Source organism: Meles meles, chromosome X (genome assembly GCF_922984935.1).
Source record: "Meles meles chromosome X, mMelMel3.1 paternal haplotype, whole genome shotgun sequence".
Taxonomy (NCBI): Eukaryota; Metazoa; Chordata; class Mammalia; order Carnivora; family Mustelidae; genus Meles; species Meles meles.
In genome coordinates, this window is record NC_060087.1 from 101,248,170 (window position 1) to 101,301,854 (window position 53,685).

Genomic DNA, 53,685 nt, shown 5'->3' on the forward strand with positions numbered 1-53,685 from the left:
GAGGCGGCATGATTTGGGGGCCACCAAGACCCCTCCTCTCAAAAGCCCTTTATAGTTCTTCCTTGACGCCTTTTTAGGCTAGCTCAATTCCACCTTCCCTAACAAAGAAAACTACGGGGGCACGTGGTCTGTAGGAGCCTTTCTTTCCGGAAGGGTTAAACCCTTGACAGCAGACTACTTCCCGCCAGCTATGGCATGCTAGCGCCGAATTGAGATCTCTCCGGCCGCCACTGCTATCGCGTAGCTACTGACCAAAGTTCTGGCTGGGACCACAGCTCTCCGCTTGACCCACCAAATCCCTCGTTTTGACCGAGTCACTGGTGGGCTTCGACTTTTGATACTCAAACATTCTCTATTTTGCCTCCAGGCGCACCCCTTCCTCCCCAATGTTTTCCTTTGCCATCCTCCTTTTCTGGAGTGGAACTGGGTTTTCATCTTTTCATTCATTCATTCAACGGACATTTATTGAGTGGCTACAGAGTGCTAAGCTCTGATGCTACGCTGGGGAGAAAAGCGGGTGAGGCCCCTCAAGAAGTCGTACGACAGTCTCACCGTGAAGACAGAAGACAATCATATGACATGTGATCGTGGCTCTGAGGGAAAGATGGATGAGCAGTGGGAGCAGGAAACAGGGCAATCTGACCACATCTTGAAGGGCAGCAAAAACTCTTCTGAGGATGGGACATTTAAGCTGAAATTGGAATGATTAGTAGGAATTGGACAGGAGATAACTACTCTGAAAAATATGAAAGCCCCAAGGCTTGGGAAATAAGGAGCTTTTGTCCTGGTTCCTCTGTCTTCTGGGATGATGGTGCAAAAGGGAGATTCATCAGCGAGTCTTGAGTCTGAAATTGGCATATCAATTAAAGTGAAAAGTAGGTGTTCAAAAGAAAAATAGTAATCACAGCAACAACAATGAGAAAATCAGGAAACATAGAAATGTAGAACCAGGGGCTCCTGGGTGGCCCAGTAGGTTAAGTATCCGACTCTTAATTTCTCTTAATTTCGGCTCAGGTGGTGATTACAGAGTCATGTGATCCAGGCACCGTGCTCAGTTCAGGGTCTGCTTAAGACTTTTTCTCCCTTGCCATCTGCTCCTCCTCTCTGGGCACACACTCTCTCTCTTAAATAAATAAATAAAATCTTTAAAAAAAAAGAAATACAGAACAACAACAACAACAACAAAAATAAGCCCCCAAATTCTAAATTAGCCTGCCCTTTTTGGAAAAGAGTACACATAAGAAGATAAAGAAATACTAATATTCTTGAAGTTTCAGTTTCTTTCACTTTTTTTTCCCTTTCTGAAAATTGAGCCAATTTTTAAAATCTCCACATACGCTCATTTAAACTGGAACATAATGTCTTAAGTACTCTAACACATTGGATCTGAACCAATGCAAGATATCAAACAGCGACTTGAACTTCAAATTCCTCTTCAGTAAAATTGGCATGATAATAATTCCTACATCCTGGGGCTTTTTGGAGACAAAATGAGTTAACATTTTTGAAGCATTTTCCAGCAGTGCCTGGCCCATCATAAGAGCATAATCATGTTAGTATTATTATCTCGGCGCTGACCTGTTCATAGAACATGTCAGGCTGATGGAACAAGGTTACTTTGACATTGTGCCATGGAAAAGACTAGCTACTCCAGCACACACACAAAGGGCCAACCCTGACACTAGAAACACCAAGTGGAGGAAAAAAAGAAACCAAGATTGTTGCATGGAAGTCAGCTCCTTTGCAGAGCTGCACACAGGGACAAGCTTTTCTGCAGCTCATGTGCATTAGGGATCTCCTCTTCCCTCCTTCCCGACAGGTAATCTGGTCCCCACCTAAATACACCCAGCGACAGGGAGTTCTGTTATTGGAGAGAGGCTGTTCCATTCTCTGATAGTCCGTTCTAATTTTTTTTTTTTAAGATTTTATTTATTTATTTGACAGACAGAGATCACAAGTAGGCAGAGGGGCAGGCAGAGAGAGAGAGGAGGAAGCAGGCTCCCCACAGAGCAGAGAGCCCGATGTGGGGCTCGATCCCAGGACCCTGGGATCATGACCTGAGCCGAAGGCAGAGGCTTTAACCCACTGAGCCACCCAGGCGCCCCCGTTCTAATTTTTTTTTTAGATCGGTCTTCATAGTCTACGGTCAAAAATCATCTCCCTCATATATCCATCTACCTGTGAATCCTTCTGCTCTGGGGAACCAACGGGAACAAAAGAGTTTCCCCTTATAACTGGCAAACTTGGAGCAAGGACTGTAGATTCTAGATCCTGAATTTGATAACCGTGCTGTGGTTATCTCTGAGCATGTCCTTGTCCCTGGAAATAGCCCGCTGAAATATGAAGAAAAGTGGAATGACATATACAATAGTTCTGCAAATGGTCCAGAAAAAGAACCTTAATACATACATAGGGAGAGAGTCCCAAAATATTCATGGTTGATGGAGTCTGGATAGGTAGTCCAGGAGGATTCTTTGTAGTATTCTCTTTTTTTTAGGGATTTATTTATTTACTGATTGATTGATTTAGAGCACCAGCAGAGGGAAGGACAGAGGGAGAGATAGAGAATCTCTAGCAGACTCCGTGCCGAGCACAGAGCCCCATGTGGGGCTTAATCCCATGACTGTGACATCGGGAGCTGAGCCAAAGGTTTAAGAACAATTACCACATTTATTTGATTCTGCTTGTCTCTCATTCACTTGTTCATTCAATCATTCATTCATTCATTGACAAATATGGATTAAGCATCTGCTTTGGGCCAGGCCCGTGGCTGAGCATTGTGGGTCCAGCAGAGAAGGTAATCCATTCCATCTACTGTCATGGAACTTGGGGACACTTAGGGGAAGACCCAAGGTAATCAACAGTAATTCTATTTTTTCTACCTGTGATAGAAACATGAAGGAGGAATGGAGGTGATGGAATGGGAGAGCCTACCAGAAGATTCTGAACCTAGCCAATGGCCCCAGCATCTAAGGTTGTAGGCATGCAAAGGGCACTAAGCCAGAGAGATTAGTGCTCCTTTATGAAAAATCTGTTGGCGGAGGGGAAGGATTTGTGGGCCTAGGTGAGAAGCTTCGGACAAGCATTTGACAAGTTGTTCCATCTGCTCCCTTAAATGTCACAGAGTGTTGAAAAGAGATTACCTGGATTTGAACGGCAGCTGCTGTGTCCCAGCGATGTAGCTATGAAAGGAATCGAATAGCTTCAGCACCTTGGTGTGGGTTGGAACCCATCAACGGGAGGGGTCTTTCGCTGCCTTGTCATGACACTAGGGACCACCTCAGGTAGCAGAGCCCCAGCGGCTTGCCCCCTGCCCCTGTTCTTGCCCCCGTTGATCACAGCCAGGCCTGATGGCACAGCTACGGCAGCTGGACCCCTTGCCACACACGATCGAGCTTGGGGTTGTGTTGTGCCTAGAAGAGTCCTGAGAACAGAGACTCTGACCGGAACCAAGCCAGTTTCTGTAGTAGGATTTGCCTTCCAGCTTCGATGAGAAAACTCAAGCTTTAGAGCCAATAACATGTATTTTTTTTCCCCCAAGAGAAACAGTCATTAAACATGGGGATAGATTGGAAGATGAAGGCGAGGATGTGCCTGCAAAGCCTCTTGCCAAGAACATAAGCTCTCGATGAATGGCAGCCATTGCTCTTTTCGTGGCCGGTGCTGAGTGGGTTGCGCGAGGGAAAATATGGTAGCAGGAGCACCCATGATATCGTTACCTTCAGGGCAGCGACAGGGGATGGGGATCCAAAGAGAAGGGTGCAGAAACTTGCTTCTGCCTGTCTCCTATGTTTGCTTTCCAGATAGTTCATACTCTAGTATGTGTATTCTTCATTCATTCAACAAGCATTTATTGAGAACTTGCTCTGTGCTAGACACCATCGCAGGTGACAGGGACACATGAGTAAAGCAAGCAAGCAAACACATAACTTCCTCTTTCTGTACACCACGAGTTTTCACAGGGCCTTTTTTTTAAGAGAGAGAGAGAGAGAGAAAGAGAGCATGAGCAGGGGGAGGGGTAGAGGGAGAGGGAGAAGCAGTCTCCCCACCAAGCAGGGAACCTGATGCGGGGCTCTGTCTCAGGACCTGGAGATCGTGACCCAAGCCGAAGCAGACACCTAACCAACTGAGCCACCCAGGCACCCTTCACAGTGCTTTTATAGCATGATTTTATTTGGTCCCCGTGACAGTCTGATGAAAGAGCTCCCATTGTTATTACATCGGCCCTTTAGATGAGGAAACTGACACACACAGAGATTGATGAATTGTTCCCAGAGTGACAGAGCCGCCATTTGAACCCAGGCCCCCAGGCTGTGGTTGAGTGTCCCCTTCCTCACACACACCCGAATGGCCATCAGCCTGATCCGCTGCTCACCTGCCAGCCTCCCTCTGCCAGGGGGCACACAGGGCTGTCCGGCCTGCCTTCTGCCTCTGCACACCACCCTCCTCCCTCTCTTGCTCTAGATCTGGTCTGGGAGAAAGGCACATAGCATATGATTTCACTTCTGTATGGGACCTAAAAAACAAAACCAACCAACCAACAAACAAAAAAAACCAGACTCTTAAAACACAGAGAACTGGGGTGCCTGGGTCACTCAGTAGTTAAGCATCTGCCTTTGGCTAAGGTCATGATCCCCAGGGTCCTGGGATCCAGCCCCACATCAGGCTCCCTCCTCGGGGGGATGCCTGTTTCTCCCTCTCCCACTCTCCCTGCTTGTGTTCCCTCTCACGCTGTGTCTCTCTCTGTCAAATAAATAAATAAATAAAATCTTCAAAAAATAAAATAAAATAAAACACAGAGAACAAACTGGTGGCTACCAGGGGGACGTAGCGGGAGGGAAATAGATGAAGGATCCCAGGGTCCTGGGATCAAGTCCTGCGTCAGGCTCCCTGCTCAACAGAAAAAAAAAAATCGATGAAGGGAATTAAGTCATACAAACTTCCACTTATAAAATAAATAAGTCACAGAGATGAGAAGTACAGTGAGGGGAATTTAGTCGACAATATTGTAATAACTGTGCGGTGAGAGATAGAGACTGGTCTTGTGTGGAATTGTCAGCTCACTATGCTGTACACCTGAAACTAACACAACACTGCATGTCTACTCTACCTCCAGAATAAAAGCAAATCTAAGCCGCTTAAAATTTTTTAAAACACAAACGTTCAAGTGATCTCAAAAAATAAAAATGTAGGGGTGCCTGGCTGACTCAGTTCATAGAGAATTCAACTCTTGATCTCCAGGTCCTGAGTTCGAGCCCCACATTGGGTGTGGAGCCTAGTTAAAAAAATAAATACGTAAAAGTGAAAAAAAAGATGAAAAAAATAGCTTTATCGTGATACAATGCACACTCATACAATTCATCCTCTTAAGGTATACAATTCAGTGGTTTTTAAAATATATTCAGAGCTGTACACTCATTATCACAATCGGTTTGTAAACTTGTCCATCACCTCAAAATGAAGCCCTGTACCCATCAGCAGTCACCCCCTTTTCTCTCCTCCCTCCAGCCCCTGGAAACCATTAGCCTATTTCCCATCGCTTTGGATTTGACTCTTCATATAAATGGAACCATACAGTATGTGGCCTTTGGCGACTGGGTCCTTTCACTAAACATCACGTCTCCGAGGTTCATGGCTGTGGTAGCATGGATCAGTACTTCATCCCTTCTACTCGTCCATCACTTGATGGACCTTTGAGTTGCTTCTGCCATTTGGCTATTACTTTTAATGCTGCTATGAACACGTGTGTACGAATTTTGATGTGGATATGTGTTTTTAATTCCCTTGGGTATTCGTTCACCTAGGTGTGGAATTGTTGCATGGTGTGGTAATTCTGTATTTAACCTTTTGAGGAAATTCCAAAAATTGCCAAAGTGGCTGTATCATTTTATATTCCCACCAGCAATATTTGAGAATTCCCATTTGTCCATAGCCTTGTCTTCTTCATTGCAGACAACTTAGCGGGTATAAAGTGGTCTCTCATTATGGTTTCCATTTGCATTTCCCTGCTGGCTGATGACATTCAGCAACTTTTCATGCGCTTATTGGCCATTTCTGTATCTTCCCTGGAGAAATGGCTATTCAGATCCTTTGCCCGTTTTTAATTGGATTATCTTTTTAAAAAAATTTTTAAACTTTAAAACTTTTTTGGTTTTTGTTTGAGGGAGAGAGAACATGAGTGGAGGGAGGGCAGAGGCAGAGGGAGAAGCAGACTCCCCACTGAGCAGGAAGCCTGATGCTGGGCTTGAACCCAGGACCCTGCGATGGTGACCTGAGCCCAAGGCAGACGCTTAACCGACTGAGCCACCCAGGTGCCCAGATTATTTGTCTTTTTATTATTGAGTTGTAAAAGTACTTTATATTGTCTAGATACAAGTCCCTTATCAGATATACAATTTGCACATATTTTCTCTCATTCTGTGGATTGTCTTTTCCTTTTCCTGATAGTGTCCTTTGATGCACAAAAGTTTTACACTTTGATAAATTCTATTTATCTGTGTTTTCTTTTTTGCCTGTGCTTTGGTGTCATAGACTTTTCTGCCTAACTCAAGGTCATAAATATATATTTGTACTATGATTTCTTCTAAGAGTTTTAGAATTTTAGCTCTTATAATTAAATCTATGACCAATTTTGTATTAATTTGTGTACATGGCATGAGGTGGGGGTCCAACTTCATTATTTTGTACGTGGATATATAACTGTCCTTGTGTCATTTCTTTTTTTTTTAAGATTTTATTTATTTATTTGACAGCTCGGGTCATGATCTCAGGGTCCTGGGATCTAGCCCCGCATCAGGGCTCTCTGCTCAGCAGGGAGCCTGCTTCCTCCTCTCTCTCTGCCTGCCTCTCTGCCTACTTGTGATCTCTCTCTGTCAAATAAATCAGCTTGTCAATTTCTACCAAGAAGCCAACTGGGATTACAATAGAGATCACCTTGAATTTGTAGGTCAATCTGTAGATCACCATTAGCAATACTGTCTTCCAATTCATGAAGATGAAATATCTTTCCATTTATTCAGATCTTTAATTTCTTTTTTTTTTAAATTTTAAGTAGTCTCCATACCTAATGTGGGGCTCAAACTCGCAACCCTGAGATCAAGAGTTACATGCTGTACTGACTGAGCCAGCCAGGCACCCCTAGATCTTTAATTAGTTTCAGTAATGATTTGTGGTTCTTATGGTAGGAGTCTCACACTTTTTAAATTTATTCATAAATATTTTATTTTTTGATGTTACTATAAATTGAATTGTTTTCTTAACTTCATTTTTGGGTTGTTTGTTGCTAGTGTATAGAAATACAATTGAGTTTTGGGGCGCCTGGGTGGCTCAGTGGATTAAGCCACTGCCTTCAGCTCAGGTCATGATCTCAGGGTCCTGGGATCGAGCCCCGCATCAGGCTCTCTGCTCCGTGGGGAGCCTGCTTCCTCCTCTCTCTCTGCCTGCCTCTCTGCCTACTTGTGATCTCTCTCTGTCAAAAAAAAAAAAAAAAGAAATACAATTGAGTTTTGTATATTAATCTTGTATCTTACATTCATGCTAAACTAATCTATTTGTTCCGAGTAGTTTTTCAGTGGTTTCCTTAGGCCTTTCTATGTATAAAATCATATCATCTACAACTAGAGATCATTTGACCTCTTTCCAATCTGGAGGTTTCTTTTATTGGCCTAATTTCCCTGGCTAGAATACCTATCATTTCAGGGTTCCTAGACCCAATTCCAACATGGGAGGTGATTCCCTCAGCCAACACCAAGCAATTCTCAAACACCATCAGGGTGTCCGAGAATTCAGCTTAATTCTGACCCTATCTACCCAGAGGTGGCATCAGATGCCACAGGTTAAAGGCTCAGTCCTACAAGAGGGTCGCCCATCCCCCAACCTCTGATGCCAGTCTCAAGTCCAGGCTGTTCCCTGTGCTTCCGACTGTCTGGCTATGGATTTGGGGGTTCCAACGACCTCCTCCTTCGGTTTGATTAACTTGCTAGAGCAGCTCTTAGAACGCAGGAAAACACTTACGTTTACTGGTTTATGAAAGGATATGATAAAGGACACGAATCAACAGCCAGATGAAGAGATCCGTAGGGTGAGGCCCCGAACAAAGGAATTTCTGTCCTCGTGGAGCTTGGGGCCTGGCTCCGTGGCATGTGGAAGCCTTCTGGTTTCTGATTTCCCAAGCATGGAAGCTCTCCCAAAAGCTGTCCTTTTTGGGATTTATGGAAGCTTTATTACACAGTCTCACTGGACTAAGCCATTCGCCATTGGCTGATTGAACCTGCAGCCCCTCCCCCTTCTCCAGGGAGGGTGGCCCTGAAAAGTTCCAACACTTTAATCCCCTCGGTTGGTCCTCCTGGTAACCAGCCCCTACCCTCGTGTGGGGTCCAAAAGACACCTTCATTAATAGCAAGACACCCACTTCACCTTCATGGCTCTGAAGCATTTACAGGAACTGGGGATGAAGACTGAGTATATCTGAGGAATAATATAGTCTGGTCATCTGAATGACAAAATATAAACTTCTTGTAAATCATTAGATCAGACTCCAGTACAATGTTGAATAGAAGTGTCAAGAGAGGACATTGAATTGTGGGTTGTTGTGGTTGTTGTTGTTTTGCTTTCTATTTCATTAATTTCTGCTCTTTATAATTTCCTGTTTCCTTAATTTTGTTGGGATTATCTTGTTTGCTTTTTAAAATCTTGCAATGGGTATATTTAACTCATCAGCTTTTGGCCTTTCATCATTGCTAAGAGATACTTTTTTCCCTTTAAGCATCACTTTCACTGCGTCCCACAAGTTTTGATGTATTTTCATTATTGCTCAACTACAAATGTTTTGTAACTCCACTTCATTCTTCTGTGACCCATCAGTTATTTCAGAACAGGTATCTTCATTTACAAACATACGTAGAGCTTCCAGTTACCTTTATACGTCTTAATTTGTAACTTTCTACATTATGATCAGATTCTGGTTTTTGAAATGTGTTGAGACTTGCTTTCTGGCTCAGAACATGGTCAAATTTTATAAAAGTTCTGTATGTGTCTTCCATAGTTCTTGGTTGCAGTTCCCTATACATTGGCTAGAAGCTCAAATTATTAATTATGTTGTTCAAAAATTCTGTACCGTTAGAGACATGTTTTTTGCCTCTTTGATGAACTACTGAGAGAGGTGGGGAAAGACCTCCCACGCTGATTATATAGTTGTCTCTTTCTCCTTGTAGTAAGTTAACTTTTCCTTTATATATTTTGAGGTTTTGCTGTAAATGCATAATCATTCCTGGTGAGTTGGATCTTCTATTTTTACAAAATGAACTTCTGTATCTCTAATAATGCTTTTGAATTTTAAGTGTATTTTGTCTGATATGAATGTCACTATACACGTTTTCTATCACTTACATAATTACTTGTATGATTTCTCTCTCTCTGCCTTTTTATTGTCAACCTATATTGGATCCTTATATTTTGTCTCCTTATATTTTGGATTTCTCTTCCTGAGCACAGGGGAGGGGAGGGACAGAAGGGGAGGGAGAGAGAAACTGAGGCAGGCTCTGCACAGAGTGCCAAGCAGGATGCAGGACTCGATCTCACGACCCTGAGATCAAGACCTGAGCTGAAACCAAGAGTCAGATGCTTAACCGACTATGCCACTCAGGTGCCCCCCCTTCTTTATTTATTTTAGGGAGGGAGAGAGAGGAGAGTGTGTATGAGCGGGGTTGGGGGTGGGGGAGGAGCAGATGGAGAGGGAGAGAGAGAATCTCAAGCCAACTCCCGGCTGAGCGTGGAGCCTGACACGGGGCTTGATCTCACGACCATGAGCTGAAACCAAAAGCTGGAGGCTTAACCGATTGAACCCCCAGGCACCCTAGATTTGTCTCTCCTAAACAGCATGTGGATGTATTTAGTAATTCTATTTGACAATCCTATTTTGACAAAACATTTAATAAAATTAATGATATATTGGGGTTTTGAGCTATCCTTTTTTTTTCCAAGCTACCATTTTATTTTGTGCTTGTATTGGTTCCCCCTGTTTTTCTTTTGCCTCTTCTTTCTTGACTCAAAAAGAACTGAGAATTTTTAAACTTTTCAATTATCTTCCCCTCTCTCCTGGTTTGAAAATTTACATTCTGCTGCTATGATTTTGATAATTACATCTTATTACTTCCTACATACATAATTACCTTTGATGAAAGTCTAGATTTAAGAAGTACCTAAATCGCTTCCAATATGAAACAAGGTTCTTGGAAAACTTGACCTCCACTTCGGGTGCTCCTGACATTTCTTCCTACTGTGAAGTACTTACAGTTTATTTAAAAAAAAAAAAAACCAACAGAACAGACATTTTTATGATTCTTTCTTCCATCAACATTCGCTTCTGTTGCCCACGTACTATTACTTTCCTTGCCCTTTATTCCATCCTGCATCTCGTTCTAAGATAATTTTCCTCCTGAAGTACATTCTTCAGAATTTCCATTAGTGCAATCTGCCGGTGACAAACTCTCTTAGTTTTTGTTTGTCTAAAAATACCTTTTTATCACCATCTTGTGGAATATTTTCATGAGAGATGCTGCCCCTCAGGGTCCCAGCTTAGGCTGGGGAGGATGCTTCGTTTTGTAAGCATCCCCACTGGGTTCTGGCTGCTCTGACTTCAGATGAGCCAGAGCTTCCCCCCACACATGAAGTGCCTGCTGGTCCTTAGCTACTTCGTGGGAGAACAATGTCTCAACAGGACTGCTGGAGATGCTTAAGGGACATAATGGATGGAAAATTTCTGACAAAGAAGAGCGAGGCAACCAAAGGTAGCTATTATTGATTCGACTGAAAGTTTTAGCTCCTGATCACGAGGTAGTTTTTAAAGTTTATGTTTTGCAATTGAAAAATAACATGTGGCCTCCTTAGAGCCACCAGAGCCTGAATCGTTGTGATGGAAAATGTCCCCGGACACCCCAAAACATGAAGCCAGAGATAAGGGAAGCTCGGTAACCGACCGACGGGAGCCAGTTTCCCAAATGCTCCCCCAGCCCCGTGTGGAAAGACCCTCTCTCTGTTCTAAGGACACAACCCAGACACCTGATACGCCATCCGTTTCCTTTCAACATTTCTGCCAGAGCTCTGAGGTCTCGTCTTTGTCTTCCTCGATGCCACCAGGTCTAGCCATAGATCACCTGCCTTGGTGGTGAGACTGTTCAAATTCAGAAAAAGAAGCTGCTTAGGGGCCAGGGTCAGATGTCGTAGTGCTGGGAAGCCGAAGGAACAATCCAAAGTTAGCCCCTAAGCCACTGCCAACACCACCCCTGACTCTCTAGGGTCACCAGCCTGCCTTCTCCCTGCCTCTACCACCCCCCACCCGCACTGTTCCAGCCACAAGAGAGAGGCCACCATCCTGATATGGAAGGCGCTTCTCTTCCAAATTTGGACTGTATGCTCCAAGGCATTCCAAATAGGCTGGAAATAAGAAAGCAGGAAGGAACAGGCAAAGTATCTTGACAGTCTAAAGAAGAACCCCGCAGGAGCTGACAGGGCATCCAGTGTTCCAAGCCACCCCGGTCAAGAGCAAGCAATAGTAACAACCTTGAACTTGGATGGTCCACTTAGGCAGGACATGCTACCACCATCCTGATCCCTGGGAGCCCCACAGAGACCTCCTGGCTGCACTGTACATTAGGGAAAGGAGAAACGCTTTTCCAGAACCAGAGGTAAGGGAAGATAGGGTATGATGGACTGGTCCGTGTCCCTCCAAAGCCCATGTTTTGCGCTTGATCTAGCCTCTGCTACATCAGAATGTAACTGCTTTTGGAAATGGGCCCTGAAAAGAAGTGATTAAGTCAAAACGAAGCTGTGGGTCCTAGTCTAATCTGACTAGGGTCCTTATAAGAAGAGGAAATTTGAGGGGTGCCTGGGTGGCTCAGTCGTTGAGTGTCTGACTCTTGGTTTTTGGCTCTGGTCGTGATCTCAGGGTCTTCAGATCCAGCCCCGCATCAGGCTCTCTGCCCAGTGGGGAGTCTGCTTGAGGTTCTCTCCCCCTCTCCCTCACTCTCTTTTCCTCTCTCAAATAAACAAATAAAATCTTAATTTAAAAAAAGAGATTTGAACATCAGAGCAGGCACACAGAGCATCGACCCTGTGAAGAGAAAGCAAGAGTGTAACTATCCACAAGCCCAGGAGTGAGACATCGGGAGCAACCAGTCCCGTGGGCATCTTGATCCGGACTTCTAGCCCCCAAAACTGTGGGAACATCCATGTCTGTGGTCTGGGTCACGCAATCCGTGGTACTTTGTTATGGCGCCCCTCGCTTCCGACCCATTCACCCTGCAACCTCTCAGAATTAACTGCAACGCAGGCGAAAAATACGAGCACAAAACCACTCCCGGCTCTAGTCCCAGCAAAGGAGAATCCCCTGGATACGCGGCCCAGGAATCTGCATTTCTAACAAGCGGCGCGCGAGCGCGCCCCCCCCCCCCTTAATTCTCAGGCAGCCAGACTTGCAACCACACTTCGGTGAGTACTGGTGAAGAGCCTGGATGCCTGAGGACCTTTTCCCCTTTCAACGGACACACTACCATCTTCTTCACAGTAAAAGAATTGGGGGAGCCGCTTTGCACCGAGACGGCTCTAGTGCTCTTTTTTCTCTTCCCACCCCCAAACCCATGCAAAGGTGAACTACTTTTATTGTCGATTTGATTTCGATCCCGCTCGGTGTTTAATGCATCCGGCCCGGAGGCGCGGAGTTGACCTCAGGGAGAAGAGAGGGAGAAGGGAAAAGTCTCGAACTCTCTCAGTCCAGGCAACCGAGCTGCACTTGACGCGCAGCGGATCGGCTGTCCTCCTCCCCGCACCCTCCCTTCCGCCCCCGCGGGCTCGCATTTGCGTCCAGCTGGAGACCGCGCGGGAGCCCGCCTCCGCGCCCCGCTGATTGGCCGCGCCAGCCCACTCGTCACGCTCTTTTGTCTCAGTGGGCAGAGGATAAAAGCCGCGGCGGCTGCCGTGGGAACTGCGCTGTCTGGAGTCGACTACCCTTCGCTGGGAGGCGGTGCAGCCGCTCGGCCGGCAGCTCCCGGTCGCTGGGCTGCCGAAGCCGAGCCCGTCCCTCCTCCCCCTGCGGGGCTGCGGAGACGGGAAGGCCGGAGCACAGGTAAAGAAAGGGGGTGCGGAGAGAGGAGGGGAAGCCCCACCTGTCCAGGGCGGCTCCCCGCTCGAGGCATCGAGGACTGCGAGGGTTAGGAGCACTCCCTCGGGCGCTGAGGGAGGAGGTGGGGTGCCGCTGGATGCTGCCTAACGGGGAGGATCTGCCTGGATTGGGGGGGGGCGTTTTCGGGGTGGGAGGAGGAACGCAAGCTGCTTGCCTCGAACCCCCTTTGCACGTCCTCGTCTCCTCTGGAGAGGAGTATTTGGGTGTGCGTGTCCCACTCCTATTCCCTGTCTCCGTGGCAGGCCATCAAAGCCGAATCCGAACTTGAATTCTGCGCGGCGGATTGCAGAGCTGGTAGGCCGAAGATTTCCCGGGGGAAATGTTCTGGGGCGGGGGTCGCTTTGGCTCGTACTCAGAAGGTGGGAGAGGAATTTTCCGCCTGCAGACAGCGGAGGCGGCTAGGCGGCGAGGCGGGGGGGTGGGGGGGGAGGGGGGCGGCGGCGGGGGTGGAGCGGGGAGGGAGGGAGCGGGATGAGGGAATGAGGCTGCTCCTGACCCTGCCTGCCCTGCCCTCCGCGGCGGCGCAGTCTGGACGCTCCGAGGTCCCGGATCGGCGACCCCCGGTGGACGGAGATCGCCCGGAGCCCGGAGACGAGCGATCCCACGGAGGCCACCAGTTGCAGAAGCTGGGAGTGAAATAAAGGCGCGCGCGCCTGTTCCTGCGCTCCGGTAAGAACTGGGAAATAACGGGGGAGGGGGGAACTTTGAGAAGGGAGTGTGGTTGGGACCTGAGACCGAGAGGTCGATGAGACTTTATTTATTCCTACAAATCTGTGACCACTGTGCTCTATTTTGAGAGCCCAATAGCAGTTTCCATACACTATTACACTTCGAATTAGAAGCAACAGTTGCCCTCCCTGCTGGACGACTGGTGGGAGGGGATGGAAGTGGCTGGAAAAGTACCCTGCTAGCAAAGGAGACACCGGCTGGCTCCGTGAGCTTGTAATGGCCAGTCTCCTAGAAGATATTTTTAGGGCAGTGGGCAGATGTGAAATGTACTGTCGGACATTCAGGAAGGGAGAGAACAAAACTGCAGCCAGTTCCCTTATTAACTACTCCCCCCGCCTTTTTTTTCTTTTTTACAGCCCCTGCTGAGACAGGAGGAAGCCAGACCCCCCCCCCCCCACCCTCCGCGCACCTGCAGATCAGGCTTTTCCACAAAGCCTGAGCATCTCGATCCCGCCAGCCCTCCCCAACGTCGTCGTCAGTCATGGCCAGCATCATTGCGCGCATGGCTAACAGCCGGCGGCAGAACGCGCCGTTGCCGCCCTGGGCCCATTCTATGCTGAGGTCCCTGGGGAGAACTCTCGGTCCTTTAATGGCCACCGTGGCCGAGAGAAACCTGAAGGTGTTCTCTGGGAGGGTAGGTCCAGGGGAGGGGGAAGAGAGCTTTGAAAACTGGCTGATCCAAGTTAATATGGCCCTGCCCGATTGGAATATGCCTGAGGAGGAAAAGCTCCAGCGCTTGCTAAAAACCCTGCGCGGCCCTGCCCGGGAGGTCATGCTTTTGCTCCAGGCGGCCAACCCCAATCTAAGCGTGGCAGATTTCTTGCGTGCGATGAAACTGGTGTTTGGAGAATCTGAGAGCAGTGTGTCCGCTCACGGTAGATTTTTTAACACCCTGCAGGCACAGGGGGAGAAAGCCTCCCTTTACGTGATCCGTTTAGAGGTTCAGCTCCAGAAGGCTATTCAGGCAGGGATCATAGCTCAGAAAGATGCCAACCAGACTCGCCTGCAGCAGCTCCTTTTAGGGGCTGAGCTGAGTGGGGACCTGCGCTACAGGCTGAAACACCTTCTTAGGGTGTATGCAAATGAGCAGGAGCGCCTCCCCAGTTTCCTGGAGTTAATCAGGATGGTCAGGGAGGAAGAGGATTGGGATGACACTTTCATTAGGCAGAAACGGCCCAGAAGGTCTGAGCCCATGGTGGAGAGGGCCACCAGCCCCATGACCTTTCAGAGCTCCCCTCCCATAGTGGTGGACAGCGATGACAGCAACGTGATAGAGATAGATGATGACGCCCTCGATGATGACTCCGATGAGGATGTCATCCTGGTGGAGTCTCAGGACCCTCTGCCGTCCTGCTCGACTTCTCCTCTCCCCAGACGCGGGGCCGGACTGCAAGAGCAAGTGCTAGTCATTGATTCCCCCAGCAGTTCCATGGCTCAGTCTCCCTCCACCAGTGGGGGTTCTGGGTATAAGAATGGTGGTTCTGGGAATCTGCGTAGAGCCAGGAAGCGAAGACACGAGCTCCACTGTTCTTCTTGTGGCTTGGAGGGCCACCTCAAGGAAACCTGCGACAATGAGGACAGCAGGGCCGAGGTGTTTGAGAATCTCATCATCACTCTGCATGAGCTGACCCATACAGAGGAGGAGGCGCTGAGGGGGGCCCAGGCTGACCCAGATGACTCTTCCGAGGAGTAGTGAGGCAGTAGCCCCCAGCCTTAAGTGAACCCTAACCCACGCACAGAGTCCAACAATTGATAACCGGGGAGGGGCGCTTCCAACTGCATGAATCCACAAAGCAGCTTTCTTTGCAGAGCGGAGCTGAGTAGGAAGGGGCTTGGATACCAGCTCAGTGAAGGGAGACAGCCAAACCCCTGCGCTTGCTTCCCCATTCCCAACACTGCTGCCTAAGGGCCTGCTTCCTTTGTGTGCCCATTTCCTTGATGGCTTTATTCTTTGTGAAAGTGAAATCGTTCAGCGTTAAGTCTCCAAACAATAAAGAAAGGTACAAAACAGTGAAGTGCCCGTGACCCCAAACCCTCCACCCCGATCTAACCATTGTCAACCCTTTGGTGAAAGCCCCTTCTAGGCATTTCCCTCCCCCTGCGTACCCAGATAGAGATTTATGTATAGATAAAAGTTAAGTGCTCAAATACAAGTCCTGTTCTATAGTCTGTATTTTTTCACCAAACAGTATATGTCGTGGGCTGCTTTCTATGTCAATAAATATATATCAGCATCTATTTTTAATGTCTCTGTGTTATTATTTTCGGAAAAGGTAAAGGAAAAAGGGTCAAGAGAAATAGTGAGGTATAAAGGGTTTTTTTTTTTTTAATCAACCTCGATTTGTAGATGTGGTAAAGGGAAGAAGAAATGGACTGAAACAGTCCCCAAAGGTAGATGGACAGAGCCGCTTGCCGCAACTGGCCTGTCCCGCAGGTCATATGGCCAGATTATGGCGCCCGTTGGTTGACCGCCCCCATTGCTTTCTTCTCTACTGGATCCAAAGGAGTCGCATAGAGGAGTCTGGTGCTGACTGAGGTAATAGCGCCCCAAACGGGAATTCCAAAGACACCGTTCCTGGTCACTGTGGGGGACATGGGCTCTTCCTCTTCCAGCTGGATTCCTGCTGCTGCTTGTGGACATCGGGTCACAAGGGTCACAACATGTCACAACAATCACAGCGTGGAATCTCTCCTGCGCCGGACACCACCCTCTCCTCACTCCCCAGTCAGGTAAAGGAGAGAACGGTTCCTCCGGTTCCTCCGGGGAGCCCAGCATGGGAGGCTCAGCTCCTGATGGCGCCAGAGCCATCCCGCATAAACCCTGACGTGATCAGCTGGAGGACACAGGCACCGCAGGACTCCAAGCCAACCCCTCCCCACCCCAAGAATTGGGACTAGCTGGGAGGGATGACAAGCCATCTAGTAGCCCAGAGGCACCTGAAGGAACCTGGGGATCGGGAAGCCCCACCCCACGTTTCAGTCGATGGGGGGGCATTCGTGGGGGACAGAAAGAAAACGTGGACCTTCCTGGAACCTGCCCTGTCCCATCTCTGGATCTCATTTGGAGGCTGTTAAAAGAGGATGCGTGTGGCCACAGTCCCCCCACCCCCAGGGTTCCTGTGTCTTGGGTAGGTGCGCATGTTCCTGTTTCTGCGAACAGGACAAGGCTGGGGGGGTGGGGTGGTGGTGGTGCTTGCATTTAGGGCAGGATGCGGAGAGTGAACTGAATGTGCAGACCTGAGGCCCAGGTGGGGACGGGCGTTCTTTGTGCCCAAACTGGGGACTCCGCTGTGCGGGAGAGCTTAGCTTAGCATAATCAGCAGTGGCAGCGTGGGGCGTCCAGGGAGAAGCACAGTGTTGTTTGGGGACGGGGAGCTAGGGTGAGGTCGTGTTGACTGGGGAGACACACAGAGATCCGCAGCCTTGCAAACCCTGGGAGGAATTGCAGAGTCCAGGGGTCTTACGGAGCTCCCGGCTGTGTTGTCCTGGGAACGGCTGTGGGTGGTGGTGGTGGTGAGGGGCCCTGGAAGAGACACTGGGGTTTAGGCTAGCATTTGGTGACAACTCAGTAGGGAGGAAGGGGTGCAGGCTGAGGCCCCCAAGGCCGCAGGGGAAGCCAGGACAGCCTTCCTTGGGCTGCCATACCCAGAACCGGCCTGGAAGTGCTGCTTTTTCCAGAAAGCCCCTCCGCTCCTCCCTGGCTTCTTGCTCCTGCTCCACGAATGACCTCACCATCTGACTCTAAAACCCGCAAAGGAGGGGTGGTGGTGGGGGGCACATATTCACCTCTCAGTGGTGATGGTGGTGAGGGTTGGAGGCTCCGCCTCCTGTGCTCTGCCATCACCCCTCCCCCACCCCAGCCCCCCAAATTGCCTTAATCCTCAGCCTTCTTTCTTTTTTTTTTATTTTTTTTTAATTTATTTATTTGACAGAGAGAGAGGTCACAAGTAGGCAGAGAGGCAGGCAGAGAGAGAGGAGGAAGCAGGCTCCCCGCGGAGCAGAGAGCCCGATGCGGGGCTCGATCCCAGGACCCTAAGATCATGACCTGAGCCGAAGGCAGCGGCTTAATCCACTGAGCCACCCAGGCGCCCCCTCAGCCTTCTTTCTTAACCCTCGTGGTCAGGAGACTGGGTGGGCCTCTCGGCCTCAGATCACCAACATTTTACAGCTTATGTAGATTTTCACCCCTAATTCCTTTCCATGTCTCCCTAAGTCTCCCCTTGGGAGGTATCTACCTCCCTCATCTAGTCTAGATCCTCTTCCCAATCATTTTTTTCTCAATTTTAGTCTAGAAACACTTATCCAATATTTGTCCAAAGACACGGATTAGGCTGCCCTAATTTCTTTGTGGCACCAGGTAGAATAGAAAGATGGAATGAAACATCAGGAAGTTCTGTCCATTTCCTACCCTCCTTTTCACTGGAGTGAGTTTGGGGGTTCAGTATACACCACGGTTTTGAAAACCTGCTCTGTGATTCATCCCTTTTTCTTCCCTTGCCCTCCCCTCCGCTGTGTAAATTTGAGATTGTCTAAATTTTTATTTCACCAACCGGATGTAACCTGACATTTCTTTTTGTTGTTTCTCTTTAAAGAAAAGAAAAGAAATACGCATTTTCCCTAATTAGAAGACATGAAGCTCACACCTGGGCATTCCAATCAGATTAATGGAGTTAGTCTGAAAAGGGCCTCACTGAAAGCTGTAGGCTAAATTGCAACGACACAGAGCTCGAGAGTATTATGCTAAATGAAACAAGTCAATCTGAGAAAGACAAATACCACATGATTCACTCAACAGTGGAATTTTTAAAAAAATTTTATTTATTTATCTGACAGAGAGATCACAAGCAGGCAGAGAGGCAGGTGGACAGAGAGGGGGCAGCAGGCTCCCCGCTGAGCAGAGAGCCCAATGTGGGGCTCAATCCCAGGACCCTGAGATCATGACCGGAGCCGAAGGCAGAGGCTTTAACCCACTGAGCCACCCAGGTTTCTTCAACTGTGGAATTTAAGAAACAAAACAAACGAGCAAAAGGGGAAAAGAGAGAGAGAGAGAGGCAAACCAAGAAACAGACAGAGCTCTAGAGAACACACTGACAGTTACCAGAGGAGAAGGGGGTGGGGGGATGGGGAAAAGGGGGGGCCACTTGGCATGATGAACGCGGGGTGACGTATAGAAGTGTTGAATCATTCTATCGTACCTCTGAAGCTTCTCTAACACCGTATGTTCCCGAACTGTAATTTAAACAAAAAACTTAAAATAAAGCTATAGGCTAATTTTCTTCCTTTCTGCCTTTATTCTCATCGGTCGCTAAGAGATGAAAATTGCTCTTTTGTCTTGTCAGAAGAATCTGGCCTCTCTGAGTGCCCTTTTGCGTTAGATCCCCCTCCTTCCTGGTATTCTCTCCCCCGGTTTCCATGACACCCCTCTCTCCTGGTCTCCCCCCTCTCTCTTGGTCTCCCCCCTCCCAGATCTGGTTGGTGCCGCTGCTCAGTCTCCTTGGCTGAATCTCCTTCCTCTCTTCTTGATCCCTCCACGAGTCTAATAAAAAAAAAAAATCCTTACAAGTGTGATTTATGATGAGCTTATTGTGGGCCGGGTAGCCTGTACCAAAGTCCTTTAAATGCATTATTCGCTTTTTTAATCCTCTTATGAAACCCCCCAAATAGGCACTACCATGAGCACACATTTCAGAGGAGGAAATGGCGGGGAAGTTAAGAAACTTGCGTAGGGGTCCTGCAGCTGGTTGGGGGCGGAGGTCAGACTCCAGGGTGAGAAGGGGCGAGGGCTTTAAGCCTGGAGCCTTGATCATCTGAGTGAACTGAGGTTTGTCTGTTCGGCATAAGGTGACCTGCCTTTCCCAGGTGGGCCCCGTGTACGATCGGCACAGGGCCCGAGGGTGCCGCGTAGGTTCACAGGAACCACCAGCTGCTATTTCTCCGCTAGAATGCGTTACTCTGCCACGGAAGGGAAGACACGGACAAACGAGAGGCTGTCCAGGCCATGCGGACGGGCCTTATTTAGTGTTCATCTGACAATGTGACAGTCTGGTCACAGCAGCGACAGTCACGGAGTGGATTCAGAAATGCCTTAGAGTTTAGTGGTGATGGTGATGACAATGAGTATATGGGGGAGAAGAGAACACTTGTTAAACGCTGAGGCGCTGTCTCCCCATTTTCTGTGTCCCCAGGGAATGTCTTCTTCACCCACATGTCTGTCCTTTCGAAGAGCCAAGTCTTCCTCCACCCAAGACACTCCCCTGAGCAACAGATGGGGGCGAGGGGAGCTCATCTCAGAGAGACACAGAGACTCCCCAGTGTGTGGGGGGAAGGGGATGTGACAGAGGTCTGAGGAGTCCGTTATGATCCAGGTAACCCTGAAATCCTGGGATGTCAGGGGCAGCATAAAAGGGAACAGAAAAGAGTGGGGCTGGGTCTCCTGCCTCCTGCTGACGGATGTAGGGCTCTCTGGCTGCAGCTTCTCATCTCAGGACACAACTGCCAGCCTCTTATGGTCCCTCACAAACACTCCTTCAGATTTGTGCTGCGATCACTGCCCCATTTTACAGACTAGGACGTTAAGGTATACCCAGTTCTAGTAACTTGCCTCATAAGATCAGACAGTGAATAAGGGCTGGAGCTGGAACCTAACTCAGATCTGCCCCTCGCCAGAGCCAGGAGTCTCTCCTCAGCTGTAGGAGTCACTTTTTTAAAGATTTGTTTATTTATTTGACAGAGAGAGATCACAAGTAGGCAGAGAGGCAGGCAGAGAGAGAGGAGGAAGCAGGCTCCCTGCTGAGCAGAGAGCCCGATGTGGGGCTCGATCCCAGGACCCTGAGATCATGACCTGAGCCGAAGGCAGAGGCTTTAACCCACTGAGGCACCCAGGCGCCCCATGTAGGAGTCATTCTTTTTTTTTTTTTCCAGCATAACAGTATTCATTGTTTTTGCACCACACCCAGTGCTCCATGCAATACGTGCCCTCCCTATTACCCACTACCTGGTTCCCCAACCTCCCACCCCCCCACCTCTTCAAAACCCTCAGGTTGTTTTCATAGTCTCTCATGGTTAATCTCCTCTTCCATTTTCCCTCAACTCCCTTCTCCTCTCCATCTCCTCATGTCCTCCGTGTTCTTTGTTATGCTCCATGTAGGAGTCATTCTTATGGGTACAAATGGTCTCATCATTCTACCGGCTGCATCCCGAGCTGGGATTTCTGAACTGTCATACTCGCGAGGCAAAGTCTGCACAGCAAGATGGCCTCCGTCTCGATTTCTTGTATTGACCAAGACAGCAGAAAAACGATCAGTTTAGGAAATTTCCTTCTCAGAGTCTGAAACCATCTTCTCCTCATATTTATTTTTATATCCAATTTCTGGGAGAAGATACTAAAAATAATGGGCTGTTGGTAAGGATGTGGGCAAAGAGTCTCTCTCCCACACTGCTGGTAGGACTGAGAACTGACACATTCTTTCTGGAAGGCCAAGCGGGAAATGTACCAAAGGTTGAAATATGAAAAGCCCTGAATCCAGCCACTTAACTTCCTGAAATTCATGCTAAGAAAATAACTGAACAAGTGTAAAAACAGTTTTACAAACAAAGATATTTACCCTTGCTTTCTTGGATCATAGTGGGAAGCTGCGAACAACTTGGAAGACCACGAGTGAGGTTTGGCTGAATAAAGTAGGCTCCGCGCTTGGAAGGGAATGCCATGCTTCCAGAACTCTGGGCGCGCCTTCACATGACTGGGCCTTGCCAGACAAATGAAGTGTGGCCCTTCTGGCAAAGGACCTTCAAAGATCACCAGTCTACCAGGTCCTCTGTGTCACCTCTGACTGCCAACGTGTTGTCCCACCGGCCTGGTGCTCCTCTTGACCTGGCGAAACCCTTGCTGAACTCCTAGAATCATCTCCCCTGGCAATCCCTTGGACCAGCTTTCCCTGACTCCAAATCGAGGTCATTCTTTATATCTCAGGTAGTACTTACTATTTTTATCAATTTAAATTCAATTAGCCAACATATAGCGTATTGTTCGTTTCAGAGGTAGCATTCAATAATTTATCAGTTGCGTGTCACACCCAGGGCTGGTCACAGCACATGCCCTCCTTCATGCCCGTCACCCAGTTACCCGGCCCCCCTCCAGTGACGCTCCAGCAACCTTCAGTTTGCTTCCTGGAGTTGAGAGTCAGTACTTCTCATTTTGTCCTAATTGCTTATATCTGTCCTGCCCTCTGGGCTTATAACCCCCGTACCTAGCAGCCCCCTTCGGATATTTCAGTGCAGAACCCATGCACACCCACACATAGCGTGTTGGCTCTGGCGGTTGTTACTGTCTCTCCAGATGTCCCTGTGCCTTGATCCCTCACCACGTTCCAGTGTTTGCTCGAGTGGCGCCTGCCCCAGGAGGCTGACCCCGAGCAGCCCATGAAAAACGGCTTGCCTGGCCACCAGCATCCCCACGACCCTTCCCTGCACTATTTTTCCATCGCATGCCTCTCTTCTAGGCTACCTAATTTACTGATGTATTATGTCCATTATTTATTCCTGTCTCTCTCCGCTGGAATATAAACTCAAGAGGGCAGATGTGTTAGCTTAGTTCACGGGCGCATCCCCAGCTCCTAGGACACTGCCTACAACCCAGGCCAGCTCTCATTATGGATTTGCAGCTGGAATGAATGAGAGGCCCGTCTGCTCTCCTGGAATCCACGCTGCTGGGGAGAAGATGCTCAGTAAGAGAACAGAGCACATGGACCCGCCATTCACCTCTCATTGATGAGGTAAGAAACCTAGGAGACATTCCAGATCAATTGCTTGCTTCTCACTCTCGCAGGCTGTGGCTTATTAGTTAGACCATTCACTCCTTGCACCGCAGAAAGTGAGAGATGTGTTTCTTTACAGCTTCATCGCTGTGACATCATCAGACCTTAGGTTTAGGTATTTCAGATTCCCAGTCACTCCATGTGCCTTTGTAAATATTAAAAGCGACCGCCTTGGGTTGCCTGGGTGGCTCAGTTGGTTAAGCGTCTGCCTTCAGCTCAGGTCATGATCCCGGGGTTCTGGAATCGAGTCCTGGATTGGCCTCCTTGCTCAGTGGGAGAGCCTGTTTCTCCCTCTGCCTGCTGCTCCCCCTGCTTCGGCTCTCATTCTCTCTCTCTGACAAATAAATAAATAAAATCTTTTTTAAAATTTTTAAAAAAGCAACTGTCTTGTAAAATATGACTGTTTTGGGTACTCTTTGCTCTTTTTCTTATAGTAAAGAATGAACAAGAGTTAATAACAATGACGATGGATATTATTTTCAATTGCTAGGTGTTGAACTTGTCAATAATAGAGTAAGAAACATTAAGCTCATTTTAGAGGATATAAATGAGTCTCAGTAAGAGAAAGCAAAAGGATAGGGTGATAGAGCAGTAAACAGATGGTAAGCCTGGCACCAAAGTCTGTGAACTTCCTATCATATATTTCAAGGTCAAGTATTGACATTACTGGGAAGAACTGCATCGCAGTGGAATATTAGTAATTCGGGGCAGGGGAAATAGGCAGATGCAAATATTTGACCAGTTTCCTGTCTGTTAAACACAGGTTGAAGCTGTTTGAAAATTTGTAAGTAAAGGAAATTTTAGGATGCCTGGGTGGCTCTGTTGGTTGAGCGACTGCCTTCAGCTCAGGTCATGATCCTGGAGTCCTGAGATCGAGTCCCGCATTTGGGCTCCCTGCTCAGCACGGGCTCTGCTTCTCCCTCTGAACTTCCCCTTCTCGTGCTCATTCTCATTCTCTCTCTTGCTCTCAAATAAATAAATAAATTCTCTAAAAAAAAAGAAATTTTACTAGAGCAACATGATGAAGTTGATTAAAGAGTTTTTTAAGTGGATTTACCTTTTTTTTTAGTAACCCCTACGCCCAACGTGGGGTTCAAACTCATGCCCCCCAGATCGAGTCACATGCTCTTCTGACTAAGCCAGCGAGGCGTCTTGATGAAGGTTGATTTCAAATATGCTGGATGAACCAAGATCTATTTTAGCTCAAGAAAACATAATTGAAAATAGAATCTCTTTGGTATCATTGATGGCTGACACTTAAGAGACAACATACGAACTTTTTCCTTCGCTGCCTGCCAGAAGGTTTTGTACAACTATTTTATTTCCTAAATAATTTTAGAGTTGTTCTAAGATTAGGATGTTCAGAATGACACAAAACTATATGAAAGATTTTGTATGGTTAATATTTAAATAACTATAAAAGTACACAGGAAGAGCAAAAAAAGCCATGGGTAACCACTGAAACTTTTGGAATATTTTTTAAAAAATGTTTTTCTAACTCTGTATGTGAGTGTAGATAGATATGCAATTTATTGAGGTTATACTGTCTAGAGTTTTACATGTACATAGCTATCATTTTGGCTCTTTTTTCTAAGGATAATTGCGATCATTTCAAGAGCAGCAATTAAAGGTAATTTGCAAAAAGATGAGTAAGGGCAGGTCAAGCCTAAGCAAATATGAAAAGACACAAAAAAGCCCACAAGAAATGAACATGGTTGTTACTGGTCAACAAATCCTGAGCATTCATTGTAATAAGTATGATTGTTTTCATGGGGAAAGCAAGAGAATTGGTGGAAACGTCTGAATATAATGAGGGACATTAATATAAAATCTGAAAGATTGAGAAGAAAATGTTAAAATTCTTTGGGGCACTCAGTGAGAAGATTTGAATAGAGGAAGAGAACCCAAGTTCAGCTACGGGATGGTGGGCATGATGCCCGTGAGGTCAGGAATGGCTTCTCACTGGGAGTCATGTATAGACACCCCAGGACCAGTCTCCTTAGCAACTGGGAGCTCAAAGAAAAGAATCAGAGCTTTAACCACTGTGAAACCTACAAAACCCACCTTCGCAGTCAGAGAGCCCCAAGCAGGAAGTTTAAGAGGCCTCAGAGGAGGACACTCATTTCAAGCGGAAGGTCTTGAACTATAGTTATGAGGTCTTAGCCGCCACCGGATCTTTGTGCGGCCTTCAAAGCTGTCAACAGCCTAACTCCCCAAATATCACTGAACACCTGTTGATTTGACAAGGCTGAATGTATTCCTTACCTCGGTATGGGAGACCCCCACCTCACAAGGTTTTGGCAGTGTTTCAGGGAGTGAAGGAAGGATTAGAATTTATTAAGAAATGAAGGTTTTGATTTAAGGCAGAGGGTCTTTCAACACGGAGACTTGGGGCGCCTGGGTAGCTCAGTCGGTTAAGCTTCTGCCTTCGGCTCCGGTCAGGATCCCAGGGTCCTGAGATCCAGTCCCATGTCAGGCTCCTTGCTCAGCGGGGAGTCTGCTTCTCCCTCTCCCTCTGTCCCTCCCCACCACTCATGCTCTCTCTCTCTCTCTTTCCCTCTCTGTCTCAAATAAATAAATAAAATCTTTAAAAACAAACAAACAAGGAGACTTGATTAGGATTGAATAAGGATCATGATGTCAGCAGTCCAGGACTGGGGGAAGCAGCAAGGGGAGGATTTCGAGAAAAGGGAAGGATTTCAGGGAGCAAACCGTTGATGCTTTCCATTGAAGTTCCTGTAAAGAAGAGAGAGGAGAGTCCTGGAAAGGCAATGCAAATGAAGACAGTTGACTAGCAAAGTCTTGTGTACGTAGACAGTAAGGTGTGGTTTTATTTCTCAGTGTCCCGGCTGAGTGTGGCAAGAGACTGTTTTCATTCTCACCTCCTTACCATTTTTATGACTAATTTGCCTTAAGGTATGTGTTTATTTTGTGGTGTCAAAATCCTTTCGTTTCCCTGAATCCTGAGAAAAGAGGAGCCTTACTCTTAGGTAGTTTACTAAGTAAGCCCTGAGAGACAAAGGATATAACTAGCTTTAACCAGTCTGCAGAACCTGTTCGTTGTGTTAAAAAGCAAAATTCAACCGAGTCCATTTTAAAGACGTTATTGACTTTATTTAAGGATTCATGAATTGGGCAGCAAGCAGATAGAAAGAGGCTCAGAGATACCATACAAGATGAAAGACTTTTGTACACTGAAGGGAGCAGAAACAAAGAAGATACTAGCAAAAAGTGAATTGGTTGTGGTGAGGTCACTTTCGTTTAGGTTACTTCATTAGTACTGACTCGGTAATTCCTGATTTACTGCTTTAGGATTCCATTTCTGGGAGAGGTAGAAACCGTTATTAGGTCTGGGTTTGGTGACTGGGGGCTTAGCATAAGCGACTCCATTTTGAGTTAGCTGTCTTAGTTTGAACAGGTGGATTATTTTATTTAATCCTCACAAACACCTTGTGAAGTAGGTGCTATTATTACCCCTATTTTATAAAGGAGGAAACAGGCTCAGGGAGGTCATAATTAGCTCACATTCACACACCTGAAAGTACTTATTTTCTAGGCACATCAAGAAAAACCTACCTCTAACAAAATTGCCTTAATTTTTAAAAAGGTTTTATTTATTTATCTGACAATCAGAGAGAGAGAGCACAAGCAGGGGGAGCCGCAGAGGGAGGGAGCACGATGGGGGCCTGGATCCCAGGACCCTGGGATCATGACCCCAGCCGAAGGTAGACGTCTAACCGCATCAGCCACCCAGGCGCCCCCAAAACTGCCTCATTCTGTTCCACTTTCGCAGGAGGGAGCCTGGATCAAGGTGTAAGATAATTATGGGGCGGATCTGCTCTTTTTGGGGTCCCTGGGGAGAAGGAGGCCAGGGTGGAAGGCAAAAGCCTCCGGCAACCCCAGTTTGGGTCTGGGTGGGCTTCCCAGGGCGGCCGTACCCCCCCCCCCCCGCGCCCCACTCTGCAGCCCTCCTCTCGGTTGCGGAGTGCACCGGAAGCCGGCCCGCGCCCGCGCCGCCGCGGTGCCCGCCGCTCGCCGCCAAGGGGCGCCGCGACACGCCGGGCGGGGAGGGGCGGCGGCCACGTGACCCGGGAGTCGCGGCGGGGTCGCGGGGTCTTGGGGTCCGCGGGGGTGGCTTCACCCCTTGCGGGCGCGCTCTCCTACTCACCCCCCGCCCCCTCCACCGCTCTGTCCTTCTGCTCTGCGGCGGCAGCGAGAGCGACTCAAGTCCAGTTTCCCTGACCTGTAACCTCCAGGCGACCCTGCCGAGCAGCCGCGTGAGTTTCCTGGGCGCCCGGAGCCCCCGGGGAGGAGACCCCTAGCTCTGGCTCTGTGGCAGTTTTTGCTCTTCCCGCAAAGCAGAGGGTGGGGGGTACTCGGGGCCAGGTTTTCCCCTAGCTCGGAGGGGCGCTGTCGCATCCCGTCGTCCCCGTGGAGGGACGTGCTGTTCCCAGGGGGACCCCGTGGGAGTGAGCCGAGCGCGGGGAGCGGGGGTTGGTGGGGGGTAGTTTGGATCGATTGGCTGTTCTGGCAGGACCTCCTTGCCCAATAAGCGCTGACCAGATTACTCCCACCCCCACCCCCAAATCACCATTTTCACGGATATGCCCTAATTGGAACATTCACTTGGTTGTGCACCGGGCTTGAGAGGTGCGGGAGGTGATTCTCATATTTGCCTCCGTTCCTTACTTGGAGTGGGGGCCTTAGGCTCGCTCTACACCTGGCTTGGCAGGGCGGCCAAGGATTGCCAGGCTGCACACTTGGATCAGCCAACCGGAAATGCCTCGTGCACCGCAAGACATCTGACAATTTCACACGCAGATGCTGATTTTTATGTGTCTGTCAGCACAACCCTCAGAAACTTCGTTCACCACCATTCTCACCAGCTGTTGTAACGCGGGTATAGTCCAGCTGGGGGGGAAAAAGCTAATTTAGAGAGAAACTAAATAATGGGATACATTGAGGGCTTTTAAAAAGAGCCTTACACTTTGCATACGATAAAATCCACTCATTTTAAGCGTACAGTTCTTTTCGGTAAATTGGCAGAGTTGTGCACCCATCGCCGCAGTCTGGTTTGAGCATATTTTGGTCCCCATTCACTGCTCCCAGCCCGCTGTCCACTGCCAATTCCCATAAAACCACAGTTAATCTCTCCTCGGACCCCTAACCCTAAGCAACCATTGATCCTTCTTCTGTCTCTATGCAGTTGCTTTTTCTGGACAGTTCATACGAATGGAAGCCTACACTGTGTGGTCTTTTGCAACTGGCTTCTTTCACTTAGGGCAATGTTTTCCAGTTTCATGAATGTCGTAGCATGTGTCCGTATGCCATTCCTTTCTGTAGCTGAATAATATTCCATGGTATGGATATACCGCTTTATGGATATACCACCTTTGTTGGCCCATTTATCAGTTGATGGACATTTGGGTTTTTGGTGTTTTTTTTTTTTTTTGGTTATTAAGAGTAATCCAGTAATTGGGAACATTTGTGTAGACATATGTTTTCAATTCTTTTGATTTCACTGCTCTACGCTGGCGCTCCCTCCGCAGGCACCCTTAGCCAATTTCTATCCAAACTCTTAACACACTGCCCCGTAAGCTTGAATTCATTCTCCGTCCCTCCACTAGAGAAGGCACGGACCATGTTCCCTCGTTCCCTGCTTTATGAGTGGAATTTCTGCGTCAGATGGCTACTGTATGTTTCACTTTTTCGGGAACTTCCAGACTCTTCCAGGGTGGCTGCACCATTTAAGATGGCCCCTGGTAAATGTGTGAAGTTTCCAATTTCTCCATAGCCTCCACAACACTTAGTTGGTCTTTTTGTTTGGTATTTCCTTGCGATGTTAATTTGCCTAGACTGAGTCACTTGAATGACTAGCTTTTTAAATATTATAAAATCTAGTTGCTGAAATGAGGGATACATAGCCCGTCCATGCAAGGAGCTCATGGCTCCAAGAGGGAGACAGAGAAACATAATTATAGCACAGTGTGTTAAGTGCTCTGACGGAATTGAGCACAGGATGCTGTGGGGGGCAGAGAAAAAGGATCCTAACCTCAGTTGGGAGGATGGAGGAAAGTATTCAAGAAGCCTTTTCTAGAAGGGGCTTTAAAGTACCTCTGGTTTTTTTTTTTTTTTTAAGATTTTGTTTATTTGACAGAAAGAGACACCGAGAGAGAGGGAACATAAGCAGGGGGAGTGGGAGAGGGAGAAGCAGGCCTCCTGCTGAGCAGGGAGCCCGATGCGGGGCTGGATCCCAGGACCCTGGGACGGTGACTTGAGCTGAAGTCAGACGCTTAACGACTGAGCCACCCAGGCGCCCCTCTGGTTTTCTTTCTTGTATTTTTATCAAAATTATAAACATATGCAGTTTTAAAAGTCAAGTAATTCCACAAGCTTTGTTTTTTTTTTTTTTAAAGATTTTATTCATTTATTTGACAGAGAGAGACACAGGGAGAGAGGGAACACAAACAGGGGGAGTGGGAGAGGGAGAAGCAGGCCTCTTCTGAAGCAGAGAGCCCAATGCGGGGCTCCATCCCAGAACCATGCCCTGAGCTGAAGGTAGACGCCCAATGGCTGAGCCACCCAGGTGCCCCTGTTATTATTTTTTTTTAAAGAAAGGAGTCCCCAGCTTTTCTCCCCATTCCCTGCTCCCCCCGCAAAGCAACCACTTTCTATTCTTTTAACCCTTTGGCTATTTGTTTCTCTACCTTTAAATAGCATAGCATGTTTTTATTTGAGAAAAAGAAATCGCCCTGACATAGGCCAATTACCATCTTCACTTGTACTGATTTCTAAGTTGGTCAGCTGCATTAAATATTAACATATGGTTAATTATGAAAACCACAGTCACAATGCAACCTACCTTCTTGCAAATTAAATGAAAGAAGACAGGCCTTTCCCACAGTTAGGTACTGAAGTAAGACAAGATAATGCATTTTAAGGGACTGGCTAAGGAGTTTTCCTTACTGGTATTTTAGTACCATATAACTTCAATAAGCCAGAGCCCAACTATAACCATTAATAAAGAAGGATGTTCTTTTCACTCCAACACAAAGAAAAAGCCAAATCACAGATAAGCAGCATAGGACAGAAGTTGGCAAACTATGACTTGTAATCTAAGAAAGTTTTATCAGATGAACCATTACAATCAGTTAGTTTGTGGGGAACACTTGACTTTCAACCACAGTTAAACAAAATGTTATTCTTCTATTCCATTTTTTTTCACTAGTAGACCTGTATAACAAAAGCTTGTAGTCCATTATTGTATTCCTGTCATTATATTTTATTATGAAGCCTAAAAGATTTATTTTTTGTCCTTCACAGAAGTTTGACAACTCTTAGTTTAACAGAATGAACAGAAATTGCCATGTACTTGCTGGGTGACCTTGGGAAGTCACTTCATTTCTCTGGTCCTGATTTTCCTTATATATAAAATGGACATAAAGTGTGATGGGTGGAGGAGATAAGCTCTAGGGTGAAACCCCTTCTTCCTCTAAGTTTTATATTAACTAGTTAATTATATAAGCATCTATTGAGCTCCTACCGGATACCAGGAGCTATTAAAGGCATTGCAGATAGAGCAGGAAACAAGATCCCGTCCTGAAAGACGATACTATTCTAAATGAAAAGAGACTAAAGGTGCAAGTGTGATCTGAGATTGGATCCTGATTGGAGCAAGCCAGCTTTATCGGACATTCAGGGGAAAGTAGGGAAATTGGAATATGGTTGGGTATTTGGTGAGATAGAAATTTATTAATGTGCAACAGTGGAGGTGACCGACTGATTAAGAAAAAGTCACCAAGGGTTATGTACCCATTCTCTCTCTTTTTGGTAGAAAATGCAGATATGTATTACGTACTCTTAGAAGCAGATCTGAAAGGATATGCACTAAGCTCTTTTTTTTTTTTTTAAAGATTTATTTGAGAGAGAAAAAGATGGCACGAGTGGGAGTAAGGGCAGAGAGAGATGGAGCAGCAGACTCCCCGCTGAGCAGCGAGCCCGACAAGGGGCTCCATCCCAGGACCCTGGGACCATGACCTGAGCCAAAGACTTAACCAACTGAGCGAATCCAGGCACCCCCTATACCAGGCTCTTAATATGGCTAATTTCTGGGAGGTGGGAATATAATGTTTCTCCTTTCTTATTTTTGTTTCCTAATTTTCTACGGGGAACCTACACTGCTTTTTATAAAAATAAAAGATTCTGTCTAATTGAAACAGAATCTCTCCCTTTGTGGAGTTTACATGTCAGAGTCTTGAATTATCTTTGTCAAGTCTGTCCCTTGTTTTGCGGGAAACAGCTGTAAATGAAGACTGCTCTCTCCCCCTGCAGGTGACGAAGGAGAATGGCTTTCTCTGGGAACTTGCCGGGAACCCATGCTATTGGCATTTTCCTTGGAGTTTTCCTGGTGAGTAGAGCCTTCGTGTACACCCAGCGCTTTAGGAAGGGGTGGGATTCTGTAGGGCGGCCGAGCATTAAAAAAGGTCAAGTGAGGCCAGTGTTGGCGGTGTCCGTCTGGGCAGTCACTGTCTAGGAGAGAAGGTGCCCAGTCTGATACCAGAGGTGGGTTTGTCTCTCTTGCATCTGTGGACACAGCGTTGTGACGAAGCATATGAATCTTGTAACTACTTCTCTTATTCTAGGCCGGGGCTCCATAAACCTGCCTCGTCTTTGGGTCCGTAAAGTCTGGTTGGAACACAGCCACGCTCATTTGTTTATGAGTCCCCATCCCTGCCCTTGCGCTGCAGTGGCAGCGGGTAGCAGCGGCCCAGAGACCACATATGACCCACAGAACTAAAAACATTTACCGTCTGGCCCTTGAAAGAGAAAGCGTGGGGACCCCGGGTCTTGCCACTTCCCAGTTCAGCGAATGAACTCTGATATATAAACGTCATCCTCTCCTGAGTGTTACTAGTGTGTGTGCCACAGTTCCCAATGTCACATAACTCTAGGTTACTCGTGATGTTAGATTTCTTACCCTGCAAAGCGGCGGTGAAGGCCAGACCATAGAAAAACAGAAATTTCTGGAAACTTCTGGAAACTTCCAGGAAAATGATAGCCTGTGAGCCCAATCTGTAGCTGGCTAGTTGGTCCTCCATTCATCTAGCTAAGATCTACTTAGGCTTCAAATTTAGTTCAAGTGCTTCCTCGTCCCAGAAGCCTCCTCTCACACCTCACCCTGATTTCACTGTCCCAGGCCAGTGCTCCCACAGCACCCTTAGCAGACCCCAATCATAACACTTAGCACACCCCCCTGTAAGCGTGGATTCATCCTCGGACCATCCACCAGAGAGGGCAAGGAACATGTTCGCTTGTTCCCTGGCGTAGCCTGAGCCCAGCGTAAAGCCTAGCATATAGAAGCACATAGTAGCTCCCTAGCTGCGTGTCCTTGGCCACGCTGCTTCTCTGAACCTCAGTCTTCCTGTCGGTAAAATGGGGATAACGGTAACAGTATCTCCTTGTATTGTTGTGTGGATCAAACGTGTGTATATTAGCTATTCAGCGCATACTTGTGGAGGAACGAAGGAATGCATGACAGATAAGAACTTGTTTGGGTTGTACTGGGCACAGTGAAAGTCTGCATCAGCCGTACTTAGAGTCACAGGGAGTCACACGGATCGTTCCGTTTGCTCGCTCGTTTCGGAGCAGCAACACACTCGCCCTCTACTGGCCACCCACGCTAGAGCAGCCTTCATCCAGCCTGCCAGCACTTACAGACGATCCGCTGTGCACCTACTATGCTAGACATTAGGGATGTCCAGGGATACCCAGTGTCTCCACCCTCGTGGAGATTATGTTCTAGTGAGGAAGAAGGGTCACAAACTGATACGTCATGTATTACAGACTGGCGTCAGTGATAAAGAAAAAAACAGGCGAAATCACAGTCATTGAGACGGCTCTTACCTCTCTCGTGATCAGAGATAGTTTCTTCAGAGGGCTGACATTTGAGATGAGGCTGGAGGAATGAGCCAACCACGAGAGGAACTGGGGAAAGAATATTCTAGGCCGTCGAAGAGTGGGTGCGAAGGCTGAAAGCCATCAAGGATGTGGCACAGTCAAGGACACGGAAGGAGGCGAAGGAGGCTGGCAGGGTCAAGAGGCTGGGCTCTTTCTGAGAAGAGAGGGTAGCGGTTTAGCAGTTGTAAGAAGGACACAAAGATCGGTCACTCTGGGTTTTTAGAAACTTAAAAAAAAAATCTGTGTGGGAGAATGATGGCGCCTCCCAAAGATGCTCACATACTAACCCCCAGAACTCTGTCTGTGTGGCTTTATATGACAGAGGGGACGCCGCGTGTGTGACTTGGGATGGAAACCTGAGGAGATTATCCTGGTGGGTCCAACAGGATGACAGGGATCCTTGTGAGAGGAAGGCAGAGGGGCAGAGTCCGAGGGAGGGAATGTGCGCATGGAAGCAGGGCTCCCTGCCAGAGCGATTTGAAGATAGAAGAAGGGGCCGCAGTCAGGGAATGTAGGCAGCGCATGGAGGCTGGGAAGAAAGGGGAACAGCGTCTTCCTTAAAGCCCCCAGAAACGGGAACTCCTGGGTGGCTCAGTCGGTTAAGCATCTGCCTTCGGCTCAGGTCATGATCCCGGGGGTCCTGGGGTCGAGTCCCGCATTGGGCTCCTTGTTCAGTGGGGAACCTGCTTCTCCCTCTGCCTGCCGTTCCCCCTGCCTGTGCTCACTCACTCTCTCTCTCTCTCCCTCACAAATAAAATCCTTAAAAACAAAAGCCCCCCAGAAGAACACAGTCCATGCCCACACCTGGACGTTTAGCCTTATGAATCTCAGTTTGGACTTCTGACTTTCAAAACTGTAATATCTTACATTTGTGGCATTTTAAGCCAGTACATTTGTGGTAATTTGTTACAGGAGCCACGGAAAACCAATGCTCCTTGTGTGGAAAGAGAAACCAAAAACTAATGAGATTAATGATTTACAGGGGTGGATGGGAACTTGGGAAAAGAGTATTTTGACTTTGTATTCTCCTGTAGTGGTTCCCAAACTTCAGTGTGCATCAGAGTCCCCTAGGGAGGGAGCTGGGGGTGGGGGGATTCTGGGAGATGGCCTCCCCTCCAGCATTTGTAATCGCTGAGGCTGGAGCTCAGCATTTGCATCTCTAACAAGTTCCCGGATGAAGCTGCTGCTGCTGGTTCAGGGGGCACACTTCAGACCATCCCCCACCCCCGAAAGGAACAGAAGTCCCGTTCTCTAGATAGTAGCTTTGTTTTCCCCAGGGATTCGGGTTGGCAATTCTGAATCTACGTAGATTCTAGTCTCGAGCAAATGATCTATTGTGAGTAACGAGAACCACCTTTTACTCTGTCGGAGGAAGGAGTTACATGGAAGAAAAGACAAGACGGGTGGTGATCAGAGGTTATTGGCATGAATGCACCAAGCGTCATTTTGTATGCGCGCACCCGCCCACCCAGAGACAGATACAGAAATAGAATGGTTTGTGGATATGCGTATATCTCCTAGCTCTGACTGCTTAGAAGGCCTGGAAGCAGTGACACCCCAAAACCAGGGAGCACACCTAGCACTCAGATCTGGGTTTCAAAACACCATTCTCCAAATAAAAGGAACCAGAACTCTCGGAGAAATAGGGCTGATCCCCAGGCTGGGGCAGGGAGACTAGAAGATGAGCCTGGAATGTCTTCTTCTGCCAGAAAGTAAGACAGTGTCCATGGAATAATGGCGACATGCCAGGAGGATGCGGGAGTCACTTTGAAGGGGTTTCCAATGGTGAACTCTGTGACAAGCCACAAGATAATTAATGGTAGTAATGGATCATAACCCAGAGAGTAAAATTAGCACCCGCGAGTCCATGTGAATATAAAGAAATAACTGAGTAAATAAACGAGGGAGAAGGCAAAGCACTTGTTTACAACAACATTCCAATTGATAAAATGCAGAAAGAACAATGGGACTAGAAACTTCTTCGACTAGCACCACGGTAATAACTATTTCAGGCCAGAACCGTCCACGCACCGAGAAGGGCGCACCGAGATCAGATCTGCAATGTTCTTGCCAATGCACGTAACCTAAATGGAGTCCTGACAAGCCATCGGATAAACCCCAAGGTGAAACCAGCTAGTGTTTTTCAAAAGCATCATGGTAATGAAAAGAGACCGAGGAACTGTTCTGGGTTAAAGGAGTCAAAGAAGACATCTGTGATCCCCGACCTGAAAAAAGGACATTGGGACAAATGGAAAAAATACAGTCTATCGATAATAGTATTGCATGAACATTAACTTCTCGGTCTATAATACTGTACTGTGGTTCGATAAGATGGTAATATAAATATATGTAAGATGGTTATAAAAAATGGGAAATCTGGGTAGGGTATAGGAGGACACTTCATACTAGTTTCACAACTTTCGGAGGGGGGTTGGCAAGTCTATAATGTTTCAAAAGTTGAAAGTGAAGTGACCTGAGCCACCCTGGGATCATGACCTGAGCCAAAGGCAGACGCTTAACTCACTGAGCCACCCAGGGGCCCCTCAATATTGTGGATTCAGAATCCTCGGGTATGTAAGCTGGACAATTTATCTTGGGGTTCGCATTTGATCTTTGTTTCCCCCCATAGTTTTTAATAGTGTTTCTCTCATCCAAGGGAGAACAAGGAAAAGGAAAACGAAAACATCCAAAAGGGGGGGGGCATTTCTTAGGTCCCTTCCTGTGTTTACCTCTGCCAAGGACTTTCCTCTTGAGAATATATCTCTGCCCTTTTCAAGGAGGGGTTTGAATTGTGCTGTCACTCAGACTGTGACCTTTGCAGAGCCCTTTTGGCCTGCTTGGGTTTCCACATGCGGTGCCCTTCCCTACATTTAGGCCTTTACCTGGAATGCTCTCTTATGAAAATTTTGTCTGTCTTTCAAGGCTCAGCTCCAGAACCACCCCCTCCAAGTTGTCTTCCTGGATTTACTCAGCCCAAAGCTATACTTCTCTTTCCTGGGTAAGTCATAGCTCTTAGTTCATTCCTCTTATTTGCCCCCTAGCCCCTCATCCGCAACCATATCCATTGCTTTGTACTTATTTGTATGCATCACTTACATCCTGTCTTCTACCACATTAAAAATTCTTCGGGAGTAGGCACTTAAAAGTTCCGCTTGCAGTGAATTATTTTTTTTTCTCATTTTCAGTTGCAGAAAAGTTTCAGCAGTAAAATAAGTTGATAAATGCCACCCCCACCCCCATGTACTTTGAACTGAATCTTTAGTTCCCCTCATTTCTATAGAGGACTTTCTCTGTGAAATGTTGGAGTCACTTCCTTTGTCCCCAAGGGTGTCCTTTACAATTTAAAGCCTGTTGCTCTAGGATTTTCTTTTCCATTGCTTGGGCGGATTGCTTCCACCAGGGGGCGCTCTTTACTACATATAGGTGCATTTCTTTAGGAGGCAAAAGAAAGGAGACTTTCAGGTAAAATATCAAATCAATGGGAAAACAAACAGTAAGAGGTTGGAACTGAACATCTCCCGAGATTTGACTTGGTCCCAGCACTAGCTGGCTACTCAAGCGGCATTTCACTTCTTATATTGTGTTTTGGTATGATTCTGGCCCTTGTGTAAAGACTTCTTCTTTGTAACCTGCTTCATTTATTTCATCTACAAGTATATATATATATACATATATATATATATATATATATTTTTTAGATTTTATTTATTTATTTGACAGTTAGAGAGTACAAGTAGGCAGAGCAGCAGGCAGAGGGAGAGGGAGAAGAGGCTCCCTGCTGAGCAGGGAGCCCGATGCGGGGCTCGATCCCAGGACCCTGGGATCATGACCCGAGCTGAAGGCAGAGGCTTAACTGACTCAGCCACCCAGGCGCCCCATCATCTACAAATATATATTGAGCGTGTACTTTGTGTCAGATATTACTGTAGACACCGAGGCTTCATCTGTAAACAAACCACACTAAGTTCCTGACTCACAAATATTATATTCCTATGTGGACAACAGATAATCCATCGAGATAAACACATAAAATGCATAGGATAGATAGGGATAAATATCAAAGCAAGAAAAACAACTCAAGGCTTTATAGGTCATTGTAAGAATCTTGACTTTTTCCTGGAGTGTGATGGGAAGGAGTGGGGAATTTTGAGTAGAGGAGTGATGTGATTTGACATATTTTAAAAGGATTGCTCTAGTTGTGTTTCTGGAGAAGAAGTTATCAGGGGACAAGCTTGGGGCAGCCTGATAGCTATGGAACTGGGGAGAAGGTGTTGGGTTTTGGGGTGTATTTCGAAGGTAGAGCCGAGTGAATTTGCTAACAGATCAGATGTAGGATGTTGGAGAAAGAGGAATGAAGGGAAACAGGGTCACCGTGTTGCATAACACCAGTAGCATTGAATAAATGTGGCTGCTGCCCTCCAGAGTTGTGTAACACAGCATTTCTGTTCTGGAGGTTGCCAAGGTTTTTGTTCTGAGCAGCTGGAAGGATGGAGTTGCATTGGTAAAGACTGTGGGAAGAACAAGGTTGGAAGTATATCAGAAGCTCCATTTTGAAAGAAAGTGAAGACACAAAGGGAAAGCTATTCCATGCTGATGTACTGGGGAGAATCAGTATTGTTAAAATGTCTGTACTCCCCAAAGCAATCTATAGACGGAGCGCAGTCCTTACCAACATTCCAACAGCATTTTTCAGAGAAACAGAATGAATAATCCTAAAACGTATATGGAACTGCAGAAACCCCCAGGTAGCCAAAGCGACCTTGAGAGGGAAGAACAAAGCTGGAGGCATCATGCTCCTTGATTTCTATATTATTATGTTCCAAAGCTATGGTGATTAAAACAGTATGGAACTCGCATAAAAGCAGATACAGAGATCCATGGAGCAGGATCGAGAGCCTGGAAATAAACCCACGCCTATACGGTCGGTAAGTATATAGCCAAGGGGAGCAAGAATATACAGCGGGGAAAGGAGATCGCTTCAAGAAATGGTGCTGGGAAAACTGGGCAGCCACATGCCAAAGTATGAAAGTGGGCCACTGTCTTAGCACCATACACAAAAATTAACTCAAAATGGATTAAAGACTTGAACATGAGACCTGAGACCATAAAACTCCTAGGAGAAAACACGGGTCATAAGCTCCTTGTCGTAGGTCTTGGTGACGAATTTTTTGAATCTGGCACCAGAAACAAAAGCTATGAAAGCAAAAATAAATACGGGGGATGACATCGCACCGAGAAGCTTCTGCACAGCAGAGGAAACCATTCACAGCATTAAAAGACCATCTACCGAATGGGACAAAATATTTACAAATCATGTATCTGATAAGGGGCTAATATCCAAAATATATAAAGAGCTCATCCAGCTCAGTAGCAAAAGGCAATCTGATTAAAAATTGCCTTTATATCTAAGTGGATATTTTTTCCGAAGAAGACATCCAGATGTCCGACAGGTACATGAACATGTGCTCAGCATCAGTCATCATCAGGGAACTGCAAATCGCAGCCACAGTGAGCTATCACTCCTCACCTGTCAGAATGGCTAGTATTAAAAAGCAAGAAATAACAAGTATTGGTGAGGGTGTGGAGAGACGGGAACCCTCGCACCTGGCTGGCTAGAAGCAGATTGGTGCCGCCATTATGGAAAGCAGTATGGCGAGTCCTCAGAAAATTAAAATGAAACTACCGTATGAACTAGCAAGTCCACTTTGGGGTATTTATTCAAAGAAAATGAAAACACTAACTTGAAAAGATAGATACAGCTCATGTTCATTTCAGCATTATTTACAGTAGCCAAGATATGGAAACTACTGAATGTCCATTGATGGATGAATGGAAAAAGGAATTTGTGTGTGTGTATATATACATATATATATATATATATGTATATATATATATGTATGTATATATATATATATATGTATATATACACACATATATGTAGTGGCATATTATATGGATTACATATATACACACATACACACATGTGTAAATATATGGAATATATAAATATATATAATAGAATATTATTCAGCCATAGAAAAGAATAAAATCTTGTCATTTGCAACAACATGAGTGGACCTTGAGGGCATTACGCTAAGTAAAATAAGATAGGCAGAGAAAGACAAAATACCATATTATCTCATTTCTATATGGACTCTAAAAACAAACAAACAAAAAAACCAAAGAAAAACTAAGCTCATTGGGCATCTGTGTGGCTCAGTTGGTTAAGAGATTGTCTTTGGGGGCGCCTGGGTGGCTCAGTGGGTTAAGCCTCTGCCTTCAGCTCAGGTCATGACCTCAGGGTCCTGGGATCAAGTCCCGCATTGGGCTCTCTGCTCGGCAGGGAGCCTGCTTCCTCCTCTCTCTCTCTCTCTGCTTGCCTCTCTGCGTACTTGTGATCTCTCTCTTTCAATAAATAAATAAAATATATTTTTTAAGATTTTATTTATTTATTTATTTGACAGAGAGATCACAAGTAGGCAGAGAGGCAGGCAGAGAGAGAGGGGGAAAGCAGGCTCCCCACTGAGCAGGGAGCCCGATGTGGGACTCGATCCCAGGACCCTGAGATCATGACTTGAGCCAAAGGCAGTGGCTTAACCCACTGAGCCATCCAGGTGCCCAATAGATAAAATCTTAAAAAAAAAAAAAGCGATTTGTTTGGCTCAGGTCACGATCCTGGGGTCCTGGGATCGAGTCCCACATCGGGTTCCCCCTGCTCTGTGTCTCCCTCTGCCTGCCACTACCCCTACTTGTGCTCTCTCTCTCTCTCTGTCAAATAAATGAATAAAGTCTTCGAAAAAAAAAAAACCCAAGCTCATTGATACAGAGAACCCATTGGTGGTAGCCAGAGGCAGGGGGTGGGGGTAGGAGAAATGGATGAACTGTTTATTTTGTTTTTTAAGACTTTATTTATTTGAAAGAGAGAGAGAGAGAGAGAGAGCATGAGCAGGGGGAGGGGCAGAAAGAGAGGGAGAAGCAGACTCCCTGCTGAGCAGGGAGCCCAACATGGGACTCCATCCCAGGATCCTGGGATCATGACCTGAGCTGAAGGCAGATGCTTAACTGACTGAGCCACCCAGGTGACTTGAACCGAGTTTTAAAACATTTAAATAAATCGTTGGAAAAAAGACTGTGGGAAGAACAAGGTTGAGGTATAGCAGATGCTAACTTTTGGATATGTTAAATTTGAGATGCCCATTAGACATGTAAGTGGAGGTATCGAAGCTGTAGGCTGTATGAGCCTGGCATTTATAGGAGTGGTTAGGGCTGGAGATGAACATCTTTTAGTCCTTAGGTTTCCAGATGGTATTCAGAGCCCTGACATGGATGATAAGAAGACACCAGAAGACACTGAGAACAGTTCCAGAAGAGAAAGGGACCAGGGAGCCAGCCCCGGGGCACTCCCACATTTAAAGGTTAGCAAGACAATGAGGAACAAGCCAAGGAGACCGGCAGGATACGGCCAGTAAGGCAGAAGGAAAACCGGAAGACAGTGATGTCATGGAAGTCAAGTGAAGAAGGTTCTTCAGGGAAGAAGGACTGATCAACTATGGAAAGTATCTCTGTTTGGCCAAGCAAGAGGAGGGCTGAGAATTCTCGGTGGACTTCAGCAACCTCGGGGACCTTGATCACAGCCATTTCACGGGGCGGAAGCTTGATGGGAGTGGATTCAAGAGAGAAGGGGGAGGAGGGAGATTGTCCACAGGGGGTGCAGACAAGCCTCGTGAAGAGTTGTGCTGTATAGAATAGTGGGGAAGTGGGGCGGGGGGGTGTTTCGAGGGGGTCTTTAGCATGGGAAGAATAGAGAGTTTGCCCCCAGGGTACTCACTGGTTGTTGGAGTTCACCTGTCCCTATTCACCGGCATGTCTTGGCCTGGCAGCCAGCCGTCCTCAGAGAAGCCAGAGGGCGAGGGAAGGGAAGTTGTCAGCAGGTCTGAGCAGGACAGACTAGGGAAAACCCTGGACAGCCTTTAAAGGACTCGGACTTAGAACCTCTGTGCTTAGCAAAGGAGAGAGTGTCACGGAGTGTGGGAAACAGAACGGAGCCATGAGCTGTCGCTGTTCCAAGTGGCCCTCGTGGTGACTGCGGCCTCCTTTGCCAACCTTGGAGGATCTGGCTTCAGTTACGCTAAAATGGGCGTGGGGTCCCCTCCCAGAAACATTACCTGTTGCACAGGAGGAAGAGGAAAAGAACTTCCTACAGATACGGTGAGGACGGTTAAGCCCCAAGGAGAGCTTGGACGCAGCGGGAAAATGGACATAAACATTCAGGCCTCAGTTCCACAAAGTCTTTCCTCCGTCCCGGGTAAGAAGTCCCCTCAGCTGCAGAACACGGCGTGGCACTGGGCTGGCCGCTCAGCTCCGTGTTTTCATTGTGACGGCTTCGGAAACGCGGCTGAGTTTTCCTGGCCTCCATGTACCGTTCGGATGTGAATTTCTTTCCTCTTGTCCGGTCTTCAAGGCCCCGCCCAAGTGTTCCCTGTTGGGCGGAGCCTGCTCTGAGCCCCCTCTCAGGCGAGATGAATCCTTTCCTTCTCAGCATTACCATAACCACTTTTCCTCCTTGGGCCTCAGTTTCTCACGTGCTTCATCTGGACGAAATAAGACCAGGATTCCCCTCGTTGGGGTTTTGCCAGGATTACAGAAGCTGACACACATGTGAAGCACCTAGCACAGCGCCTGGCATGTGATCGGTGCCCAGTACGCCCTCTGTACTTGTCTCTCTTCTCGAAGGATGCGACTGTGCCTTTATCTTTGCACCACTAATTCGTAGCAGTGGGTTCGGCATAGAATACTAGGTGCTTAATAAGTTTTTGTGTGAATAAACCAGGTTTCTGAATCAGAGTCGGTTCCTGTTCCGTACTTTCGTATATGGAGAGCCCTTTTTTTTTTTAAAGAAGATTATTTATTTATTTATTTGACAGACAGAGATCACAAGTAGGCAGAGAGGCAGGCAGAGAGAGAGGAGGAAGCAGGCTCCCCGCGGAGCAGAGAGCCCAATGTGGGGCTCGATCCCAGGACCCTGGGATCATGACCCGAGCTGAAGGCAGAGGCTTTAACCCACGGAGCCACCCAGGCGCCCCCCTGGAGAGCCCTTTTAACATCTCACTTACTCATTCCTGTGTACCAGTCCATGTGGTTAAGGAGGAAGGTTCTAAAGCCTGTTCACTTGGTTCGTATCATTGCTTTGCCATGTATTTGCTTATTAACCTATCAGTGCCTCGGCTTCCTCGACTGGCATGTGAGAAAGAAATATGGGAAGTTGAACAGAGTTCCTGAGTGCTCAAGGGTTAACTACACTTACTATTAATCTTACTGTTAAGTACATGACTTATTGAACACCTATGATGTTTCGGGGACTGTGCTAGACCGTTGAGATGCAAAGAGGACTAAAGCTTAGTCCCTGCTCTCAAGTCAGCTTGTACAGAGGCCAGTAGAGGAACAGAGAGTCTCTCCCGCCCTTTCACATGCTCCCTCCCCATGAACTTTCTGAAAAGGTTGGCATTTATATTTTTCCCTTTCTCACCCCAGCGGGGTCGGGTGAGAGGGAATGGAAAGAGTGGTATGTTTTCTAAGAAAAGGCCAGGACCCCTTTCTAGCTCGCGCTTATAATAGAGACCTCGCGGAGATGGTGGGAAGGGAGCCATATTTAAATGATTGAGGTCAAGGGCAGGGAGCTGGGGGATGAAAACCTCTATGCTCTGTCTCTGAGGAAACCAGTAAAGCCATTGAAGCTTGTCCATTTCCCCCAAGCAGTTAATGCGAACAGTAGAATTTAGAGTTCCCGGTGTTCCTCTGGAGCTGAATTTGGCAGGTGATAAGCAGCTTGTAAAAGAGCTTATTATTTGAGCAGAGCTTTGGCTGCCTGACTTTTCAAGTTGATTATTTATTTTGCATGTTGTATAACAGAGCATTGGGCAACGCTCAGAAGAGGCCTTCTGGGTCAGAGAGTAGGGACTTCTCTGGCTCTCCCTTCCCAACAGAACCAGATTCTAGCTGCAGAGTGAGAGGCAAGCTTACAGATGAGCCCAGGCTGTGGCTTTTGGAGAGCCACCAGACCGGCCTTCTTAATCAACAGGGGCTGGACACATCCAAGTATTCCTTAAGTCCTAGTTCAAGAAAAAAAATGGGCATGTGTAATTTCTCCAACTCACGCTGATCATGCGACCTTGCCTTTGACAGATATGCTTTTCAAGACCAACTTTCGGTCATCTGCTATAGGCCATCATATATGGGGTCCCCGTCATCTCAGGGAGGACATGTGCTGAAAGGTAGAGCTTTCTGCGGGTCCTGGTGAAAAATGGCCAAGAGGTCTTCCCTCCTCCATGAGGGAGGTGCCAAGGTGAAATCGTCCCCGGCCCTTTCGGTTCAAGCTTTAAAGCCTTGTACCTCCCAGCCTATGCTCGCTAACCCTGCTGGCTTTTGGCATCTCGAGGATTTAGAAACACAGAACAAGGGAAGTTTCTGGTCTTTCTATTCTAAACTTTAAAAGTGGATGGAACCTGGTCCCTCAAGGGATTAAGATGGGCTTGACAGAGAGGAACTTGGTTGTGTCCTTTTTTTCCCCCCTCACTTTTCTCTTATTTGGTTTTGATGGCAGCTCGAATCCGCGAGGAAGTTCTGATGTAGAGGCTCTAAGCCAGCTTTGTGTCCAGCGATGGTAGGAAAATGGGAAGTGGCAGGAGGTGACGGGTGCCCAGGAAGAGAGTTCATGAGCTATTGAATGAATTTTGGGTGTCTTAGGATATTTTGCAGACTGGTTGGCCCTTTCCTGTCATGTAGCAATGCCATTGGGAGACCGTGAACTTGAAGGGCACCATGGCAGAGAAAAAGACAGCTGAAAGCCCACGCACCTTCATCGCCTCATCCCAGAGGGGACGCCCGTCATGTCTGCCTGCATTTCAGTGACAGGAACCCTGACCTAACTGCAAGGGAGACTGGGATATGGGGCAGCTGGCCATGGCCTCTGTGGCATTCCCCGGGTCCCAGATGACCATTAACTTCCCATCCCACTCAGGGAATGTAGGAGTGATGCCGATGTTTAATTCTGTAATGGACTGAACAGCGATCGCTGAAGTCTCTCTTCTGTGCGGCAGAGGGCTCATTTTCTCCTGGGAGAGGAGTCAGGACAGGCATACTCCCGTTTCTCCTTTACCGTCCTTTTCCCGCCTCCTCCCTCAAAACGAAACACCCATTCTCCCTTCTGCTTCTGTCCCTGAGAGTCCCACTCTGTGGGAACAGAAGAGGAGCCTCTGGGTCAAACACGTCTGGCCCCCGTCCCGGGTTCTGGTTCTGCCTGGAGCTGTGGGAGCATCAGAGAAGAAAGTGCGAGAGAGTTGTTCTTGGTCAAGTTGCTCTCCCAAGGCCGGGGCAGGCTGTTCATGTCTGCGGTGGTCCTAATGCCTCAGGCTTGATTCAGCTCCATTTAATTTACAGTGAGCGCTCTGACTGGATCGGGTGAGCAGACTCCCCAGTGTCCATGAGTATCCCTGGGCGAGGGAAGGTGGTCCTTCTCCCAGGAGGAGGGTGACTGGTGGAGCCATATCCAGATTTCTTGCTGGAAGTGAAGACCAAACTCCCAGAAAGACCTGAGAGGTAAAAAGCGGTTGAAGTGGTTGGCTGTTCTGACCTGATTCAGTGTTTACCTGAACCGTAACCACCGGAGTATACTAGAGAGAGAGAGAGAGTGTGTGTGTGAGTGTGTATGTGTATATATACAGAATATATACACAGAATTAATAGCACTTACGTATTTTATATACATACATATATGCAAACACACATGTATATGTAAGCATATATGTATGTATATAAAATATATAAGTGCTATTAAATTCTGTGTGCATCTAGTTTTCTTTTTTTTTTTTTAAGATTTTATTTATTTATTTGACAGAGAGAGATCACAAGCAGGCAGAGAGGCAGGCAGAGAGAGAGGAGGAAGCAGGCTCCCCGCCGAGCAGAGAGCCCGATGCGGGACTTGATCCCAGGACCCTGAGATCATGACCTGAGCCGAAGGCAGCGGCCTAACCCACTGAGCCACCCAGGCGCCCTGCATCTAGTTTTCTTGAATCGGGGTGAGAGTCGCCCAGATATTAGTTCGTAAATATAAACCACATCGACTTTGTAGAATCACCGCCAAACTCATTATGGTTCAAACACTTCCAGGATCTGCGTACAGCAGTCATTTAGGTTGGAGTTTCCCATTTAAATTTATTTCACGCAATTCAACCTTTTGTCCTCTCTAATGTGTTCTTAATTGTGTCTCAGTTATTTCATTATGTCATCTGTGAATCTAGTTGTGAAAACATCGTTGGAGGGTGGCTGTTTATACTTCCCTTTTCTTTTGCCATAGCGCGATTCTGATTCTTCGATTTGACACTTTCATGTCTTCCTCTTCCTGTTTTGTATCTCGGCTATGATCACCGCTTTCCTCCCTAAGATCCCTCCTCCTCCCCAACATCAAATCCCAAGATTTTCCCCTTTTTCATATCTCTGGTTGGAGATCTAATGTATGATTTCTTATGTGTGACTTCACTTTGAAGTGGTGGAAGAGGTTTAACTTTTAGCCAGTTGGACTCTTTGAGACTTCAAAGAAATTCACCTTAAAACCTAAAATATTCTACTGTGATATTTCATTTGTCTTCTCCAAATATCTGGAAACTGGGTGGGGATGAGTTTTACCTTTCCTGTTTGACAAATGTCAAATCAAGGTTCAGAGATGACCGATAACATTTCTACTATGATCATCCTGCTGGTTGGCGGATGTCCAACCCCACATCACGAAATGATGACCTGTGGGTTCTGGCTGATTATTTCCAGCTTGGGCTAACAATGATATCGGACAGGCTGAGGGAGACTTCTTTGCATCCTGTGGGGGGTTAATGGTCTGGCAGAGGCAGAATTCTGGGGTTAGAAGTCCCCAAAGGGCAGGGACCCCAGCATCTAGGCCATCCTCCTTTTTTATCCTGCGCGTGGCTGGGCCTTTGGGGCCCGGCCCAGCTCTCCCAGCAATACCTGGTGGTAATCCTTGCCTACAGAGGAGGTGGACATGGTGGGGATTTCGCTGTCAATAACGAACATTTTCAAGGGTTGGTTCTTCAAGTAAGTGATGGCTGAGGCTGGGAGAGAGAACGGCCTTCCCTGCAGCTTGTCAAATGAAGCAACGGCTATGACAGTGGTTTCTAAATCGTGAAAATATGGAACACACGATGGCTATTGCTATCGCCTTGTAAATTGCACCGGTCACGTTTCTCCCAAGATTTTTAGGAAAGATCTCAAGTATCGCTACAGTTAAAAACTTCAAAAATCACCTTGTTTGGCTTACTTCTGACAAGTGCTTTTTTTTTTTTTCTTGAGGGTAGAACCCATGGCTTATGTATCATTTCCCCCAGCTTCATTGAGGTATAATTGGTATCCAAAAAAAAAAAAAAACCCTTGCAAATAATGAATATATAAAATTTGGTGAGTTATGGACGGACCTCGTAGATGTTATCCTAAGTGAAATAAGCTGGTCACAGGACAGATGCCGCGCAATTCCTTGCACACGAGGTGTCTAAAATAGTCAAAGGTATAGAGGCAGACAGTAGGGTGGTGTTATTAGGAGATGGGGGGGTGCAGGGATGGGGGGTTGTCGCTCAATGGGCATAAAGTTCCAGTTATACAAGAGGAGTAAAGTTCCAGGTAGCTGCTGTAGGGCGTAGCGCCTAAAGTTAACAATAGAGTATTGTGCACTTACACAATTGATTAGTGCATTTTTTTTAACACCATTGGGTTTCCCTAAGGATCTGCGTAAGCTTGAGAAATCACCTTTTTCTTTTTTTTTTCATTTTTTAAATTTAATTTCTTTTCAGAGTAACAGAATTCATTGTTTATGCACCACACCCAGTGCTCCATGCAATACGTGCCCTCCTTAATACCCAGCACCAGGCTCACCCAACCCCCACCCCCCGCTCTTTCAAACCCTCAGATTGTTTTTCAGAGTCCATAGTCTCTCATGGTTCATCTCCCCCTCCAGTTTCCCTCAACTCCCTTCTCCTCTCCATCTCCATCTCCCCATGTCCTCCGTGTTGTTATTTCTTATGCTCAGCGCCTCACGGTTCTGGGAGCAATGCAGAGAAGCTCCTCTGTTGGGAGTTAGAGCAGCTCTCCCAAGTCAGGGTTGCCCCTGCTTTGTCAGCACTGGATTTGTGTGAAAGAAGACTCTGGCATGGCCTCATGTTTATTCTTAGCTATTCTTCCCAATTTTCTGTCACTCAGAGCTGACTGAGCCAGGGAGTTGGTGTGGGGACAGGGAACTTTGAGGCCTGGCATGATCCCGGAAAGATACTCAGTAGCGCAACATTTAACCATAGGCCAGGCGTCTGGCACCTTCTGTCCTCTGGTAATTTGCCCCAGTTGTGGAAAGAGAAAATAGCTACAAACTCCCTCAAACAGAGATAGCACTAAAGCCACACACTTTATTCCCTAGGCTTTTTCTAGTGGCTTGTTTATAATGGCAGCTAGCTCTGAAGAGGTCTGTAACCTGGTTTCCCAGCCATACAGATTAGAAGCAACAGGAAGAGATGTTGGAGTGGGGGATGGGTGGGGTGGGGAGAAGGTCAGACTGACAGGGTCAGGGCCCACTGAAGGCCTGACATCCCGAAAAGGGACGGAAAAACAAAATGGTTTAACGCAGTACAGGATGTCGCTTCTGATTACCCTGGGTTAGCCGGAGAAAAGATTTGAGAGAGTTAAGAGATCTGGGAATCACGTAATATATATACGCATATATTTTGTGTCATCAAAAATACTGTTTAAAAGTTCTGGAGTTTAAAGGGTAAGATTCCCTTATCTGCACAAATCCAGTTATTTCTAACTCTGCTCTGGCGCACCTCAACCAAATTATGAGGTTATTTACTGTGGTGACATTATAATGCTTTTTTTAGAGTAAGGATTTGGAAGTCCTGAGAGGGACTGAGACTAACACACATTTTGTGAGAGAGATTCGGGCACTGAGGCAGAGTCATTCATTCTGATTTGGTCCACATAGAGGTGTCCCCTTCTAGACCTCATCGCAGCCTCCTTCAACTTCTAGACCTCATCGCAGCCTCCTTCAACTGCCCGGAGGGGTTTTCGCACATTTTGTGATTGGCCCAGGATCGCACCTGTGATCCTCCCAGGAAGCCCGAGCTGTGTGGGAGCGCCTGGGGTCCCCAACAGGAAGTGACTTCAGTCCTTAAGTCTCCTGCCTGCCATCTCGGTTGTTGCCTGGGTTCACTGTGCCGAGGAACTGGCCCAGCCTCGTTGTCACCTGCTCCGAGTCAGAGAGTGGGGCAGGGCACACAGGCTGCTGGCGTGGACGTCCCACCCTGGCTGCCTGGCACGGCCGGGAGCTCTCGCACCAGCTGCCCTGAACTCGCATGCCTTGGGTGGGAGGCGATGCTGCTGGTTGGGCCGGGGCTTTGGGTGGCAACCACCCCCCGCCCCGCCCTCCCCTCCCCCACCTTTAGCTGATCATTTAAGAGTCTGGCCTCACACCTGTGCCAGCAGGAAGGTCTGTTTGGCTCGCTGTTCTCCCCGAGCCCCCATCCCAGAACACAGAGTGTGCCTGACTCGGCTCAAAGCTAGGAAGAAACAGTGAGGCCGCCGAGCCCATAAAGCAGTCAGGAACCCATCTCACTTGGCCCTTGGGATTGTAATGCCATGGCTCGGCCGGCTGCCGCCCTTCCCTGTTTCTGTGTTCTGGCCCTTAAGGTGCTTCTGCGAGGGCTGGTTGCTAATTGGGAACCATACTGCACCCACCTTCTGTGGGCGATGATTCTCAGGGTGGGGTACAACTACTAAACAGGGAGCTAAAACGTGATGGAGTCCCGGGCTGGGACTCGGGCCACCGGCGCTCTGGTCCCGTATCAGCCGTGGACCGCTGTGTGATCTCAGACAGATCTCTGATCCACCTGCCCGAGCGGGAGGGGATGATGGTTCTAGGAGAGGCTCTCTGAGCTCTAAGCTTGAAACCTTCTGTCCTCTTTGCTGTTCAGACAGACAGAAACCTCTTGGTCCTTCCCCAAGAGCTTCTTCTCTTTTGCCCTGGGTATCCATGTTCCCCTTCACGGGAGGCTCGCTTTGGGGGAAGTAGTTATTAATCGATTTCTTTTGCAGGCTACCCTGGGACTAAGGAAAGCTTGTTTAGAGAAGCATAAGTGCTGGGGGTTTTGGCTTTGGAACTGCCATATGGAATTCAGGATGACCAGTTAGCAGAGCCCCATCTGGAATTTTAATCTCGGGGGCATGGGGAGATGAGCCCAGCTGTGATGCAGTGAGATCCGGACCTCAGCCTCCGTTTGCTCTCCGGCAAGTGACTGAGTGGGCGCAGAGGGAATACACCGTGCCACCCCTTCTCGTACCGGGCACCACCCAGAAAAAGCTTTTGGGCCTCCATCAAGTTGTTTCCTCCAATTGGCATGCCCTCCTTCGCCTCTTAGCTTATGCGAAATCCTGCCCGTCCAGCGTGTTCCACCTCTTCCGCTAAGTCCAGCACATGTTTCCTGAGGACCTCCCACCGACCTAGCCCTCTCTGGGTCATACACAGATGAAAAAAGGTTTAGTCGCCACCGTCAGGCTGGTCGAACTCTAGCATCCTGTTTGCTTCACGCTCGTTCTTCTTCTCTCTGGCGAAAACTTAAGCTCTCCAAGGGCAATGGCTGTGTTTGGAGGGTCCCATCACCGCTCCAAGTTGGGCGAGTCGCTAGAAGGACTCGAGAGCCACAACAGCAGGTTTTATTCACAGCTCAGGTTTCAGAGCAAAGGACACAGAGACAGGCAGCTGGAAAATGTGGCCTCAGCCAGGCATGGGCTTTTAGGTTCTTCCCCATGGAGGGTGACCCAGGAGCATCTGGCAGCAAGTTGTAGGGACACCTGTAATGTGTCTCCGCCCAGGAGAGCCCGCTCAAGCCTCAGCCTCTGAGGCCTCTGAAACAAAACTCGGGATTCCAGCATCGAAACCAGGTATATCATGAATGTCGTTAGATAATTCTGAGAGGTCCTTGTGAGCTGGTACAACCTGCCCCATTGCTCAGGACACGCAAACCAACATCGTCAGTCAGAGACCCAGAGAACCTTCTGAGGGCCACATTGCCAGGGGGTGGGTCCAGGTCACTTATGATTCCAGGCTCCCCTGGGGCCATGCAAGGAGTGAGCAACTAGACCTTCTGCCTTAATTTCCTCTTCTGAGCGGTGTCCTCTCCATTTCACATATCCTCTCAGAGGACACTCTTGGCACGGAGTCATGCCAGAGCTGACCTCTCCTCTGAGCTCAAGACTTGTGTGTATTTCATCATCTACTTGCCGTGTCCAGGCTCGTAAGTGTTGGCACCCCCATGAGTTAAAATCCGAACTTGAATCCCTCCCTTAGCTTGCTCTTCTCTATCTCAGGAACTGTCGGCCTCCTCCGTGCTGTTGTTCAGGCCCCACGGAAGTGGACTGTGATCCTCGGTTCTCTTCTGCTGCCCTCCCACAGCCAGTCAGTGATTCCCATTGGCTCCAATGGGACGTCCCCCGTGTGACCCCCTGTCGTTCCCTCAGCCACCCTAGTCTAGAGCACCCTCAGCTTTTGTCTGGATTACTCGCCTTCTAAGTGTTTCTGTTTGTCTCCCCGATGGCCTGTTCCCCCTCACAACCCAGAGTGGTCCTTGAGACTCTAATACCAAATACGTCACTGCCTGCCATTCACAACCTCTGATGGCTCCTCCACAGGCTTGGATTAAAATTCAAACCTTTGGGGCGCCTGAGTGGCTCAGTGGGTTAAGCCTCTGCCTTCAGCTCGGGTCACGATCCCAGGGTCCTGCGATCAAGCCCCGTGTCCGGCTCTGCTCAGTGGGGAGCCTGCTTCCCCCCTCCCTCTACCTGAGTCTCTGCCAACCTGTGATCTCTGTCTGTCAAATAAATAAATAAAATATTTAAAAAAAATCAAACCTTTCAGTCCCCTGCTGACTTGTCACGCTCTACCCTCGCACGAGTGAGTGGATCTTGTTTCTTCCTCACATGATCTCCCTTCTTCCAGGACTGTTCTTCCCCTAACCCTTCAAATGCTTTACTTTTTTTTTTTTTTAAGACTTAGTTACTCGTTTATTTTGGAGAACGGGGAGGGGCAGAGGGAAAGAGAGTCACAAGCTGACTCTGCACTGAGCAAGGAGCCCCAATGTGGGGCTCGATCTCACGACCCTGAGATCACAACCTGAGCCAAAACCAAGAGTTGGAGGCTTAACCAACCGCGCCACCCAGGCGCCCCTCAAATGCTTTGTGTTTTACTTCCACTGTCAGTCCCTCACAGAGACCTTCTCCGACCGCCCTATCGAAGGTAGCCTGGCCCCTCCCCTCATCTGAGATCATGGTTATTGATTTGTCTATGTATTTGTTGTCTCGCAACACCGCTCTCTCTTTTTTTTAATCTTGCCCACAGTCGTAGCTCTAGCACCTGGCACCATGCCAGATTCAGAGTAGGGATTCAGAAATATTTGTTGATGAACACAGTGGATAATTAATCAACAGTCAGCCTGTGATTCCGAACTGGTCTCTGCCCTTAAAGGTTTACGTTCTACTGAAGAGTTGAGTAGGAAAAAGCAAAATGTACAGAAAACTTTTCTGTGCTTTCTGGGATCCAACCTAGGGCAGGTCAGTGTTCTGGGCGGGGGAAACCAGCAACCAATGGACAACATTGCACAGCTGACGGCCGTCCGGCCTGGCGTTCTCTTAGACGAGCTTCAACGGGCTGTTTGAAGGGAGGTACCAGCAGCTTGGAAATTCCAAATGGAAGACAAGGCTGGTGGGAGCTGAGCTTACCCAGGGCAGAGGCAGTGCTGTCTCTGCCAGAGTAGAAACCATGACTCTGCTTTGCTTTGGGCCTCTGGCTTCTTCAGAGCCTGCCCATATGGGTCTTGAGAGAGCCAGTAGATGGTCTGATATTATTTAATAAGTTTCTGTTCCGTTTAAACTAGTCAGAGTGGATTCTGTAGTTTGCAACTAAGAATCTGCTCTCTCTGATAGGTTGAAGAAAAAAAAAGGTTGAAAATCAGAATCCTGACTCGTAACCCACATTGAAGCTTGAATGGAAGATGTTAAAATGATGCGGACATTAGAGGCGTTGCTTCAAACCCGAACCAATCAATACAGGTAACCGTGTGAAGTGACATGCCAAGTTTGAGGCAGAGTAATTTATTCAGTTCTATGCCCTGGGGGAAATTGTGTATGTTTTTATGTGTCCGTAAAGCACCATTAAGAAAAACGAGCATATGCTTCTTTAAGTTATATGCTATTATAATCCAGTGTAAGTTTTATTACAAGGGTATCAGTTACTAAAGTGAAAGAGACTTAAAGTATTTAAAAAAGGCAAAACTAAACTGCGGCATGAAAGAGACAGAATATTTTTAAAAGGCAAAACTAAACAACAGCATTAAAAGTTGGAACTTGGGTGATATAAAGCTATAAACAAAGGCAAGGACGAGATTACCATAAAAGTCAGCCTAGTAGTTAATTTTAGGTTTGGGCTCTATGCTTCAGGCTTCTGAAGCACCTGGCAAAGTTCTCTTTCTTGACGTAGATGATAATAAAAAAGTATTTACTTTATAATTCCCTTATCAAGATCTACAGTTTTCTGTATATTTTGCAATTAAATAATGGTTAAAAATGAGTTTATCAACTACTCAAACATGAATTATTTTTATGCACCTGTCCCTGTGTGTTTTCATTTCAGAATCTCTTAAGACTTTGTTAGAGATTTTTGTCTCTGGGAATAAGTGAGTTCCCGTATAAGTTGAACAGAGAGCATCAAGCATATATCATTTCTTATAATCAAAGTCATACGAATGAAATTTTTCTCCCTTGTGAAGTTGGCAAAGACTTACGACGATGTTATTACTCAGTGTTGGTGAAAATAGGAGGAGACAGGTACTGGTACGTGTTGTGCTGGTGGTGGCGGCGTGAGTGAGTACGATCTTTCTAGTACACCATTTTGCGGTCTGTAACAAGGGCCTTAAAAATAACCCCATGATCTCAGTTCTAGGAATTTCATGTTGAGGAAATGGCCAGAGATGTTCAAGAAAACATACATGCAAGAATGTTCTCGCAACAGCTTTGTAATAGCAACATCTTGGAAACAGCAGGAATGTTGACCAGTGGGGAAGTAGTACCATCCCTAAATGAAACAGTACGTAGCCATCAGTATGATGGTTTGGCACATAGGCACGTAGAATGGTGATGATGAGGATGATGATGGCAGCGACCGACTTTTATTGATCACTTCCTATTTGTTGGGGACTCCCAAACCGCTTTACTTAAATTCTCTCATCCTTGCAACACTTGGGTAATTTATGTAGTCTAGTAGTATCTCATTTTATTTAGTGAGTAGTATCTCATTTTGCAGATGAGAAAACTGAGGTTCAGAAAGGTCCTGTAACTTACCCAGGCCACAGAACGGGAGCCTGACTCCAGACTTGGACACTTGAATTTCCAGAAAGGCTGTTAATAGTACTAATATTTAGGTGGTGGGAGTAGAATGCTTCTTCTTTTCTACTTTATATTTTCCTTTAAGGTCGAAATGTTATAAAAGAAACACTTATCAATATTGCAGTCCGAGAACAAGAGGAACTGCTGCCACATATTCCTGCCATGCAGGGATACACTGACTTCTAGTGGAAGTGTCCAGGAATGGGATTAGGGCCAAGAGTCTTGAAGCAGGACATACTAAATCGTTTCCTTGGGCTCAGCTTCTTGGGCTCCCTGATGAGTCTAGGTTTTTTCTAAGAACACTGCCACCTAACTACAGACTGGCCAGCAGCTGCCTTGGTCTGGATTCCTTGCTTCTGAACAAGTGGGATCTAGCTGAGGACAGGAAGGGGATGTGGACAGTGGCAAAGGGTGGGAACAGCCTGCTTTCTGAATGTTCCTTTTTTTTTTAAGATTTTTAAAAATTTATTCGAGAGAGTGAATGAGCACACAAATAGGGGAGGGGCAGAGGCCGAGGGTGAAGCAGACTCC

General features: G+C 47.3%; 1 protein-coding gene and 1 long non-coding RNA gene across 3 annotated transcripts; both read left to right on the forward strand.

Annotated features, from left to right (window-relative positions):
• The first annotated feature begins 12,957 nt into the window (after window positions 1-12,957).
• ZCCHC12 (zinc finger CCHC-type containing 12) lies at window positions 12,958-16,132 on the forward strand. 2 transcript variants are annotated; one of them, XM_045994568.1, is made up of 4 exons: window positions 12,958-13,120; window positions 13,420-13,471; window positions 13,705-13,846; window positions 14,263-16,132. In XM_045994568.1, the coding sequence occupies exon 4, from the start codon at window positions 14,388-14,390 to the stop codon at window positions 15,597-15,599; it is 1,212 nt and encodes a 403-aa protein (XP_045850524.1). In that variant the 5' UTR covers window positions 12,958-13,120; window positions 13,420-13,471; window positions 13,705-13,846; window positions 14,263-14,387; the 3' UTR covers window positions 15,600-16,132. The 2 variants fall into 2 exon arrangements, with proteins under 2 accessions (XP_045850524.1, XP_045850525.1); XM_045994569.1 differs by lacking the exon at window positions 12,958-13,120 and adding an exon at window positions 13,121-13,204.
• A 10,670-nt stretch (window positions 16,133-26,802) lies between these two features.
• LOC123935160 lies at window positions 26,803-35,665 on the forward strand. Its single transcript, XR_006816881.1, has 3 exons — window positions 26,803-26,996; window positions 31,051-31,126; window positions 35,599-35,665. It is a non-coding gene; the product is annotated as an uncharacterized LOC123935160 (long non-coding RNA).
• Window positions 35,666-53,685: the final 18,020 nt, after the last annotated feature.

Coding starts and splice junctions, on each gene's coding strand:
- ZCCHC12 (XM_045994568.1), top strand. CDS start 14,388: ATGGCCAGCATCATTGCGCGCATGGCTAACAGCCGGCGGCAGAACGCG.